We start from the raw sequence: 72,089 nt of genomic DNA, 5'->3' as shown, positions 1-72,089 counted from the left end.
GGCGAGACGTAACAAACGCATGGATAATGATCTCAGCGTCTTTAGTGGGCAGAATGGAGCGAATTTTAGCGATGTTACGGAGATGAAAGAAGGCCGTTTTAGTAACGCTTTTAATGTGTGCCTCAAAGGAGAGAGTTGGGTCGAAGATAATACCCAGATTCTTTACCGTGTCGCCTTGTTTAATTGTTTGGTTGTCAAATGTTAGAGTTGTATTATTAAATAGAGTTCGGTGTCTAGCAGGACCGATAATCAGCATTTCCGTTTTTTTGGCGTTGAGTTGCAAAAAGTTAGCGGACATCCATTGTTTAATTTCATTAAGACACGCCTCCAGCTGACTACAATCCGGCATGTTGGTCAGCTTTAGGGGCATGTAGAGTTGGGTGTCATCAGCATAACAGTGAAAGCTAATACCGTATTTGCGTATGATGTCACCTAGCGGCAGCATGTAGATGCTGAAGAGTGCAGGGCCAAGGACCGAACCCTGGGGAACTCCACACGTTACCTTAACGTAGTCCGAGGTCACATTGTTATGGGAGACACACTGCATCCTATCAGTAAGATAAGAGTTAAACCAAGACAGGGCTAAGTCTGACATACCAATTCGTGTTTTGATACGTTCTAATAAAATATTATGATCGACGGTATCGAAAGCATCGCTAAGATCGAGGAGCAGCAACATAGATGACGCATCAGAATCCATCGTTAGCAATAGATCATTAGTCATTTTTGCGAGGGCTGTCTCCGTGGAGTGATTTGCCTTGAAACCGGATTGAAAGGTTTCACATATATTGTTAGACGCTAAGTGTTCATTTAACTGCTCCGCAACAATTTTTTCAAGGATTTTTGAAATAAAGGGAAGGTGAGACACCGGTCGGTAATTTACCATGAGGTCAGGATCGAGGTTAGGTCTTTTAAGAAGAGGATGAATAACCGCTTTTTTGAATGGTAGGGGAACAGTGCCCGAGGAGAGTGATAAGTTTATAATATTTAGCACTGATGGACCTAATAATATAATTATAAAAGCTTTTTAAAAAATAATCTACTAGACTGGGGTAGATCCTGCTGAAATCCTATGTATTGAATGAATACAGAATCGTTTTGAATAGGAAAAATATCGTTTTTGAATCGAAAAATCACGTTGAATCGAAAAAATCGATATATTATCAAATTGCGCCCCCAAGAATCGATATTGAATCAAATCGTGGGACACCCAAAGATTCGCAGCCCTAATATGACACCCCTTTGTTACACAGTGCCCCTGGGTGGTGGTTTAAGGAAATAATTATAAACACATCCATTTTCTTTTGGCTGTCAATGTCACCTGATAAAGGTCGAAGTTCAGAGCAGCCATCTTGTTTTTCCATTTTGTGTGAGACAGTGACAATACAAACATTTCTCTCAGAAGCTTTGCATCATCGTTGTTGAGCCTAGAAGAAGCTTTGTTTTTTTAAGTGCATCCAAAATATACTTGTGCAAGTTCATTGATGGTGTATACTTCTTACAATATATAAGCTAATGCTAGAAGTTAACATACTATTCTATTCTGGATGCAACACAACTGCTAATTTTGCTATGTATGTTGATTTATTGTAAACATTGATCAAACATTTTGTACATATAAGAACATGTTTTTTGTAAGTCTTTCAGTTTCACAATATAAAGGTTCTTCTGGCGTTTAAACTTTGTGAGAAAAACCAACAGTAAAAAGTTTTCTAAATTACTTCAACGTCTACATCAGGGGTCTCAGACACGCGGACCGCGTTATTTTGTGGTCCCCACCTTAATATGAAAGTTTAATGTTCGTGCCCCTTGCAAGTTTTATATGAATGGCGCTTGACAGCGTTGTGTTATTTGGGTCCAAAATGGCTCTTTCAACGTTCTGGGTTGCCTACCCCTGCGTTCGTGGAAAAGTGGCAAATGAGTGAAACCGAAAAATACGTTGCCATGGAGACGAGGGTTTTCTTACGTGCCTGGCTACAGTCATACCGCGACACCTGTCCGTCAGTGATAACAGTCCCCGATAACCTGGACTAATTCAAACAGTTATTTGTTTTTTACTGTTTAATTCGCATTGCCTCACACGATGAACACTACATAACTTCGGGAGCTGTCACTGCGCTCTTTATCCCGGTACTCTTCCGGCTATTATCCGCCGACCGCCGTGTTGATGTAGGGAAGAAAAGTGGAACGACCTTCATTGCGGAAATAACATTATTCTCCGTGCATCGGCTGAATAGAAGTATATTCCACAACCCCAAACATGTCTTTTTCAAAGCCTGCCGTTAAGAGAAGGGTTAGTGATGTGCAAAGACAATTCCAGGAAAAGTGGGAAACGCAATATTTCTTTGAGCACAGGGGCACCCTGACGTGTCTTATTTGCACGGAGAAAGTTGCGGTGCACAAGGGATACGATTTTGAAAAGTCATTATATAACATACTTGCCAACCCTTCCAGATTTTCCGGGAGATTCCCGAAATTCAGCGCCTCTCCCGAAAACCTCCCGGGACAAGTTTTCTCCCGAAAATCTCCCCAAATTCAGGCGGAGCTGTAGGCCTCGCCCCTTCCAGCTCCATGAGGACCTGAGTGACGTGTCTGAGAGTGTGTCTGCCCAATGACGTTATGACTGTAGAATGATCGATGGCGAGTTCTTGGTTTCTCATGTGGGTTTATTGTTAGGCAGTTTCATTAGCGTCCTATCAGCGCAGTAACAACACACAACAACAGCAGTCATGTTTACGTCTACCACTCTACCGTAAGGCAGTTTGTCTGCTGTAAACAGGATGTGACACTCTTAGACAGGACAATACTGCCATCTACTGTACATGCACCTGCACAACACCTCCAGGCAACTTCAACCCCTTATCCTCCTACATTCACATCCCATCTCCCCGGATTGTAAATAACCTAATGTAAATAATCGAATGTATTTCTAATTTAAAAAATTGTTCTTATGCTATCTGAACACACTATGTTCTCTGCTCGCTGTACATATCCTACTAAGTCACACCTACACTGTTTCAATGTCCATTTCTCTGTTGATGCAATTGTTGATGACTGAAGTACTGATATCAACCAAAGCTCCTCATCCCAACTCCCGGGTTGTAAATAATTCAGTGTATATACTATGATGATTTACTTGTGTGATGACTGTGTTATGCTGATAGTATATATTTGTACCACGACTTAAACAAGTTGAAAAACTTATTGCGGGGTTACCATTTAGTGGTCAATTGTACAGAATATGTACTGCACTGTGCAATCTACAAATAAAAGTTTCAATCAATCAATCAATCAATCATGCCTATGTGACAATAACATCTACTTTAGAAAGTGCAGTGCACAACTGCACACACAACAGCTGTAAATAACCACGTCCCCCCGGCCCCCACCTCCCGAAATCGGAGGTCTCAACTTGGCAAGTATGTTATACAATTACACATGGAAAATTATTTTGAGGAAATCTTTTCTTGCGGCCCAGCCTCACCCAGACTCTGCATCCAGTGACCCCCGGGTGAAGTGAGTCTGAGACCTCTGGTCTACATCGTCATTCGCTTTAAGGCCAATGACCCGTGTTCAGCTATCTGTCACTTCATGCAGCCACGCACGCATGGGACAGAATAGTATGTGTTAACATTATTAACTTACAATGGCATTCTTTTTGTATTGTTTTAGTTTTGTAAACTCTCCAAAACGTCACCATGGAGTTATAGAGTCTGTTGAGCTGATTGGAGAGCTGGCTTCCGCAGCTAGTGGTTCCATAACGATGACTTCTGTTTTGTTTGATCAGCTGTTTTACTGCCGTGTGACGTATGAACTAGGGTTGTACGGTATACCAGTTTTAGTATAGTACCACAATACTAACGACTCGGTATTATATCGCCTCTAAAAGGTATCGGTCCCCCGCCCCAAGTCTTTGTCACATCTTGTCATTGTATTTGGGGACGGCGTGGTGAAGTTGGGCGAGTGGTCGTGCCAGCAATCTAAAGGTTACTGGTTCAATCCCCACCTTCTACCAACCTCGTCTCATCCATTGTGTCCTTGAGCAAGACACTTCACCCTTGCTCCTGATGGGGCCTGTTTAGCGCCTTGCATGGCAGCTCTTGCCATCAGTGTGTGAATGTGTGTGTGGACAGGTTAATGTGGAAATACTGTCAAAGCACTTTGGGCTCCTTAAAAAGGGAAGTGAAGTGAATTGTATTTATATAGCGCTTTTTCTCTAGTGACTCAAAGCGCTTTACATGGTGAAACCCAATATCTATTTTTTTTTTTTCTACATTTAAACCATTGTGGGTGGCACTGGGAGTCGGTGGGTAAAGTGTCTTGCCCAAGGACACAACGGCAGTGACTAGGATGGTGGAAGCGGGGATCGAACCTGCAACCCTCAAGTTGCTGGCACGGCCGCTCCACCAACCGAGCTATACCGCCCCAAAAGGGGTAGTAAAGCGCTTTACAAGTACAACCATTTACCATTTATTTTACCATTGCTGGTTTACGCGCATATGAGCATGTTCGGCAGCGCACAATCACGGAGTACTTACAACAAGACACAGTGTAGGGACAGAAAAGGGAGAACAGACGCATTTTGGCTTGAAAAAAAAGATAAAAGTCAAATTATAACACTGAAACGCCCACCGGAAAATGTGCTTTAAAACATGGCTAGCTAGCTAGCGGCTAAAGTTCAGCCGCAGTCGGCAGTGTTTTAGATACATCTAAATCGCTAATCCTCGCCTCCATGGTGACAAATAAAGTATGTTTCTTACAAATACACCGCAGGACGAGGAATAGCTAAACATGCTTCACTACACATCAAAGGTCACTGGCGTCAAAATGTAAACAAACGCCATCGGTGGATCTACACCTGACATCCACTGTAATGATATCAAGTACAGGAGCGTATTTAGTCTATATGACTATGATTATGTTGATCATATTTCGTTTTTTTTTTTTTTAATATTATGTTTATAAACTCAGGAAATATGTCCCTGGACACATGAGGACTTTGAATATGACCAATGTATGATCCTGTAACGACTTGGTATCGGATTGATACGCAAATTTCTGGTATCATCCAAAACTAAAGTATCAAACAACTGAAAAATAAGTGATTATTACATTTTAACAGAAGTGTAGTTAGAACATTTTAAGAGAGAAAGTAAGCAGATATTAACAGTATATGAACAAGGAGATTAATAATTAATGTTTTTACCACTTGTCTTTAATAATTTTGACAAAACAATAGAATGATAAATGACACAATATGTTACTGCATATGTCAGCAGCCTTTGTTTACTTACTTACTACTAAAAGACAAGTTGCCTCGTACGTTCACTATTTTATTTAAGGACCAACTTGCAACGAGAAACATATGTTTAATGTACCCTAAGATTTTTTGTTAAAACAAGTGAAGTGAAGTATATTTACATAGCGCTTTTCTCTACTGACTCAAAGCGCTTTACATTGTGAAACCCAATATCTAGGTTACATTTAAACCAGTGTGGGTGGCACTGGGAGCAGGTGGGTAAAGTGTCTTGCCCAAGGACACAACGGCAGTGACTAGGATGACTGAAGTGGGGCTCGAACCTGGAACTCTCAAGTTTCTGGCACGGCCGCTCTACCAACCGAGCTATATCGCCCCAAAATAAACCCAATGATGCCATTTTTTGTGGTCTTCTTTATTTAGAAAAGTATCAAATTACCGAAAAGTATTGAAATAATGTGGATAGCGGTACCAAAATATTGGTATCAGGACAACACACGTATGTAGATAAACATTTATAGTCCTGTGTGGCTAATGTATGTAAAAATATGTACAGTATTCCTTTTCGAATATGGTTGGTGCGTCTTAAAGGCCTACTGAAACCCACTACTACCCACCACACAGTCTGATAGTTTATATATCAATGATGAAATATTAACATTGCAACACATGCCAATACGGCCTTTTTAGTTTACTAAATTACAATTTTAAATTTCCCAGGAGTTTCTTGTTGAAAACGTCGTGTAATGATGACGTGTACGCAAGACGTCACGGGTTTTAAGGAAATATGAGCGCTGCACACACACACGCAGCTAAAAGTCGTCTGCTTTAACCGCATAATTACACAGTATTTTGGACATCTGTGTTGCTGAATCTTTTGCAATTTGTTCAATTAATATTGGAGAAGTAGAAAGATGGAGTTGGGAATCTTTAGCCTTTAGCCACAAACACGGTGATTCCTTGTTTAAAATTCCTGGAGGTGAAACTATACTATGGATCAGAGCGCGGTCAAGCGAACATGAATCACGACGGAATGTCAACCAGCAGTTTTCGATGATAAAATTGTGGTAAAAAGTCGGTTCTTACCGGAAAAGAGCTGAGCTTGTGTCGTCCATAAAGCTGTCGTCGACTCCCCTGAGACATTGGCGTCAACACACCCGTGGACACACACCTCCGACTATCAGGTACTATTTAACTCACTAAAACACTAGCAACACAATAGAAAGATAAGGGATTTCCCAGAATGATCCTAGTAAATGTCTCTAAAAACATCGGGATCCGTCCCAATGCAATCGCGTTTTTTTTTTTACTTTTTTTTTTTTAATCTTTTTTTTTTTTCTAGTCCGCTCAAATTAATGGGGAAATTGTCATTTTTTTGGTCCGAATAGCACTTTTTGTTGGCGGCTCCCATTAAAAACAATGTGAATATGTGAGTAACCCCCACACGTGTGACGTCATCATCTGCAAATTCTGGTAGAGCCAGGGCTTTTCTCTTAACACCGAAAGTTGCGAACTTTATCGTGGATGTTCTCTACTAAATCCTTTCAGCAAATATATGGCAATATCTCGAAATGATCAAGTATTACACATAGAATGGACCTGCTATCCCCGTTTAAATAAGAACATCTCATTTCAGTAGGCCTTTAGATACATGTGCCAGGGAGAATACTTTTCCCATATTTTTTTTCTTTTGTGTTCACGCTATGAAAAGACGGGTCCACAAATCCGACATGTTCGCACCCTATCCACCTTTTAAAATGGCATGTTTTTTTTTTTTTTATAGAGGTGGACTGAAAAGGCTATCATACACAACACGCTCCTAATACATCTCCAGTCAGCCTGCAAAGCACAACTGTCACGCTAAGCAGCAACCACAGCAGTGAAACATGTAGAGTAAATTTGTATTTGTATTGACAATAGTGTAATCCGCTGGGACAGTGTCACCCCTTGTGCAGGTCATCACTCTTAATGTTTATGTTATATATGTGTGTGTGTGTGTGTGTGTTAATGTGCATGTGTGTGTCGGAGTGTGTCTATGTAAATGTGTGTGCCTTCAGTTCTTCTCGGGAGAAAACAGGGAGGGGTTGTGAGTTGAAAATGATCCGGGGCCGATACATATGAAATAGGAGGGCTCATACATAAACATAGCACCGAGGCCCCGGGGCCAGGCAATCTATGAGGCAAATTGCTCACCAGTCAGCCATGGAGGCCGTACTGTTTACTATGCATGAGGTCCTGTGACATGCTTTAAAACCGCCCCTAAAACAGGATGACTGGGCTTGCGGTAGTGAGAAGTTGGCGTTTTCTATTGCTTCGGTACCATTTCCTATGACAAAATATGCAGTGGGGAGAGGGGGGATCAGCATATTATTCTATGGCGATGTTACGTGGTGCACAATGCAGTGCAAGTGCAATGTCCGTCCAAACAACATTTGCAATGTAGCGAGTTATTCTCAAAAATTGGATTGACTAGTAAACACTGATCATACGGGGATGTTAATGGTGACAATGAGAGAGGGTGGTCAGTCTCAGTTGAAATTAAATTAGTTTATTTCGGTCATATGAGCCAGTGTTTTTCAACTTTTTTTTGAGCCAAGGCTCGTTTTTTGCGTTGAGGCACACCACCAGCAGAAATCATTAAAAATCAAAACTCAGTAGACAGTAAAATGTCGTCTCAAAGTAGGTGTACTGTCACCACATGTCACATCAAGCCCTGACTTATTTGGAGTTTTTGTGTGTAGTGTTTTAATTCTTGTGCTCTTATTTTTGTGGCTGTTTCTCTTTTTTTGGTATTTTCCTGTAGCAGTTTCATGTCTTCCTATGAGCGATATTTCCCGCATCTACTTTGTTTTAGCAATCAATATTATTTTAGTTGTTTTTATCCATCTTTGTGGGGACATTGTTGATTGTCATGTCATTTTTGGATGTATTTTGTGGACACCGTCTTTGCTCCACAGTAAGTATTTGTTGTCGTCCAGCATTCTGTTTTTGTTTACTTTGCAGTCAGTTCAGTTTTAGTTTCGTTCGGCATAGCCTTCCTCAAGCTCCAATGCTTTTTCTAAGGGGCTCTTGTCGTGAGTCTTAGTCTGCGTTGTGTAGTTCTTTTTTTAATAAAAGACACTTCACCATGCCGTAGTTTCACTATTTATTGGTACCCTGTGTTGGAAACACAAAACACACACACACATGGCTCAGCTTGCTGGCGGACTGATTTCTGCTCTTTCCAACTCAAAAGTCTAAAGCAAGGGGAAGTAACAAACATTATTTAATATAAAAATAATAATAAATGTAATTACGTAAACAAAAACGTTTTATCTGCTTACGACATCTACAAAGCAATTAGCTACCGGCTGCCACCTACTGATATGGAAGAGTATTACACGGTTACTCTGCCGAGCTCTAGACAGAACCAAAACTTAACGACAACACATAATTTGCAGACTATTATTAGTGGTTTGCAATGCAGCGAGTTATTCTCAAAAATTGGATTGACTAGTAAACACTGATCATACGGGGATGTTAATGGTGGCAATGAGAGAGGGTGGTCAGTCTCAGTTGAAATGAAATTAGTTTATTTAGGTCATATAATCCAGTGTTTTTCAGCCTTTTTTGAGCAAGGCACATTTTTTGCGTTGAGGCACACCACCAGCAGAAATCATTAAAAAACAAAACTCAGTAGACAATAAAAAGTCGTTGTTGAATATGACTTTAAACCATAACCAAGCATGCATCTGTACAGCTCTTGTCTCAAAGTAGGTGTACTGTCACCACCTGTCGCATCACGCCGTGACTTATTTAGAGGTTTTGCTGTTTTCCTGTGTGTAGTGTTTTAGTTCTTGTCTTGCGCTCCTATTTTGGTAGCTTTTTTCTATTTTTGGAGTATTTTCCTTTAGCAGTTTCATGTCTTCCTTTGAGCGCTTTTTCCCGCATCTACTTTTTTTTAGCAATCAAGAATATTTCAGTTGTTTTTATCCTTCTTTGTGGGGACATTGTTGATTGTCAAGTCATGTTTGGATGTACTTTGTGGACGCCGTCTTTGCTCCACTGTAAGTCTTTGCTGTCGTCCATGACTCTGTTTTTGTTTAATTTGTAGCCAGTTCAGTTTTAGTTTTGTTCTGCTTAGGCTTCTCTAAGCTTCAATGCCTTTTCTTAGGGGCACTCACCTTTTGTTTATTTTTGGTTTCATTATTAGACACCTTTTTACCTTCACACTGCTTCCCGCTGCTTCCGACATCTACAAAGCAATTAGCTACCAGCTGCCACCTACTGATATGGAAGAGTATTACACGGTTACTCTGCCGAGCTCTAGACAGCACCAGCACTTAACATCCATCCATCCATTTTCTACCGCTTATTCCCTCTTGGGGTCGCGGGGGGCACTGGTGCCTATACAATAACACATCATTTGCAGACTATAATTACTGGTTTGCAATGCAGCGAGTTATTCTCAAAAATTGGATTGACTAGTAAACACTGATCATACAGGGATGTTAATGGTGGCAATGAGAGAGGGTGGTCAGTCTCAGTTGAAATTAAATTAGTTTATTTCGGTCATATGAGCCAGTGTTTTTCAACTTTTTTTTGAGCCAAGGCTCGTTTTTTGCGTTGAGGCACACCACCAGCAGAAATCATTAAAAAACAAAACTCAGTAGACAGTAAAATGTCGTCTCAAAGTAGGTGTACTGTCACCACATGTCACATCACGCCCTGACTTATTTGGAGTTTTTGTGTGTAGTGTTTTAATTCTTGTGCTCTTATTTTTGTGGCTGTTTCTCTTTTTTTGGTATTTTCCTGTAGCAGTTTCATGTCTTCCTATGAGCGATATTTGCCGCATCTACTTTGTTTTAGCAATCAATATTATTTTAGTTGTTTTTATCCATCTTTGTGGGGACATTGTTGATTGTCATGTCATTTTTGGATGTATTTTGTGGACACCGTCTTTGCTCCACAGTAAGTCTTTGCTGTCGTCCAGCATTCTGTTTTTGTTTACTTTGCAGTCAGTTCAGTTTTAGTTTCGTTCGGCATAGCCTTCCTCAAGCTCCAATGCTTTTTCTAAGGGGCTCTTGTCGTGAGTCTTAGTCTGCGTTGTGTAGTTCTTTTTTTAATAAAAGACACTTCACCATGCCGTAGTTTCACTATTTATTGGTACCCTGTGTTGGAAACACAAAACACACACACACATGGCTCAGCTTACTGGCGGACTGATTTCTGCTCTTTCCAACTCAAAAGTCTAAAGCAAGGGGAAGTAACAAACATTATTTAATATAAAAATAATAATAAATGTAATTACGCAAACAAAAACGTTTTATCAGCTTACGACATCTATAAAGCAATTAGCTACCGGCTGCCACCTACTGATATGAAAGAGTATTACACGGTTACTCTGCTGAGCTCTAGACAGAACCAAAACTTAACGACAACACATAATTTGCAGACTATAATTAGTGGTTTGCAATGCAGAGAGTTATTCTCAAAAATTGGATTGACTAGTAAACACTGATCATACGGGGATGTTAATGGTGGCAATGAGAGAGGGTGGTCAGTCTCAGTTGAAATGAAATTAGTTTATTTCGGTCATATGAGCCAGTGTTTTTCAACCTTTTTTTTAAGCAAAGGCACATTTTTGCGTTGAGGCACACCACCAGCAGAAATCATTAAAAAACAAAACTCAGTAGACAATAAAAAGTCGTTGTTGAATATGACTTTAAACCATAACCAAGCATGCATCTGTACAGCTCTTGTCTCAAAGTAGGTGTACTGTCACCACCTGTCATATCACGCCGTGACTTATTTAGAGGTTTTGCTGTTTTCCTGTGTGTAGTGTTTTAGTTCTTGTCTTGCGCTCCTATTTTGGTAGCTTTTTTCTATTTTTGGAGTATTTTCCTTTAGCAGTTTCATGTCTTCCTTTGAGCGCTTTTTCCCGCATCTACTTTTCTTTAGCAATCAAGAATATTTCAGTTGTTTTTATCCTTCTTTGTGGGGACATTGTTGATTGTCAAGTCATGTTTGGATGTACTTTGTGGACGCCGTCTTTGCTCCACTGTAAGTCTTTGCTGTCGTCCATGACTCTGTTTTTGTTTAATTTGTAGCCAGTTCAGTTTTAGTTTTGTTCTGCTTAGGCTTCTCTAAGCTTCAATGCCTTTTCTTAGGGGCATTCACCTTTTGTTTATTTTTGGTTTCATTATTAGACACCTTTTTACCTTCACACTGCTTCCCGCTGCTTCCGACATCTACAAAGCAATTAGCTACCAGCTGCCACCTACTGATATGGAAGAGTATTACACGGTTACTCTGCCGAGCTCTAGACAGCACCAGCACTTAACATCCATCCATCCATTTTCTACCGCTTATTCCCTCTTGGGGTTGCGGGGGGCGCTGGCGCCTATATAATAACACATCATTTGCAGACTATAATTACTGGTTTGCAATGCAGCGAGTTATTCTCAAAAATTGGATTGACTAATAAACACTGATCATACGGGGATGTTAATGGTGGCAATGAGAGAGGGTGGTCAGTCTCAGTTGAAATTAAATTAGTTTCTTTTGGTCATATGAGCCAGTGTTTTTCAACCTTTTTTTGAGCCAAGGCTCGTTTTTTGCATTGAGGCACACCACCAGGAGAAATTATTAAAAAACAAAACTCAGTTCACAATAAAAAGTTGTTCCCACAATTGTTGGATATGACTTTAAACCATAACCAAGCATGCATCAATATAGCTCTTGTCTCAAAGTAGGTGTACTGTCACCACCTGTCTCATCACGCTGTGACTTATTTGGAGTTTTTTGTGTGTACGGTTTCAATTCTTGTGCTCCTATTTTGGTGTCTGTTTCTCTTTTTTGGGTATTTTCCTGTAGCGATATTTCCCGCATCGACTTTGTTTTAGCAATCAAGATTATTTCAGTTGTTTTTATCCATCTTTGTGGGGACATTGTTGTTTGTCATGTCATGTTTGGATGTATTTTGTGGACGCCGTCTTTGCTCCACAGTAAGTCTTTGCTGTCGTCCAGCATTCTGTTTTTGTTTACTTTGCAGTCAGTTCAGTTTTAGTTTCGTTCTGCAGAGCCTTCCTCAAGCTCCAATGCCTTTTCTAAGGGGCTCTTGCCGTGAGTCTTACTCTGCGTTGTGTAGTTCTTTTTTTAATAAAAGACACTTCACCATGCCGTTGTTTCACTATTTGTTGGTAACCTGTGTTGGAAACACAAAACGCACAAACACGTCTCAGCTTGCTGGCGGACTGATTTCTGCTCTTTCCAACTCAAAAGTCTAAAAGCAAGAGGAAGTAAAAAACATTCATTAACATAAAAGTAATAATACATTTAATTACATAAACAAAAACTTTTTATCAGAAAAAGTAATAATGCACAAATGCACATACCTGTGTTGGAAACACAAAAAACACAGGTCTCAGATTTCTGGCGGACTGATTTCTGCTCTTGTGAGGTGTTAATACCATGCGGAAATGCGACCAGTCAAACAATTCACAAAGTTGACGCTCCACTTGTTACTGAACAAAATTGTGCAGAAAAATAACTTAAAAAAACACATCACTTGTACCCACAACTTTATCGTGTTAACTTTTAAAGTATTTAGGAACGTTTTACAACAGAAGGTGTAGAAACACAGAGCAGTGAAGAACTATTACCTTCCAACTCAAAAGTCCAAAGCAAGAGGAAGTAAACAACCGAAAAAAACAGCAAAGACACTTCGGGCACCTGACATCTGGTTCTTCAAAAATAAAATCGATACTTCAAAATAAAATACAACACCCTGTCTAGTTCATAATATGGCGTTCACAACATCACACTTTTACACACTCACCTTTTGTTTGTTTTTGGTTTAAAGCATTAGACACCTTTTTACCAGCACACTGCCTCCCGCTGCTTACGACATCTACAAAGCAATTAGCTACAGGCTGCCACCTACTGATATGGAAAAATATTACACGGTTACTATGCTGAGCTCTAGATAGCACAAAACTTAATGACAACACATAATTTGCAGACTATAATTAGTGGTTTGCAATGCAGCGAGTTATTCTCAAAAATTGGATTGACTAGTAAACACTGATCATACGGGGATGTTAATGGTGACAATGAGAGAGGGTGGTCAGTCTCAGTTGAAATGAAATTAGTTTATTTAGGTCATATAATCCAGTGTTTTTCAGCCTTTTTTGAGCAAGGCACATTTTTTGCGTTGAGGCACACCACCAGCAGAAATCATTAAAAAACAAAACTAAATTGACAGTAAAACGTCGTTGCAATTGTCATATATGACTTCAAGCCATAACCAAGAAAGCATCAGTATAGCTCTTGTCTCAAAGTAGGTGTACTGTCACCACTAAGGTTGGGTATCGAGTATCGAGTATCGATTGGAACCGGGACTAACTTTCCGTTCGTTCAAAAGTTTAAATTCCGATTCGTAGTTTCGATACCCAGTCTGCCGACCGGAAAAAAGTAATAAGTCCGCCGACCCGGAAGAAGAAGCCGCTGAACACAAACGAAGAAGCGCCCACCGCCGGAGGTGTTAGCATAGCCGAGCCTATATAGCCGAGCGAGTCAGTCAGGCATGGATAGCGAGCGTTGACAGTCGAAAGTGTGGCTTTATTTTACAAAAAAAATGAAATATCGGCGAAATGTAACACGTGCGACAGGACTGTTTCGTGCTTAGGGGGGTGCACGTCGAACATGATGAAGCACCTCCGAGTTCATGGAGTACAAATAAATGCGTGTCCCGTCTTCGACAGGAGACACTATCTGTCCAGAACGCTCACGCATCCTGCCTGAGACGGCGGATATGGTCATTTTCCGAAACAAGAACTGTCTCTGATTTTATACTGTACCTGCTGCTAATCTGGACTGGGTTTTGTAAGTTGTTTCTTATTGTTTATTTTCTTTTCTGAACCAGGTTAACCCATCAGTGGGAGCACGGTAACATGGTTAAGTACCTGCAGCATCATACACTTGTGTGTATAAATGTGTTTTCATGAGGTTTCCTGCAGCATCATACACTTGTGTGTGTAAATGTGTTTTCATGAGGTTTTCAAAAATAAAGCTCTCTTGATGAAAGTGTACCCCTGTGAAAATGTATTCATAATTTACAATATTTATATTCAAGTTCATAGATTTGATATTTATATTCTAGTTGAAAACAGCCCTGTGAGGAGTTTATAGTAAAGTTCATAAAAAGTTAATAGAATCAAAATTGATGGAGACTGTCAGACTATTTAATTCAGAAAGACTGTAAGTTAGCTAGCTCATTTAAAATATCCTAAACTTTTTTTTGACCCTGCCTTTTTTTTTTTTTTTTTTTTTTTTAAAGAAAGAATCGGAATCGTGAATCGTCAGGAATTGGAATCGAAACAAAGAATCAGAATCAGAATTGTTCGAATTCAACCCTAGTCACCACCTGTCACATCACGCCGTGACTTATTTTGAGTTGTTTTGCTGTTTTCCTGTGTTGTGTTTTAGTTCTTGTCTTGCGCTTTTATTTTGGTAGCTTTTTACATTTTTTTGGTATTTTCCTTTAGCGGTTTCATGTCTTCCTTTGAACGCGTTTTCCCGCATCTACTTTGTTTTTAGCAATCAATAATATTTCAGTTGTTTTTAATCCTTCTTTGTGGGGACATTGTTGATTGTCATGTCATGTTCTGATGTACTTTGTGGACGCCGTCTTCGCTCCACAGTAAGTCTTTACTGTCGTCCAGCATTCTGTTTTTGTTTACTTTGTAGCCAGTTCAGTTTTACTTTTGTTCTGCATAGCAGTTGGATCTATGACTTCCTGACGGATCGAAAACAGCACGTGCGGCTGGGGAAGATTGTTTCGGACAGTCGAACCACGAACACTGGTACTCCTCAGGGTGGTGTACTTTCCCCCTGGCTCTTCTTCCTGTATACAAACTGCTGCACCTACAGTCACCAGTTCGTAAAGCTGCTCATGTTTGCGGACGACACTACCCTCATCGTGCTCATCTCGGATGGCGACGAGTCTGCCTACAGGAGAGAGGTGGACCGACTGGCGTCCTGGTGCAGCCTCAACAACCTGGAGCTGAACGCCCATAAAACAGTGGAGATGATCATGGACTTCAGGAAAGTCACAGCCCTACCATCCCGCCTCACCCTGATTGACTCTCCCACCCCCGTCTTCATTGTGGACTCCTTCTGTTTTTTGGGCGCCATCATCACCCAAGACCTCAAGTGGGAGCCGACCATCAGCTCCCTCATCAAGAAGGCCCAGCAGAGGATGTACTTTTTGCGGCAGCTGAGGAAACTGAAATGCGTAAATGCGACTAGTCAAAGAATTCACACAGTCGACGCTCTACTTCTTATTGAACAAAATTGTGCAGAAAAATAACTTAAAACAACACATCTCTTGTACCCACAACATTATTGTGTTAACTTTTAAAGTATTTAGGAACGTTTAGGAAGAATATTTACAACAGAAGATGAAAAAACACGGAGCAGTGAAGGACTATTACTTTCCAACTCAAAAGTCCAAAGCTAAAGAGAAAGTAAACAACCGAAAAAACAGCAAAGACACTTCACGCACTGGACATCCAGTTCTTCAAAAATAAAAGCGACACTTCAAAATAAAATATAACACCCTTATAATATGGCATTCACAACATCACACTATTACAAACTCACCTTTTTGTTTATTTTCGGTTTAAGCATTAGACACCTTTTTACCTGCACACTGCCTCCCGCTGTTTCCGACATCTACAAAGCAATTAGCCACCTGCTTCCACCTATGAACCAGTATTACAAGGTTACACTGCCCAGCTCTAGACAGAACCGACCACTCAATAACAACACATCAGGGGTCACCAACGCGGTGACCCGCAGGCACCAGGTAGCCCGTAAGGACCAGATGTGTAGCCCGCTGGCCTGTTCTAAAAATAGCTCAAATAGCAGCACTTACCAGTGAGCTGCCTCTATTTTTAAAATGTTATTTATTTACTAGCAAGCTGGTCTCGCTTTGCTCGACATTTTTGATTCTAAGAGAGAAAAAACTCAAATAGAATTTGAAAATCCAAGAACATTTTTTAAAGACTTGGTCCTCACTTGTTTAAATAAATTGATTTATTTGTTCTACTTTGCTTCTTATAACTTTCAGAAAGACAATTTTAAAGAAAATATACAACTTTAAAAATGATTTTAGGATTTTTAAACACATATACTTTTTAACATTTTTAAATTCCTTCCTCTTCTTTCCTGACAATTTAAATCAATGTTCAAGTATTTATTTTTTTAATTGTAAATAATAATAAATACATTTGGATTTAATTCTTCACTTTAGCTGCTGTTTTTTCGACTAAGAATATTTGTGAAATATTTCTTCAAACTTATTATGATTAAAATTCCCAAAATATTATTCTGGCAAATCTCGAAAATCTGTAGAATCAAATTTAAATCTTATTTCAAAGTCTTTTGAATTTCTTTTAAAATTTTTGTTCTGGAAAATGTAGAAGAAATAATGATTTGTTTTTGTAAGAAATATAGCTTGGTCCAATGTGTTATATATTATAACAAAGTACAGATTGGATTTTAACCTATTTAAAACATGTCATCAAAATTCAATAATTAATGTTGATCAGGAAAAATTACTAATGATGTTCCATAAATTTGTTTTTGAATTTTTTTCAAAAAGATTCGAATTAGCAAGTTTTTCTTTTAATTTTTTTCGGTTGAATTTTGAATTTTAAAGTGTCGAAATTGAAGATAAACCCATTTTCTATCCATTTTCTACCGCTTATTCCCTTTTGGGGTCGCGGGGGGCGCTGGCGCCTATCTCAGCTACAATCGGGCGGAAGGCGGGGTACACCCTGGACAAGTCGCCACCTCATCAAACTATGTTTCAAAATCAAATTTTAGTTTTTTTCGTGTTTTCTCCTCTTTTAAACCGTTCAATTAAGTGTTTTTTTCATCATTTAGTCTCTACAAAAAAACTTTCCGTAAAAGGAAAGAAAATGTACAACGGAATGACAGACAGGAAACCCCTTTTTATATAATATATATATATATATATATATATATATATATATATATATATATATATATATATATATATATATATATATATATACACACATATATATATATATATATATATATATTTATATATATGTATATATATATATATATTTATTTATTTATTTATTAAAGGTAAATTGAGCAAATTGGCTATTTTTGGCCATTTATTTTAGTGTGTATCAAACTGGTAGCCCTTTGCAATAATCAGTACCCAAGACGTAGCTCTTGGTTTCAAAAAGGTTGGTGACCCCTGCAACACATCATTTGCAGACTATAATTATTGGTTTGCAAAAAATATTTTTAACCCAAATAGGTGAAATTGGACAATCTCCCACGGCACACCAGATTGTATCTCACGGCACACTGATGTGCCACCGCACAGTGTTTGAAAAACCCTGCTCTATAGGACCTAGAAGAAGTGAGAGGAGCAGCTTGCACAGACGTAGCCTCAATCCTACATTGCCCGAGACCTATGACATTAGCAGGTGTCTTGTCCTGAAAGCGGCATCAAATATAAATCATTTACTTTACAGTTATCGCTGTTTGTGGCGCTCTCTTTGTGCCGTTTTACACACTATGCAACCTTTTCTCCCCTCCCCTCCCTCGGCCCCTCCCACTCCCATTAAACCCGCCTCTCTATCGGCCTGTTTCCATGTGCTTTCCCCCGTCAGCGTACCCATGCAGGCTTGTCTGCACGGTCCGTTGTGTTGTTTAATATGCGAGGCCCATTCTAGCTTCTTTATTATCGTCCCGCTGGCGACGGAGGCCCTTTTCTTCGGCCAGACAATGGGCGGCGTCGTGACAGAGAGCACGGTGGTCATGTCCCATTTGCCACCCCGTGCTATCTCTCTATCCTGCCCCCCTTCCCTCCTCCTTACCCGCTGTCTGCTTTTCAATAGCACCCTAATACTGTTACAGGAGAGAAAGACCTGGGAGCCTTCAATATGCCCCAAGCCTCTGGGGCCACTGCTATATGCATACTATTAGCATAATTATAGCCTGGGAGTGGGAGAGCGGGAGAAAATGCAGATAGACAGAAAAACACAGACAGAGGGCCAGCAAAGGTGTTTGCAATGTGACTGTCGACCCTCCTTCCCGATCGTCAAATTCTCCAAATAGATACTGTGTTCAATTTGTTCTGACCTCGTCCTAAGTCGGGCTGAGGGACGTGTGGGTGGGCAAAACTTCTGATGGCACCGTGCTTGCCTGATTTAGAACTTGAACTTGGAGCCCGCAGAGGTTGGGTCACGCAGATTGGAATGGAATTGAGGAGGGCTCCCCCTGGAATTCCGAGCCGGTAAGTGCAAACCGGAGCAGCTGTGGCTTGTTTACGTGTGAGTACCACTTCCTGGTCAGTTAGGTTTGCTCATTTATCTTTGTTTACAGATGTTTTAATTGCATTTCGAAAAACCGAATATACCGTATTTCCTTTGATAGTCGTCGGGGCGCTAATTGATATAAAACGTCTTCTCACTCCTGCGCTTATTCAAGGCATTCGGTAAAAGTAAGCAAGCGCTAATAATTTTAAAACCTCTTGTCACCCCTGCGCTTACCAATGGTACGCAGTAAAAAAGTGAGTGTGATAAAAAAAAAAATAATAATAAAAAAATATTCTGAGGCCGCGGCCCCGTGGTTGGGGACCATGGTCTACAACATGTCATCGCGCTCACTTTTGCACCATGCTATCTGTGTGCTGGTAGGATGCATGCATTTCACTGCTTCTGATACGAGATTGCAATGCATACTTGGTCAACAGCCATACCGTGATTGTGATATAAACAACTTTAAAACTCTTACTAATATGCGCCAAACTCTGTGAACCCTAACCAAACAAGAATAACAAACACATTTCTGGAGAACATTGGCTCTGTAACACATTATAAATGCAACATAAGAATTACCCAGAATTCCAATGCATCCATGACTCTTGGCTATATTATACACTCGGCCCAAACCCCGCCCACCTCAACCGACGCACGGAGAGGTGGTGGTGGGGGGGTTGGTGCTAGCGGGTGTATAATATAGCCGAGGATGTCGTTGTGGCTTCCGCAGCCCTTTGAGACCCTTGTGTTTTAAGGCTATATGAATAAACATTGATTGATTGACATTGACACTGATTAAGCAGATTTATAATGATAAAGTATACGTACGGATTAATGTGTTAATTTTGACACTCATAGAAATTATTCCGGAGTCGAACTGCCACCATTGTGCAATTTTTGATAACTGTAGCGATGATGATTTGAATAATATTCATATTGTTATGGTGTTAAACAAGAGTACATGTTGAAACAAGTGCATATATTGTATTTTCCAGACTATAAGGCACACTTAAAATCCTTTTTTTTTCCCCCTCAAAACTCGACAGTGCGCCTAATGTAAGGAATACATTTGGTTGAGCTTACTCACCTCGAAGCTATTTTATTTGGTAATGGTGTAATGATAGTCTGTCTTAGAGCAAGGACCAAAGTCTGTGAGACAATCATCCGGGACACGCTCTTTGCTGATGATGCCGCCGTCATTTTGCACATTGAACAAGAACTCCAGTGACTTATGGACAGATTCTCCCAGGTCTACAAAGACTTTGGGCTTACCATCACCCTGAACAAGACCAATGTACTGAGTAAGGAAGTGGACACTCCACCAGCCATCACAATCGATAAGCACCAACTCGAAATCGTACACCAATTCACTTACCTAGGATCCACCATCAGTGACAATCTGTCCCTCGATGGTGAGATCAACAAACGTATCGGCAAAGCTTCCACAACCCTAGGGCGCCTCACAACCCGTGTCTGGGAGAAACGGAAGCTGACAACTCCTACCAAGATGGTAGAGTACAACGCCTGTATTGTCAGCACTCTTCTCTATGGCAGCGAAACATGGACAACATACTGCAAACAGGAGCGTAAACTGAACACCTTCCACATGCGCTGCCTTCGCCGCATCCTCGGCATTCATTGGAGTAACAAAGTGAGGAATGCCCAAGTCCTCCGACGCGCTGGTCTTCCTACCATGTTCACGCTGCTCAGACAACGCAGGCTGGGTTGGCTCGGCCACGTGTGCCGTATGGAGGATGGACGTATCCCAAAGGACATCCTGTATGGCGAACTTGCCTCTGGCAAGAGATCTGTTGAAACTGCGCTTCAAAGATGTCTGCAAGCAGGACATGAAAGCCCTGGACATAAACACTGAACATTGGGAAGATGTAGCGGCTGATGGCGCAGTGTCCTTCACAAACAGCTGAAGACTGGTGAGGAAAAGATCCATGCCACACCTAATGAAAAAAGAACCAAGCGGAAGACAAGCACTTGCAGTTGTGCCTTCCAGCTATATATACACCAAATGCTGCCGTGTTTGCCTCTCCCACATCAGACTCATCAGCCACAGCAGGCGTTGTCGCTGAGTTTAAACTTGACCTCTGGACTGGCGCAGTATCCATAGTCGTTACGACTGACGGAGGCCTAAGGAGGTGTAATGATAAGTTGGACTAGTAAATGGCAGTCAAACATAGGAGACACGTGTAGACAGCACTATGATTGCAATATGTCTGATTGCAAAATGTCCTATATTTTACATGCTCCATTGAAAATATAGGACATTACATACATCGCTCAAAAATATATCAACAACATGTTTTAGTACGACTTTGGTAAGCTATGAAACCTCACTGCTTGAAGGATTGTTGGCGCATTAAACATACAAGTATTATTATGGCGTGTGAGGTAAAGAAAAAAGGTAAGTCATATTATCTGGCGTTTTGTTTCGAAATATTATGCAAAATAAACTTTTCTCACCTTCTGGTACCTGCTGATCTGCATTTGGGATCTGCATAAATCCTGAAAAATTGCGCGTTGCTGCCTTTGTAGTTCGTGGAGACGTCGTAGTCAATAAGCATTTTCTTTTTCTCTATCTTTTTGTCATGGGACATTCATCTTCCACTGTTGCCATTTCTAATATAAAGTTGTGTAAAGTTCTTACTTATATCTGTAAGTAAATTCGCCATGAAAGCGCTAAAACATACCAGAGTAGTGAGTTTACATTATTCACCCAAGGAACTTTAGTTGTTAGAGCGTTCCGGTCGGACAGTTTTTCACGGGACACATTTCCTGTGTTGTTATTTCTGGATGAGGAGATGCTGCTCCGTTATTGATTGAAGTAAAGTCTCAATGTCATTAAAACAGTTAGCTCCATCTTTTGACAGTTCTTCCACTCCCGTCCTTGCACGCTACACCGCTACAACAAAGATGACGGGGAGAAGACGCTGTCGAAGGTGAGCCACGTAAATAAGACCGTCCACAAAACGGCGCATCCGGAAGCGGCTGTCAGAAAACGTCTTGAAAATGATCTCTAAAACATCATCTCTGCAACGTTTTGACCAAAGAACTACCTTTACGTGTTATGTAGACCACAAGGAACTGTTTTACAATTAGAAACAAGTTATAAAAATGTGACTCCTTTAATGTGCCTAATATATAAAAAAAAGATGAAAAATAGACCATGCATCGGCAGTGCGCCTTATAATCTGGTGCGCCCTATGGTACTACTTCCAGCATTTGGCGATCACCATTGGAGGCTGCCTGTCAATTGGAGGCTTGTGCTGATGTAATGAATAATTGTCAATATTTATCTGACAACATTACAAAAATACAAAACAAATAAAGAAATACAACATACTCACCAGAGATGCCATCAATTCCCAGCGTTATATTGTAGTTGTCCATGCATGTGACCTCTCCTTACAATATCTTGCTTTTCTAGGGTTAAAAACATATTTTTTCAAGAATGTCCGAAAGACAAAGTAAATTCCTCCTCTTCTATCAGAATGTTTTCAACAATTTTGTGTTAACCAGTCAGAGCCCAGACATGCATGCAGGTCCTGAGAAGCAAATCTGATATATGATTGGTTATAGAAACAGCACCATTTGCCAATATAATGCTGTTGCTATACAGCATGTTTTGAGGGCCCTGGGCAGATTACATTGATATGGCAACACATAGGAGTTGAAATCCATACATCCATCCATTTTCAACTACCGTATTTTCCGCGCTATAAGCCGCACCTTCAATGAATGACATATTTAAAAACTTTGTAAACCTATAAGCCGCACCGGTTCATAAGCCGCGCCCACGCTGCGCTAAAGGGAATGTCAAAAAAACAGTCAGACAAGTCAGTCAAACTTTAATAATACAAACCAGTGTGCGAATGTGCAATCACAACAATAGTAACACTCAAAATATTGCAGAGCAATAGCAACATCAATAACTCAACTTTGCTCGAACGTTAATGTCACAGCACACAAAATAAACATTTAAAGCTCACCTTCAGAAGTTATTCCTCATCCATAAATCCCTCGAATTTTTCTTCTTCGGTGTCTGAATTAAAAAATTGGGCGAATACGGCATCCAAAATGGCGGGCTCCGTCTCGTCGAAGTCATCAGAGTCAGTGTCGCTGTTGTTGTCCGGCAGTTCCATGAATCCTGCCTTCCTGGCCGGACCTTTTTTCAGCTATCTTGTTTTTACAATATGCGTGGAAAGTAGCCAGCTTTTCTTGAAAGTCTTTTGGCAGTTGCTGTGACATAGTAGTCCGTGTGCGGATGGAGAGATTGCGTCTTTTCATGAACCGGAAACACCAAGAAGCACCACCTTTAAAATCATCCAAGTGAAGTTCGCTTGCTGGCGCTGTTGCCTTCATTGGAATAGTGATGGTAAATAAATAAATGATAAATGGGTTGTACTTGTATAGCGCTTTTCTACGTTCAAAGTACTCAAAGCGCTTTGACACTACTTCCACATTTACCCATTCACACACACATTCACACACTGATGGAGGGAGCTGCCGTGCAAGGCGCTAACCAGCACCCATCAGGAGCAAGGGTGAAGTGTCTTGCTCAGGACACAACAGACGTGACGAAGTTGGTACTAGGTGGGAATTGAACCAGGGACCCTCGGGTTGCGCACGGCCACTCTTTCACTGCGCCACGCCGTAGTGTGTGTGTGACTATTGTTGAGACTTTGACTTTAACTTCAATAGAGCCATTCTTATTACTTCATTGATTATTATCTGGAGTCGTGATTGTATATCTTGTTGTAGCGGTCGTTGATTTTCACGAGAGGGGCCCAGAAACGGACTGCACGGCATCGTCGTGTAAGTACGCCCTTAAGATTTGCATCAGTAAAGCACATCTTGACAAAGTCTCACACATGAACATGCTTTTGCAAACATCTTGTTAGCTTTCTAGGGAGCTACTGGGCTTCGTGCCGTCACAGTCCTGCACGGTGTCAGATGTGGACTTAGAGTCACCGGGTGTTTCTTCCGAGCGCTGCTCTCCATCCGGGACCTTGTCGTCTTCTTGCGGGTAGAGCTCCGGGTAGCGCTGCATGCACTCCTGCATGGCCGTGAACTGATCCAGGCACTCGGAGCCTTTCACCTCTTCTTTACTGTAGTGGAAACACGAGAAGGCCTCCTTAAAGTCGATCCCACAGGGACCACTGGCCATCCCGCCCAGGCAAGGGCAGTTCCAGTTAATGTCGCCACTGGGAAGAATCAAACCTCGCTCCTCATAAGGATCGTTGGGGTCTTCGTACTGACACTTCTGCTTGCTGCTCTCTGCTCAACTACCCACTGTTCCAGTTTGTCCTCCAACTGTTGCCATCTTGCTTTGTTCCCTCAAACTCTGTGTTGTCTTCTTTACTTGGTGCAGGTCATCTTGTTGCTTCCTCCACCTAAGCACCATTGATTCATTTATGTTCAATTCTCTCGCTGCTGCTCTATTTCCGTGTTCTTCTGCGTGACTTATTTCCTTGAGTTTGAATTCTGCGTTGTACGCGTGTCTTTTAGTAGGAGCCATTTTGTGGTCGTCTTTACAGAAACACACAAATGAAATGAATCGGATTAGCCGCGCGCTTCTTCTTCTACGGGGGCGGGTGCTTACCTTGGCGGTTGCGTACCGTAGAAGAAGAAGCGCTTCCTCTTTCCAGGTGGGCGGGCGCATACCTTGGCGGTTGCGTACCGTAGAAGAAGAAGCCCTTCCTCTTCTACGGGGAAAAAAGATGGCGGCTGTTTACCGTAGTTGCGAAACCTAAACTCTATGAAAATAAGTATTTATATTAATACAAATATAAGGCGCACCGGGTTATAAGCCGCACTGTCATCTTTTGAGAACATTTTTGGTTTTTAGGTGCGGCTTTTAGCACGGAAAATACGGTAATTGGATAAAAAACACATTTAGCATACACATACGTTGTACTGAAAGCAGCGCAGCAAAAGATACACACTAAGAATCGAATACAAGGGACTGTTGGAAATAAGGAATACAATTCCGTGGAACAAATAGGATATAACCCCAAAGGGAATAAGCGGTAGAAAATGGATGGATGGATGGATTGGAAGGTTTGAAATGCAGGCCAGTGTTTCTGATAACACTAAGGACCTGCAGAGAAGGCCTTGCTGGCCCTGGCAGACCATCACTGCTACTCAACAATACATTTGATGAAATGCAACTAATAACACATTGAAGAGGATGCAAGATACCTTACATACTTAATTGTATTCCTTTTTTATGTATTATTTTTTAAATTGAATTTGTAATGAACAGAACAGAAAAAAGCATTTGCATGCTCACTAAACTGGGGTCTAAAGACAAATGTCTTGTTATATATTTGACGTTTTGCCCGACGTCATGAACAATAACAGTATGTTTTCGTCTATCTTTTTCATAGTGTAGTTTACAAAGAATCTGCAAAGCATTACTATTGTTTGAGCTATAATCCATAACACTAACATCATATGTGCATAGACCATACTTGCCAACATTGAATTTGGGAGAGAGTGTGTGTGTGTGTGTGTGTGTGTGTGTGTGTGTGTGTGTGTGTGTGTGTGTGTGTGTGTGTATATATATACATATCTCCATTCATCCTTTTCCTACCGCTTATTCCCTTTGGGGTCGTGGGTGGCGCTGGTGCCTATACCTCAGCTACAATCGGGCGGAGGGCGGGGTACACCCTGGACAAGTCGCCACCTCATCGCAGGGCGATATATTAGGGCTGTGAATCTTTGGGTGTCCCACGATTCGATTCAATATCGATTCTTGGGGTCACGATTCGATAATTTATCGATTTTTTTTTTTTATTCGATTCTCGATTCAAAAACGATATTTTTCCGATTCAAAACGATTCTGTATTCATTCAATACATAGTATTTCAGGGGGATCTAACCCAGTCTGCTGACATGCAAGCAGAGTAGTAGATTTTTTTTTTAAAAAAAACCTTTTATAATTGTAAAGGACAATGTTTTATCAACTGATTGCAATAATGTACATTTGTTTTAACTATTAAACGAACCAAAAATATGACTTATTTTATCTTTGTGAAAACATTGGACAGTGTGTTGTCAAGCTTATGAGATGCGATGCAAGTGTAAGCCACTGTGACACTTTGGTCCTTTTTTTTTAATTTTTATAAATGTCTAATGATAATGTCAATGAGGGATTTTTAATCACTGCTATGCTGAAATTATAATTATTATTGATACTGTTGTTGATAATATTCATTTTTGTTTCACTACTTTTGGTTTGTTCTGTGTCGTGTTTATGTCTCCTCTCAATTGCTCTGTTTATTGCAGTTCTGAGTGTTGCTGGGTCAGGTTTGGTTTTGGAATTGGATTGCATTGTTATGGTATTGCAGTGTAGTGGTTTGTTGGATTGACAAAAAAAATAAAAATAGAATTTTTTAAAAATGAGAATCGATTCTGAATCGCACAACATAAACGATTCGATACATATATGAATCAATTTTTTCCCACACCCCTAATATATATATATATATATATATATATATATATATATATATATATATATATATATATATATATATATATATATATATATATATATATATATATATATATATATATATATATATATATATATAGACGTACTTGAATTACATTGTTCATCAAGGGACGGCGTGGCGCAGTGGGAGAGTGGCCGTGCGCAACCCGAGGGGCCCTGGTTCAAATCCCACCTAGTACCAGCCTCGTCACGTCCGTTGTGTCCTGAGCAAGACACTTCACCCTTGCTCCTGATGGGTGCTGGTTGGCGCCTTGCATGGCAGCTCCCTCCATCAGTGTGTGAATGTGTGTGTGAATGGGTAAATGTGGAAGTAGTGTCAAAGCGCTTTGAGTACCTTGAAGGTAGAAAAGCGCTATACAAGTACAACCCATTTATTTATTTTTATTTATTATTTATCTACACATATACACACAGAACAATCCTCTCTACTCGTTGTATTTAAAAATGCAATGCTTTGAAGGAGCATAAGTATGGGCAGCATCTGGGATTAGGAAAGGAGTGAGTTTAGGGTTGAATTGTCCATCCCCGTTCTATTCTCTGTCACTATCTTTTTTTGGACATTACTACATGCCGTTGTTTTAAAGCAATGCATGATGGGAATCCGGATGTTGTGTGCCAGTGTATTAGCGTGCTGGCTGGAATAAACACACACTGAGAAATAGTTCCGTGCCTGCCTTTTTTATGGGTGTTAGATAAACCTATGTATCACAGAAACATATAATAGTCTTCTTCTTGTTGTGTGCGCAGTTGCGCACTGAGCTCCAAAAGCCGTAGATGTTATAATGTGACTGGGGCGGCTCGCTGTTTCTATGGAAGGAAAGTGGACGTGACGACAGTCGGTCCTCACTCAGGTCCGGCTGGAAATCAGGAGAAATCCGGGAGGATGGTTGTCCCAGGGGATTTTTGGGAGAGGCACTGAATTTCGGGAGTCCCTGGGTCAATCCGGGAGGCTTGGCAAGTACGGCATAGACGATGCTTAAAATGAAACAAAACCACTGTATATTTTGATTGAAATCAGGTCATACTGTATTTAGAGGATGAATTAACCCAGAATAATACACAAATAGATTAGGATATCATAAAGGTTTTAGTAATCAGATCTTTAACACAAATGCATTTCTTTTTTGGTATTTCAGATCTGGTATTTATCTTTGTCAAGAGCTACTGCAAAATAATTTACTTCTAACATATACAACACCATCATAATAGCATGTTTTAACCCTGGACACAAATATGTGAGCATATATTGACCTACATTGGAATATGTTAGCCTCTTTATTGCACAAAATTGATTGAAAAAAAAATGCCCCTGAATCTTTACATTTTTCAATGAGTGGCCGTCGGTGGAAAAAGTATGGACACCAGCTGTTTACTTTGATTGTATTTGGTCAGCTGACACACAGTAACTGAACTTACACGCACTGTTTTTTTTTACTAATGTACTGACCAAACAATTAATGATGTTATAAACAAATGTTACACTGTTTTATTCACTATTCCGAATGCAGCAAATGTTCTTCTTGTTTACATCGTACACACTGACCGATGATAAGAAAGAGCGATGTCAAATTGTGGTTTGGACATATATATAAAAATATCCTGATGATTGAGGGAACCCCTCATGAAACAGTTCTGTAGAGATGAAGTAGTCTTGTGATTTTTCCCACACCTACATATTGCACTCTACCACGGTATCGAGCACTATTCTCTGGATAATCCAATCAAGACATATATATAACTATATATATATATATATATATATATATATATATATATATATATATTTTTTTTTTTTTTTTTTTTACCAGTACATTCACTAATTTGAGAAAATAAAATCAGGCTTATAGGATGTGGCATACTTGACCCAGTTTTCCCTGTTTGACGTAAATGTCTCCGATTTATAATTAATAAAATAAATTATCTTCTCCATTGTATAAATGTCCATTGTGATTTCCATCCATTCCCTCAAAGTTGGGCTCTCCTGGGATATCCATTTTCTAGTAATGGTCTTTTTACAAGCCACTAGTAGGATATTCATTAAGTGTTTATCTTTTTCCCAGCCAATCCCGAGGTACATGTCCGAAGTACATGTACATGTCTTTCAAGGGGTATTTCACGTTTGAAAATATCCTGTAGAACTCGGTGTATCTCTTTCCAATAGTCCTAGAAAACACGGTGGTGGTTTGCGTTTAGGTTCCCACAACTTCTCCAACACACAGGGGAGTTATTATTGTGAGACTTCTGAGAAGGTGTCACAAACAATCTGATCAAACTTTTCTAGCCAAGCTCCCTCCACTTGGGTGAGCTGGTACAAGTCCATTGATATTTCCATATTATTGTCCATTCTTCTTCAAAAATAGTTATCAGTCGATCAATCAATGTTTACTTATATAGCCCTAAATCAGGAGTGTCTCAAAGGGCTGCACAAGCCACAACGACATCCTCGGCTCAGACTCCACATCAAGGCAAGAAAAAAACTCAACCCAATGGGATACAATGAGAAACCTTGGGCGACCGGTTCAATTGACGTTGAGTGGATCTAGAATAATATGGTGAGAGTCCGGTCCATAATATCCATCCATCTTCCTCCGCTTATCCGAGGTCTGGTCGCTGGGGGAGCAGCTTAAGCAGGGAAGCCCAGACTTTACTCTCCCCAGCCACTTCGTCCATCTCTTCCCGGGGGATCCCTTGGTGTTCCCAGGCCAGCCGGGATACATAGTCTTCCCAACGTGTCCTGGGTCTTCCCCGTGGCATCCTACCGGTTGGACGTGCCCTAAACACGTGCCCAGTCCATAGTAGATCTAACATAATAACATGAGAGTCCAGTCCATAGTGGATCTAACATAATAGTGTGAGAGTCCAGTTCATTGTGGCTCTGACATATTGTGAGGGTCCAGTCCATAGTGGATCTAACATAATAATGTGAGAGTCCAGTCCACAGTGGATTTAACATAATAATGTGAGAGTCCAGTCCACAGTGGATTTAACATAATAATGTGAGAGTCCAGTCCACAGTGGATTTAACATAATAATGTGAGAGTCCAGTCCATAGTGGATTTAACATAATTACGTGAGAGTCCAGTCCATAGTGGATCTAACATAACAGCGTGAGAGTCCAGTCCAAAGTGGATCTAACATAATAGTGTGAGAGTCCAGTCCATAGTGGATCTAACATAATATTGTGAGAGTACAGTCCATAGTGGATCTAACATAATAGCGTGAGAGTCGAGTCCATAGTGGACGCATCATAGTATTGTGAGAGTCCACTCCATAGTGGATCTAGCACAATATTGTGAGAGTCCAGTCCATAGTGGATCTAACATAATATTGTGAGAGTCCAGTCCATAGTGGATCTAACATAATCATGTGAGAGTCTAGTCCATAGTGGATCTAACATAATAGCATGAGAGTCCAATCAATAGTGGACACATCATAGTATTGTGAGAGTCAACTCCATAGTGGATCTAGCACAATATTGTGAGAGTCCAGTTCCTAGTGGATCTAGCATAATTTTGTGAGAGTCCAGTCCATAGCGGATCTAACATAATAATGTAAGAGTACAGTCCATAGTGGATCTAACATAATAACGTGAGAGTCCAGTCCATAGTGGATCTGACATAATAGTGTGAGAGTCCAGTCCATGGTGGATCTAACACAAAATTGTGGGAGTCCAGTCCGTAGTGTATCTAACATAATAATGTATGAATCCAGTCCATAGTGGATCTAACATAATATTGTAAGAGTCCAGTCCATAGTGGATCTAACATAATAATATGAAATTCCAGTCTATAGTGGATCTAACATAACAATGTGAGAGTCCAGTCCATAGTGGATCTAACATAATAACATGAGAGTTCAGTCCACAGTGGATCTAACATAATATTGTGAGAGTTCAGTCCATTGTGGACACATCATAGTATTGTGAGAGTCCACTACATAGTGGATCTAGCATAATATTGTGAGAGTCCAGTCCATAGTGGATCCAACATAATAATGTGAGAGTCCAGTCCATAGTGGATCCAGCATAATATTGTGAGAGTCCAGTCCATAGTGGATATAACATAATAGCATGAGAGTCCAGTCCATAGTGGACGCATCATCGTATTGTGAGAGTCCACTCCATAGTGGATCTAGCATAATATTGTGAGAGTCCAGTCCATAGCGGATCTTGCATAATATTGTGAGAGTCCAGTCCATTGTGGATCTAACATAGTAATGTAGAGTCCAGTCCATAGGAGATCATCTTGAGTGTAGACAGGTCCCCAACTGATGCACAGATGAGTGGTCCATCCTGGGTCCAGACATTGGACAGCTAGTGCATCATCTGTGGTCACCGAATCTGTGTCCCCCCTCTCCTCGAAGGAGAAGGGGGGCAAAGCAGAAAAGAGACGGCAGATCAACTGGTTGAATAGGTGGGTCTATTTAAAGGCTAGCGTATGCAAATTAGTTTTAAGATGGGACTTAAATGCTTCTACTGAGGTAGTCATATCACTTCACCTTGTAAATCAAATGTCTGGTATAAACAAAACTTTGCATCTGATTCTAATTCGTTTGAGATTCACCTGTATTTTCGAGGGCCCCTGTCAGATATTTCGATCAAGCAAGTGAGTCCCCTTTCTACTTCCCCCCGACATCTTGCCTAAGCGGCGCTACCAGTCCCCCGCCCATTCCCATTACCACCTTTGCCCTCCTCTGTCTTTGCCTGAGTACGCTGAGACGTGTCAACAGGAGAGGCGTGGGTGTGGGAGGCTCTCGCACGGTTCACGGCTATCGCATGTGGCCCCCGGCAGCTATGCAGCGTGGCAACCATCTGTCCGCATGTCACACGGTGCCTGGAGCTCTCACTTTCTCTCTCTCTCTCGCTCTCTCGCCATTTTCCTCTTTGCCCTCTTTAATTATTGCATGTCTTCTGCAAACATGGCTATCGCTGTGCTGGGAGGGTATGGCATCCCGTTGAACGAGGAGCCGGTTCACTTAAAAAGACCACACTGGAGGGACAGCAGCTTGATAATGCAGCGTTCATAGAAAGTGTGTTTTGGACACACCTGAGCTGTGTGAGCTTGACCTGCACATTCCAGGCTCTGACATAATGTTTGTCTTTACAAAGATGACAAGCAGCATGTATTATAGGGATTGTAGTCTGAAAGCCAGGGAAGAGACGGGGGCGGCAGCACCCTTCACACACCAGTGAGTGGCAGTGTGCGACTGACACAGTGCAGGTAGACCACCTTCAAGCACCCGTGTGTGTAAGGATGCAGACTTTTTTTGTGTGTGTGTCTGCACAATCAAAAGTGATCATCAATGCATGCATGTGTGTTTATAGTATGATTAGAATATACATGCTTTTTGTGGCCTTAAGCAAACATTTTGCTTGTGGGTGTAATTCGGTCTTTAATATCATAGGGCTGACCGCAGCCTGGTGAGTGTTGTACAAACCCCGTTTCCATATGAGTTGCGAAATTGTGTTAAATGTAAATATAAATGGAATACAATGATTTGCTAATCATTTTCAACCCATATTCAGTTGAATATGCTACAAAGACAACATATTTGATATTCAAACTGATAAACATTTTTTTTTTTGCAAATAATCATTAACTTTAGATTTTGATGCCAGCAACGCGTGACAAAGAAGTTGGGAAAGGCGGCAATAAATACTGATAAAGTTGAGAAATGCTCATAAAACATTTATTTGGAACATCCCACAGGTGTGCAGGCTTATTAGGAACAGGTGGGTGCCATGATTGGGTATAAAAGCAGCTTCCATGAAATGCTAAGTGATTCACAAACAAGGATGGGGCGAGGGTCACCAATTTGTAAGCAAATTGTCGAACGGTTTTAGAACAACATTTCTCAACGAGCTATTGCAAGGAATTTAGGGTTTTTACCATCTACGGTCCGTAAAATCATGAAAAAGTTCAGAGAATCTGGAGAAATCCCTGCACGTAAGCGATGATATTACGAACCTTTGATCCATCAGGTGGTACTGAGCCAAAAAACAACATCAGTGTGTAAAGGATATCACCACATGGGCTCAGGAACACATTATAAAACCACTGTTAGTAACAAAAGTTGGTTGCTACATCTTTAAGTGCAAGTTAAAACTCTACTATTCAGAGCAAAACCCATTTATCAACAACACCAAGGAACGTCGCTGGCTTCGCTGGGCCCGAACTCATCTAAGATGGACTGAGGCAAAGTGGAAAAGTGTTCTGTCGTCTGACGAGTCCACATTTCAAATTATATTTGGAAACTGTGGACGTGGTCTCCTCCGGAACAAAGAGGAAAATAACCATCCGGATTGTTATAGGCACAAAGTTCAAAAGCCAGCATCTGTGATGGTATGGGGGTGTATTAGTGCCCAAGGCATGGGTAACTAACACATATGTGAAGGCACCATCAATGCTGAAAGGTACATACAGGTTTTGGAGCAACATATGTTGCCATACAAGCAATGTTATAAGGACACCCCTGCTTATTTCTGCAAGACCATGCCAAGCAACGTGATACAACAGCGTAGCTTCGTAGTAAAAGAGTGTGGGTACTTTCCTGGACCTGCCTGTATTCCAGACCTTTCTCCCATTAAAAATGTGTGGCGCATTATGAAGCCTAAAATACCACAACGGGGACCCGGATTTTGAACAACTTAAGCTGTACATCAAGCAAGAATGAGAAATAATTTCACCTGAAAAGATTCGAAAACTGGTCTCCTCAGTTCAAAAACGTTAACTGAGTGTTGTTAAAAGGAAAGGCCATGTAACACAGTGGTAAAAATGCCCCTGTGCCAACTTTTTTTGCAATGTCGCTGCCATTAAACAAAGTTAATGTTTATTTGCAAAAAAAAAAAATGTTTCTCAGTTCGAACATTATTCAATTGAATATAAGTTGAAAAGGATTTGCAAATCATTGTAATTTGTTTTTATTTACGAATTACACACAATGCCAACTTCACTGGTTTTGGGTTTTGTTGTTTCAGCCAATATACTATATACTGACTGAGTTTCCTGATAATTCTCTGGGTTTTGTGTTCGTTCCTTTCCTGCGCTCTTATTTTGGTGGCACTTCCTGCTCTGTTGGGGTTTTTTTGTAACCGCTTTACGCCTGCCTTTGAGCACGTTTCCCCTCACCTGTTTTCTGTTTGTGATTAGCACTAATTAAGACGAGCTTGCGACACCATGGGTTTGTCGGGAAATTATTCTTTGTTCACGGCGTGGCGCAGTCGGGAGAGTGGCAGTGCCAGCAACCTGAGGGTGCCTGGTTCAATCCCCACCTTCTACCATCCTAGTCACGTCCGTTGTGTCCTTGAGCAAGTCACTTCACCCTTTCTCCTGATGAGTCGTGGTTAGTGCCTTGCATGGCAGCTCCCGCCATCAGTGTGTGAATGTGTGTGTGAATGTGTGTGTGAATGGGTGAATGTGGAAATAGTGTCAAAGCTCTTTGAGTTCCTTAAAAAGGTACAAAAGCTCTATACAAGTACAACCCATTTACCGTTCACGGGTGACAATCGACTATCCAAGCTTTGGTACGCACTACTTTGTGGACGCCATCTGCACCACCTACGTAGTAAGTGTTGCTGTTTTCCAGCATTTTCCTTTTGTTGTTTTTTCTGTTTTAATTAATACCTTTTTGTTACTGCACGCTGCTTCCTCCTTCGTCTCCAGCCGCAAAATTCACTACAAACTCCGGCATCTTCCACAACGCTTGACAATATCAAAACTTCAAATTGAATATAGCTCCGTAAGAAATAAAATGTATTGTTACCATGAGGCAATTCAGTCCATCGAAGTAGAACAAGCAAACGAGCATGACGACCAAGTCTACGGAAGTAACGGCTTGTCGTAATCATGAGAACGAGGAGTGTGAGCAGAGCCAAAGCACAGGAGATGTACACGACTGGAAGGATGAATCACCAGGAAGTCTTTTGTCGCCGAGTGATTGGACTGGAGAGCCTAAAGAGTATTGAAGAGATGAGCATCAGGTGTGCGCGCGGGTGGCTACGCCCTGCGACCAGGAAACCAGGCACTGCAACTAAAAGAAGATAGATGGCAGTGAAGCTGCCAGATCATGACAATAATACTGTAACATCTCTTTCTCTTTCTGGTTCATCAGGTCGGTAGTTCATTCTTCACACATTCTTTACTTACTCACTTGCTCATAATCATAATCAGTAGTTGTGGCCCTCAAACAACCACATATGGTGTTAATGCCATGGGGCCAGCACTGAGCATGTATGACTGTGTTAGTATGAACCCAGCGCTTGGACCTGGGCAAGCCGCTTGAAAGAAAGTGGGAGAAAACCACAATATTTTCCTGAAGGATTCCAGTGGATTAATGGTCCTACCATACCTGGAAATGTCCAAAGATCTAGGGTCTTTAGCTTATAATTTCCTCTCTGGGTCCTCAGCACTGAACCTGGTGTGTTGTTTTTGGCGGTCCGCAGAAGGACCAGATCATCTCATGGACACTGATACTTTCCTCTGGGATCCATTCTCCTCTCCATTTGATGGAAGCCAAAAGGGGCCTTGTGTCTCCACAACAAAGTTTTTGAGTGGAAAAAAAAAAAAACTTCCCTCAGTTCAACCGTTTGGTTCCGACATGGGACGACATAAACCCTGATCAGCAAAGAAAGGGTTTTATGTTGTGTGAATTAAAGTGACATGTTCTTACTCTTATACTGTATTTTCAAAGTCACAAATCATCCCCTTGTTTGTCCCGGTCACTGATCTTTCTGTGTACTATACTAGAATCCCAAAGTCCAGAGCCTCATTGTCACATTCCCACCTTATGACCTAACGGCTGCATGTATGCATTAAACAGATGTGGCTGCCTATGAAAGGCCTGAAACAGGATAGGGCAGTCCATAGCCTTTAGGCTGGTCTTCTCTGGCCCTGGAGCTGGGGGCCGGGGGCCTCCGGGTCCAGAGGGCAGAATAAACAGGATAAATCTAAAAGCGTGTGCGTGAAAGGGAGACAGACAGAGTGAGAGAAACACCCCTTTGCCATGTGCAACCTATAATATTCAGGCAGGCTTCCATGTCAGCATGAGTACAGTGTGTCCATTTTATGCTGAGCACAGACAAAAAAAAAAAAAATCCACAATCTGGACACCTTTTCCAATGTTTAACAAGAGATTTCCCCAAACTTGTTCCAATGTTTTTGACTATTTTCGTTCAAAGACGTTTACCATTTATCAAACTAACTTGCATGATCTAGTTTAGGTCACATCAAAGAACTGTTCTTTACTATCCGTACTTTACGATGTCAGTGTGACTACTGTCCGTAAATGGTTTGGGAGTGTCATTGAATCCTTTTACACTGGTAACACCTCGGTTTTGAGTAGTATATTTGCCAAAAAGTGTTTGTTCAATATACCATCACCTACTCAGTGGCCTAGTGGTTACAGTGTTCGCATTGAGATCTGTAGGTCGTGAGTTCAAACCCGGCCGAGTAATACCAAAGACTATAAAAGATGGGACCCATTATCTCCCTGCTTGGCACTCGGCATCAAGGGTTGGAATTGGGGGTTAAATCACCAAAAATGATTCCCGGGCGCGGCACCGCTGCTGCTCACTGCTCCCCTCACCTCCAGGGGGTGGACCAGGGGATGGGTCAAATGCAGAGGACAAACTTCACCACACCTCGTGTGTGTGTGACAATCATTGGTACTTTAATTTTAACTTTAACCATCTTGTTTACCCAACAGCTAAACAAACACACAACAGACTGTTGCGATCCGTGACTCGGATCTTCACATGTTTATTTTTCCATCTTTGTTTCCTTCTCTTTCTGACCCACTTACTTCCTGTTTAGTCCGTTACCATGGTTACACATTGATTTCACCTGCTCATTGTTTTCTACACACACCTGGTTCTACTTGATTACTCCCTATATAAGCCTTCCTCTTTTCCTTGTTCAATCTGGGTCCATAATGTGCTCTCATGCAACAGGTGACGACTGCTACTTCTCTATGCTTATATTCACGCTAGATTCTTACGCTAAGCCACTTGTTTATTCCAGTTTACGTACTGATGATTTGTTTTATCTTTTTGTGCCTACGTGCCATTTTATTTGTCTATTTGTGCTTCCTAGTTTTCATACTAGCGTTTTTGGTTTGCCTTTTTATTAGCTCCAGTATTTCTGTTCAGAGCTTTTAAGATCCTACCTTTGTTGTGTTCATGTCAACGCATCCTCGAGGGAATCGAACCCGGCAACTCAATGCCCACCAGTCATTACACAGACTAGTCGAGCCTATCAGGCTATGTCTACACTAAACCGGATAACCCCTTAAACAAATAAATATTTAACCTAAGCCTCGTGTCAGCCACACTAAACCATCGCTTAAGAATCTCCTCGTTGGATATTTTTTTTACACGAGTAAGTGCGGCGTGTATTTCTTCAATCTCCGGCTCTTAGTTTTGTATGGACTCATTGATCGTTTACAAACTGAGTTCGAAGAGGAAGTGACGCCAGAAAGACCGCGCCACAGCCAGCTTTATAACAACCGGAGTAACCACTGGAAATATGAAGGCGAGTCATCCACACATGCCCGTGTTTCTCCTTCTTCTACATGTACAGACGCTTGTGGAAATCACACATGAATACTTTGAGAAGAAAACGTGCGATTGCAGCTATTTGGGATACAACACATCTCAAGAGACAAGAGAACTTTCGAATGTCCAGGTCAGCTGTGATCCTACTTACCGAAAAACTTCAAAGGGGAACATTATCACCAGACCTATGTAAGCGTCAATATATACCTTGATCTTGCAGAAAAAAAGACCATATGTTTTTTTAACCGATTTCCGAACTCTAAAAGGGTGAATTTGGCGATTTAAACACCTTTCAATTGATAGCCTGTCGAGAGATGACTTTTCACCCGTGACGTCACAACATGAAGCAATCCGCCATTTTCTCAATCTTATTACACGCACCAAGTCAAATCAGCTCTGTTATTTTCCGTTTTTTTCGACTGTTTTCCCGTACCTTGGAGACATGATGCCTCGTGGATATTCTGCGACACTCAAAGCAGATGCATTTTCAACAATAAAGTCAACGAAATCTGCAATATTGAAAAATAGACCACCACCGAATCTGCCCGAGTGCGAGCTATTCAGGGACGACGGCAGTCTCTTCCCGCAGACGAGCAAGGTAAACCCCCTGGATATGATTTATGACACTTATTTTTCTGTCTCATTTTGTCCACCAAACTTATAAGGTTGTGCATGAATGCACAAAGGTGAGTTTTGTTGATGTTATTGACTTATGTGGAGTGTGCTAATCAGACATATTTGGTCACGGCATGAATGCAAGTTAATCAATGCTAACATGCTATTTAGGCTAGCTGTATGTACATATTGCATCATTATGCCTCATTTGTAGCTATATTTGCATACAGCCTTTCCCTCCACCCACATTTAATGCCAAACAAACACATACCAATTGTTAGTTAGAAGGCGATCGCCAAATTCGTCCTCGCTTCCTCCCGTGCCGCTGTCTGTCGTGATATGGCTCAATAGCTTCAGTTCCTTCCTCAATTTTGTTTTCACTACCTGCCTCCATACTCCAACCATCCGTTTCCATACATGCGTAATCTGTTGAATCGCTTACGGCGCTGAAATCCGAGTCTGAATTCGAGCTAATATCGCTATACCTTTCTGTGCTATCCGCCATGTTTTTTTTCTGTGTGGTCACGCAGTGACGCCACAGGATAATGGACGGGTGGATATAACGACGGTTAAAATCAGGCACTTCGAAGCCGTTTTTCGGGATATTGCGTGATGGGTAAAATTTTTAGAAAAACTTTGAAAAATAAAATAAGCCACTGGGAACTGATTTTTAATGGTTTTAACCCTTCAGAAATTGTGATAATGTTCCCCTTTGACCATTTGTCAAAGGAGAGACAACGAGAATGCGGTCTCTCCTGGATTTGATAAAAAAAAAAAAGGTTGCGTGTGCTTTGTATTACCTGGCTGACGAGGGAAGACTACGGAAATAAGCATTCGGATTGGCAACGCAGACTCTATCAGTTATTGTCTGCCATGTATGTCGTGGACTCAGTGTCTAGGTCCAGAGTATATAAAGTCACCAAAAATGAATGGACAATGAAAGTGAGGGCAAAAGAGTGAGGAGTGTCCTGACCAGATATCTAGATCCCTAGTTTGATTGATGTAAAATGTTCTTTATCGCATTGTTTGCGTGTCTAATAACGTTTGATTAATTCATGATGTCTCAGGTGTGATTCACTACAATAGGGCCCCGCAGCACACTGGATTCCAGTTCATTGAAATACCAAAACACTGGATATTGTTCAGATAAGTTACATTTAATTTAAGAACTTACACACAAAGCGAATGGAATGGGGTAGAGGATCTTAAACGACCATTGTGTGTGTGTGTGTGTGTGTGTGTGTGTGTGTGTGTGTGTGTGTGTGTGTGTGTGTGTGGTCAAGGATAAGGTTAGGTGGGATTTACCCTAGATTACCTTAGTGGAGAAGGCGCCTTGGTCTGTGGAATCGAGTGCCCAGGCAAAGAATGTCAGTCTTGCCGTGATATTAATACACTGCATGTGTTCAACTATGAGAATTAAAGGTTATTTTATTCTTAAAGGGGAACATTATCACAATTTCAGAAGGGTTAAAACCAATAAAAATCAGTTCCCAGTGGCTTATTTTATTTTTTTATTTTTTTTTATTTATTTTACCCATCATGGAATATCCCGAAAAAAGGCTTTAAAGTGCCTGATTTTCGCTATCTTTAAATCCATCGTCCATTTTCCTGTGACGTCATTTAGTGATGCCAACATGGTGGATAGCACATCAAGATATAGCGACATTAGCCCGGATTCAGACTCGGATTTTAGCGACTTAAGCGATTCAACAGATTACACATGTATTGAAACGGATGGTTGGAGTATGGAGGCAGATAGCGAAAACGAAATTGAAGAAGAAACTGAAGCTATTGAGCGAATAGCTATTGACGCTTTTCGGCGATCACCTTCTAACCAACGATTGAGTGTCACAGAATGTCCATACATCTCTGTGCCATGTCTGCCTTAGCATCGCCGGTAAAATGTGCAGACAAAACGATCGGGACTTTCACATCTTGTGACACTGGAGCAACTTAAATCCGTCAATAGGTAAGTGTTTGTTTGGCATTAAATGTGGGTGGAGAGAAAGGCTGGATGCAAATATAGCTACAAATGTACATACAGTTAGCCTAAATAGCATGTTAGCAACGATTAGCTGGCCGTCATGCCGTGACCAAATATGTCTGATTAGCACATAGGTCAATAACATCAACAAAACTCACCTTTGTGATTTAGTTGACTTTATGGTTGGAAATGCATCTGCAGGATATCCATACATCTCTGTGCCATGTCTGCCTTAGCATCGCCGGTAAAATGCGCAGACCAAACAATCGGGACTTTCGCATCTTGTGACACTGGAGCAACTTAAATCAGTCGATTGGAAAGTGTTTGTTTGGCATTAAATGTGGGTGGAGATAAAAGCTGGATGCAAATATAGCTACAAATGTACATACAGCTAGCCTAAATAGCATCGATTTGCATGCCGTGCTAATCGAAGCACACTCCACGTAAGTCAACTTGAATCCGTCCCTGATCGTGTTGTTACACCCTCCGACAACACACCGGCGAGGCATGATGTCTCCAAGGTACAGACAAAAGTCGAAAAAAGGGAAAATAACCAAGCTCGATGTTTGTAATGTGTTTGAGAAAGTCAGTTCGGGAATCGGTTAAAAAAATATATGGTCTTTTTTCTGCAACATCAAGGTATATATTGACGCTTACATAAGTCTGGTGATAATGTTCCCCTTTAGCCCTTTATTAGTTTCATAGCAATTGCTGCCACATTTGTTTTTTCAATTCATGTGCTCATTCTGTAACGCAAAGAAATAGATAAATAATAATACATAAATAAATATTAAAGATAGATAAATACAATATTAAATCAAAGCTCTCATGAATGAATTAAGTTGTGATCACATAATTGATTAATGATATTCATTTGTTTGGATTTAAAATAAAATATATCAAGAGTCTTCTTTCTTGACGGATATAATTAAAATTTTAAGCACTACCAGTGTGACAATTTGTCACTTCACTTCTGGTGGTGGTTCCTTGTTTGGTGTTTCTTTCCTGTCGGTGCTCTTTTTTTTTGTTCCCCATCCTGAGTGTCTCCCTGAGCATACGTTTCCCTCACCTGTCCCTGGCAGCCAGGCGCACCTGGTTGCAGTTGCCAATCAGGCGGCTATTTATGCCTGCCTCGCCTTTTCCTCACTGCTCGAGGATTGACTGTTGTATATTTAAAGGCTCTTACCTGCACGTCGTTGTCCTGGTTCCTGCATCTTGGAGTCATAACTACCGCAGCCATGCGAGTGCCTGACAACTCGTACCAAATTGGTACTTTAAAAACAGCGCTAGTGCCTGAGCCAGCACTTAAAATTTTGAAAAGATGCACATTTAAAAAAAACAAACAACAAAGCTTTTTTATTTTTATTGAGTTTGTGACATTCAAGTTGAACAAACTACTTTAAGGACGTGAATTTTTTCGCAACTTACTGCGAGGATTGTTTTCCCGAGAAGCAATCAGACTTGACGGTAAGAACATATTTAATTTTTTACTCAAAAAGGGTACAAACAAAAGGCGCTCACAATGGAGGCCCAAAACTTAATGCAGGGAACAATACTAACACTAAGGCAGAACTATGAACGTGAAACAAAAACTCTTACGGTGAAGAGAACTATGATATGGGCCGAACAAAAACAAGAGATCCAACATGGGCAGAGCAAGAAATTAATACTGTAAGTTTAGTAATGTCGCCAGGCCGACTATCTGGCAACTACAGGCTTAAATAGTTCTATCATGATTGACAACAGGTGCGTGTGTCTGGACACCTGCAGCAGGTGAAACTCATGCCACCATGGCAACCAAAACAAACAAGAGTGCACAGAAACAGGAACAAATGGAGTCTTAAACAAACAGAACATAGATAAACAAAACATGATCACAGAACATGACAACTAGTTATTTAGATACTTCAATTATATAAATGGTAAGTATTACAATCAACATTAAAAAACACTGCATGATGTACAACAAATGGAGCGTGCAAAAAACAACTTACTTTTGGAATAATCAAATGCTCGCTATAACCGTCATTGGTGCATAATAAAGAAGTGTATTTATGTTATTGTAGCTAATGGCTGAGATCGCTCTGCGTCTCTAATGGTGTTCTAAGGGCGACTGTTGGTGTTAAGGTTGGCAAAAAAAATTACAAAGAGCGTCAGACTCTGTGTGCTTTTTGTCGGGACAATACGTTACTTACAATAAGGTTACTTGGACAAAAATATCAACGTTAAGAACTTGTTGGGGGTGGATGGGTTTGCGTTTCTTTTAGCACTGAAACGGATTACCAATGGCTTCTTGTTGAGAGATGGAATCAAAATTTGGTGCCCATCCATAATTTGTGAGTTATAGCATTTTGATAAAGAAGTTGAGAAACATTGCTGAATAAAATATATAAATCACAGCAAAATAGGACGGTGGAATCATGTTTTAACTTGCACTTACAGATGTAGCTACCAACCTTTAGTTACTTGCAGTGGTTTTCTGAAGTGCTTCTGAGCCCATGTGGTGATATCCTTTACACACTGCTGTCACTTTTTGATGCAGTACCGCCTGAGGGATCGAAATGCTGTAATAACAATGCTTACCTGCAGTGATTTTTCCAGATTCTCTGAACCTTTTGATGATACTACGGACCATAGATGGTGAAATCCCTAAATTCCTTGCAATAGCTCGTTGACAAATGTTGTTCATTTAAACTGTTGGACAATTTGCTTACGCATTTGTTCACAAAGTGGTGAATACATTTGTGAATAAAATAAATAAATTACAGCAAAATACGCCGGTGGAATCATGTTTTAACTTGCACTTACAGATGTAGCTACCAACCTTTAGTTACTTGCAGTGGTTTTCTGAAGTGCTTCTGAGCCCATGTGGTGATATCCTTTACACACTGCTGTCACTTTTTGATGCAGTACCGCCTGAGGGATCGAAATGCTGTAATAACATTGCTAACCTGCAGTGATTTCTCCAGATTCTCTGAACATTTTGATAATACTACGGACCATAGATGGTGAAATCCCTAAATTCCTTGCAATAGCTCGTTGACAAATGTTGTTCTTGTAAACTGTTGGACAATTTGCTTACGCATTTGTTCACAAAGTGGTGACCCTCGCCCCGTCCTTGTTTGTGAATGACTGAGCATTTTTTGGAAGCTGCTCTTATATCCAATTATGGCACCCACCTGTTCCCAATTAGGCTGTTCACCTGTGGGATGTTCCAACTAAGGGTTTAATGAGCACTTCTCAACTTTCTCAGTCTATTTTGCCACTTGTGCCAGCTTTTTTGAAACATGTTGCAGGTATCAAATTCCAAATCAGCTAGGATTTGCAAAAAGTAAAGTGTTCCAGTTCGAACGTTAAGTATTCTTCTTTGCAGTCCATTCAATTGAATAAAGGTTGAAACACATTTGCAAATCATTGTATTCTGTTTTTATTTACTAATTACACAACGTGCCAACTTCACTAGTTTTGGGTTTTGTAGTGTAAACACTACCAAATGTAATAATCCATCCATCCATATTCTACTGCTTGTCCCTCTTGGGGAATCGGGGGGTGCTGGAGCCTATCCCAGCTGCATTCAGACAGAAGGCAAAGTACACCCTGGACAAGTCGCCACCCCATCACAGGGCCAACACAGACAACATTCACACACCAGGGCCAAATTTACTGGTACATTTATTTGGAGTCAAACCTAAAATTAAGCCACAGGTTTCAATCAAACAGCTGATGGGAAAAAAATATTATTTAAAGTCCAAACACTTTGTAGGACTTGACAAAAAGGCAAGAAGAGCACATTCAACTTAACGGCAAAGACTACTTCCTGGCAAAGGTGACACACTGTATTCTATAAAATACTGCCATCTAATGTCTTGAAATTTCAACTGGATGTAAATGTCTACTATATCATACAGTATAATACAATATTTGCAAATGAGAAACAGAAATGTAAGAACATTAAAAAAATATGTTTGTACGGTATTTTATACCACGATACTGATGAATCATGTTCGATACTATACCGCCTCTAAAAAGTATCGGTCAACTACTGTGATTATGTTGATATTTTTTGACATCACATTATCTTAAATTTTTTTTTATTTAAAATAATTTTCATAAACTCAGGAAATACGTCCCTGGACACATGAGGAGTTTGAATATGACCAATGTTTGACCCTGTAATGACTTGGTATCGGAGTGATACCCAATTTTGTGGTATCACCCAAAACTAATGTAAACTATCGAAACAACAGAAGAATAAGTGATTATTACATTTTAACAGAAGTGTAGATAGAACATGTTAAAAGAGAAAGTAAGCAAATATTAACAATATATGAACAAGTAGATTACAAATTCATTTTCTATCGCTTGTCCTTAATAGTTTTGACAAAATATCCATCCAGCCATCCATTTTCTACCGCTTATTCCCTTTTGGGGTAATAGAATGGAATAATTATACAATATGTTACTGCATTTGTCAGCAGACTAAATTAGGAGCCTTAGTTTGCTAAAAGACGGATTGTCTTGTATGTTCTATTTTATTGAAGGACAAATGTGCAATAAAAAACGTATGTTTAATGTACTGTAATATTTTTTGTTCAAATAAAGCTAATAATGCAATATTTTGTGGTCCCCTTTACTTAGATTAGTATCAAAGTATGGACATAATTGTGGTACCGGTACTAAAATATTGGTATCGGGACACCACTAAATGAACAGCACGACACAGTGATAAATGTTAAGTTTTAAAAATTTTGATTTTATTTTTAAAAAGAGTGGATCGTGAGATCGACAGGCATATTGGTACGGCGTCTTCAGTAATGCGGACGTTGTACCGATCCGTTGTGGTGAAGAAGGAGCTGAGCCGGAAGGCAAAGCTCTCAATTTACCGGTCGATCTACGTTCCCATCTTCACCTATGGTCATGATCTCTGGGTCATGACCGAAAGGATAAGATCACGGGTACAAGCGGCCGAAATGAGTTTCCTCCGCCGGGTGGCGGGGCTCTCCCTTAGAGATAGGGTGAGAAGCTCTGCCATCCGGGAGGAGCTCAAAGTAAAACCGCTGCTCCTTCACATCGAGAGGAGCCAGATGAGGTGGTTCGGGCATCTGGTCAGGATGCCACCCGAAAGCCTCCCTAGGGAGGTGTTTAGGGCACGTCCAACCGGTAGGAGGCCACGGGGAAGACCCAGGACAGGTTGGGAAGACTATGTCTCCCGGCTGGCCTGGGAACGCCTCGGGATCCCTCGGGAAGAGCTAGACGAAGTGACTGGGGGAGAGGGAAGTCTGGGTTTCCCTGCTTAGGCTGCTGCCCCCGCGACCCGACCTCGGATAAGCGGAAGAAGATGGATGGATGGATGGATGGACATTTAACATTTATTCACACATATGAACAGACACACACCAAAAACTGGTATTGTTGAGTACCAGTATCGATTTCACATATTTTTCGGGAATTTGGAATTGGTACCGTATTGATTGAAATATGAAAGGTACCCATCACTAATTACAATACTTGAGGGCCAAATGTTTTGATGACACACTTACGTTGTTTAAAAAAGGAAGTAATTTTCACCATGGAGGGTGCGACATACATTGATGAATAAATAAACTTAATGAAAGCATTAAAACATTCACCACGGTTGATGTATAGTACCTTTGTTGTTCGCATGTTGCAGCCAGACACAGCACACGACTGCAGTACCGCTACGTCGGACCGAGCCACCATTAGCGAGACTGACAACCACCAAGCCGCAACACTCTAACTAGCCCACAGCCTCAGACCCATCTATTCTCAATATGCCATATTCTTATTCATTTTTCCCCCCAAAACCTGACACTGCAATCTGATGATGAACCAGGCCCATTATTTTTGTGCACCAGCAGGAAGAGACTAAGCCCCGAACGTCGAGCCTTCCAACAACCAACATTATCCCTCTATGTCAGAGGTTGGTAATATCCGAGCAGTCTGGGAGTCCAGAGGTGCATACGGAATGATGTCATTAATCCTCCAAGGCAATCTCTCCCTCTGCCTTTCTCGCTATCTTTTTTTTACAAGGAGATGCACCAAAAGCAGAGCACACATTTGCATGCGGCATACGGTACACGGTGGCTATGTGGGCTTCAGGTGCAGATTTGATTTCTTTAGATTTCCCCCATTCTTGGTTTTAGATGAGGTCTCAATGGATGGATGGGTGAACAAGATGTCCGAGACCAGGGGTTGTCTCTAATGAGCTGTTTTTGTGTGTATATATAGGCATGAGACCCTGTGAATTACTCATATTTCTGACAGGACGGACCCACGCATGTTACACCTCCAGTAAATAGTGACCTATTGATCAGACGGCGAGCAAGTGCAGCTATTTTATTTGAAATGAATGTTTGTTTGTAGCACTCTCTAAACGCACAACAGAAAGGGGAGCCCAATTGTTTTGTTGGATGTAGATTAGATTTGATTTAGATGTATTGGTCCCCATATGGGGAATTCATTTTCACTGCCGTATTTTTAAACAATAGATATTACACATCACGAAGAAAAATAACAAAAATACATCATACATGACCAACATATTCACAGGCTTGTCAGACTGCGGTTTAGGGCAGCTATAGCTGCAGGGATAAGGCTTTTCCTTCGGAATTTGATGGTTCTGTACCTGCTATTCACTTGAAATTGTGTATGACTGGTCCTCAAATTCATCCTGCAGGGCAGACAGTTCGTTATACAAATCACAAGAGTGCCCACAGTTCTGCTCGCTTTCTGCAATCATTCGTGGCTGCTTTGGGGTACTTTGATCTGATTCCTGGGGTGACGATTCGATTCAGAAATGATTATTGATTCATACTCGCAATGTATTTTTTGGTATAATGATTGTTAGAATGTTAGAAGTTACAAAAGCTCCTCGTGGTTGCATGGATTTTAAAATGTTTTTCAGAATAAAAATGGAAAAAAAAAACATTCCTAAAATTATGCTAGATAGATAGATAGATAGATAGATGGATGGATAGGTCTTTATTGTCATTGCACAAGTAAAATGAAACATTGTTTTCAGCACAAAACCATTCAAGATTAGACAAACAAACAGTGTTCAGGGTTACAGAACAGAAATGCTGACGAGTCGCCACAAGGCGCCCCGTAAAAGATGGGGAAAAAGGTAAAATGCCCTGGATAGGATAGGATAGGATAAGTCTTTATTGTCATTGCACAAGTACAACAAAACTTTTTCAGCACAAACCCGTTCAAGATTAGACAGACAAACACAGTGTACAGGGTTACAGAACAAGAACGCTGATGGGTCGCCATAGCCAAGCACATAAACATATTACAACGTACATCTTGAGATATCTAGCAACAGAGAGGAGGGAGTGCGGGGATCATGGTGGCAGGTCGCAGCCCTCAGGCGCTGCCCATCCTTCCATCACCTCTATGGGATTTGCGTCGAGGGCATTGGATTTGGGGGTGGGGTATATGTGTGTGGTGTATATTTTTGTGGATGAATGTGTGTGTGTAAGCCTGTTCCGCGGCCTTGATGTTGTGCAGCTGATAAGTCCAAATCAACAACAACACGTGTGTGTCCATGAGAGACAAGAAGGGAGTTTGTTGTGTCTTCGCCGCACGGGAGAGTCTCGAAGCCAGGGAAACAATCCAAGTTAGAATGTTTTGTATACGAGTGAAAATAAAATTTGCTATTCACTTGAAATTGTCTATGACTGGTCCTCAAGTTCATCCTGCAGGGCAGACAGTCCGTTTTACAAATCACAAGAGTGCCCACAGTTCTGCTCGCATTCGGCAATCATTTGTGGCTGCTTCGGGGTACTTTGAAGACTTCCAGGAACTTCCAATTTGTCGACAAATCAGTGTAAGGCCTACTCCAATCACCAGATGTCCTGTTGTCATAATTCCGAATAGGTAGATATCTTCTTGTACTTGACTGAAAAAGGTCACCAGGCACGCCGCACTCCTTCTTCTCCGAAGAGTCTGTCGCGTGTCCAGCAACAACCGCTCCGTCACGACAAGCAGTTTCCCCCAAACCCGAGATCTTGTCAGTTTTGTTGAGGCCAGTTAAATAGTTCCAATGCTTAGATTTGGAAAGCAGTTAAAAAAGAGGCAACAAAAAAGTTAAGACAAGACAAAGAAGCATGCAGGAGAGATAAGGGAGAGGAAAAGGCAACGTCCGCCCTAGATGATTGCCGGTGAGAAAAATTGTGTAGTAATGATGGTAGTGGGATGATGTATTGGTGTAGTGGGTGAGTGATATCCAGGACTATTGTGTTTGCCAGTTAAATGATGGACCTGTGGTTTAGATCTGAAATGTTGGGTGTAGGTACGCCGATAATTTTAGCTGCTATGTTTGTAATGCTTGTGAGTTTTGTCCGGTTGGTTACGGAAAGCATGGTGAAAAAACATGTGGGACAGTGCAGAAGGATGGGTTAAACAATTCTTTGGTAAAGTAATAACAGGAAGTGAGGTGCAACGTATAGTCCTTTAAGTTTACGGATGACTGACAGTCATTTGTTTACAATATGTCTGTATTAGAGGTGCAACAATACATCTGTACTGACGAGTCCAATACAGCGGTATCGGTTTGGTGCCACTGTGATTGGAACAATATGTATATTTGTATATGTATTTCATCAACTTCTGGTGACCTCATGGGCTGGATTATCAAACACATTAATCGGACCAAGCTACAGAGACGGAACCTAAATGTGAAATTACTGTATTTTCCGGCCTATTGAGCGCACCGGTATTGAAGCAGCACCCACCAAATTAAATTGTTTTTACATATGTTAGCCGCGCCGACACCATAGTCCTTAAGCTTCTTCTTTTTCTCTATCTTCTTGTTATGTGACATTCAGCCTCCGCTGTTGCCATTTCTAATATAAAGTAGTGTAAAGTTCATACTTACATCTGTCAGTGAACTTCCCATGAAAGCGATAAAACATCCCGGTGTAGTAAGTTAACATTAATCACTCAAAGATCTTTAGATTAAAGTTTTTCATGGGACACATTTTCTGTGTTGTTGTTTTTCGGATGATGAGATGCTGCCTCCGTTATTGATTGAAGTAAAGTCTGAATGTCATTAAAAGAGTTATTTCCATCTTTTATTCCACTCCCGTCCTTGCACGCTACACCACTATTAGAAACATGACGTAGAAAAGATGCTGTCAAAGGTGAGCCATGTAAATAAGACCGCCCACAAAACGGCGTATTCTGAAGCGACTGTCAGAAAGCAAGTTGAAGATGATCTGTAAAACATAATCCATGCAACATTTTTTTTTATCAAATAACCACCATTACATGTCATGTAGACCACAAGGAAGTGTTTAGCATTTAAAAAAAAATATAATAATATGACCCCTTTATTGCGACCTATAATCCGGTGCGCTAATATATGAAAAACAAGATCCAAAATAGACCATTCATCAGCAGTGCGCTTTTTAATGTGGTGCGCCCTATGGTCAGGAAAATATGGTGCCCTAATTGTTTCCAAACAGAGCCTGACCCACGGCAGTAAAACAGCTGATCAAACAAAACAGAAGTCATCGTCATGGACCCACGAGCAGTGGAAGCCAGCTCTCCAATCGACTAAACAGAGTCAATACCTCCACAGTGACATTTTAGTGAATTTACGAAACTGAAGCAATACAAAAAGAATACCATTGTAAGCTGACAATGCTATAGACGCTAGCTTTATTGCATTACGAACACACTCCTAAAGACATCACATGTTTGACGGTTTAGTCAGTATCAATTGTTTTTGTTGTACTGTAAAACTTACACACGTTTCATTAGAGTGATGAATTAAGAATCCTGTAGATGAAAAATAGATAAAAACAGCATATACTTCCAGTTCAAAGCACAAAACAGGAAATACATTTTCGACCTGGGGTAAGCGAACTCATTCAGAAGACGGCGCCATAGCTCAAACAATAACACAACTTTTCAGTGTCTCTGTTGGTGCTTCGAAACTATTTGTTAAATACACAACATTATAGACGTTAAGTCAAGAAAACCTCTAAAATTGGTTGCATCCTTTTTATAAGCCCCATGCCTAAGGTGGGATATGCACGGCCCACCACTGGTTTATAGATAATACTAGCAACAAGGTTTCTCAATGTTATCCCATTGGGTTGAGTTTTTTTCTGTCGCTGATGTGGGATCTGAGCCGAGGATGTCGTTGTGGCTTGTGCAGCCCTTTAAAACACTTGTGATTTAGGGCTTTATAATTTAACATTGATTGATTGATTGAACATTGGTGGTGAATGTGGTGATACGTGCCGCTGCTTTCTATGCCCCACCTTTGAGCATGGGTAAATAAGTAAGGGGCATCATGTTCAAAAACTAAGTTTTCAATGGAAGTTTTCAATGGAGGTTTCGCAGACGGACCACTCTCTATTCTCCCCCGAGCCCTAAGAAGTAACATTGTTTGTGCCATTTAAACTGGCACTAAAACTGTCTCTTTAACCACATTGTTTAGCCGAATACCCGACAAGAAAGGATGTCTGGGATTACGTTTGCATCGCTCACGTTCTTCATAGTGGTGAGACCAAAGCCTTGATCTTAGAGAAGACAATGGAATGCTTTCTGGGTGCACATTGTGTTTGTTTGTCTGTGCATTCATGCGAGTGTGCTTGGTCGTATGTTGTCCACAGGGCTCAACAAGCACAGTCTGAATATATTGTCACCCCCTGCCTCGTTTAGCCAAAATTCACCATTCCACCGCCATCGATCCGTCGCTTCAATTAACACTAAGGTTTGTCGCGAATCAATTGCTATCCCACCCCGAGTCCTCTGGTTCTCCAGCTATCTACCTCTGCCTTCCTTCATTTTTCACATTATCCCCTTGTGTCCCTTGATGCCCCCAACCCCCCCCTCGCCATGCTCCTACCTCGCACCCTAAGGTCTTGGGGGTCAGTGCCTCCAAGGTGATTCATAAACAGTCGCTTGTGAAAAAGAATCAATACTTTATCAACAAGCCACAAGAGGCTTTTGCACTTACCCTGTATGATCTTTGTGGTAAAGGCCTGCGAGCATCCATCTCCCCTCTCTCGTCCACTCTCTGAGCTCTTTTGCCAAGATAATCAGAGGGAAAGAAGGCTGGGGAAGGGGGGATAAAGACAGAAGGGGCAGGCAAAGGCAAGAAGAGAGGCAAAGTAGAAGGGATTGTGCAGGGTCTAGAGGCTCGCTGTTAGAGGAGGGATTTGCTGCTCCGTTGCTTTTAGCTTGATCTGCATCTGATTAAGGAGAGAGGGCAGAGTGTTGTCCTTCACCCCCGTGCTCCCCAGTCCCACCATTATGTACCCTGGCACTGAGATCCATCATCCACCTACCACAGGCCTGCCTGCCATAGCTTGGGGACTGATTACACCACCACTATTCAACACAACCCCACTCTGCATACCATGGAGTCTAATATGTTGCATGCTTTGTAAATGCTAGGGGTGTGAATCTTTGGGTACCTAACCAATCGATTGGATTACTGGGGTGAATATTTGATTCAGAAATTATTCTTGATTCATACTCGCAATGTATTATTTGGTATAATGATTGTTAGAATGTTAGAAGTTTACAAAAGCTCCTCATGGTTGCATGGAGTTGGCCTACACATTTTAAAATGTTTTTCTGAATAAAAATGGAAAAAAACATTTCTAAAATTATGCGAGCTAGATAGATAGATAGATAGATTGATAGATGGATGGATAGGTCTTTATTGTCATTGCACATGTACAACAAAACTTTGTTTTCAGCACAAACCCGTTCAAGATTAGACAAACGAACAGTGTACAAGGTTACAGAACAGGAACGCTGATGGGTTGCTAAAAGACGCCCCGAAAGAGATTGGGAAAAAGTTAAAATGCGGGGGAAGGATGAATAAAAAAATACAATGCGGACTGGGCTCCTAAGGGGGCCCAGTCTGGAGTGGGAAAAAAAACCCTCCATAGCAAAGCACATATACATCTTAAAACATACATCTCAAGATATCTAGCAACAGAGGGAAGGGAGTGCAGGGTCATGGTAGTAGGCCGCAGCTCTTACGTGCTGACCATCCTTTCATCACCCCTATGGGATATGCGTCGAGGGCGTTAGGTTTTTTTTTTTTGCTGTATCTTGTGCAGTCGCTAGTCCAAAGTCAACAACAACAGGTGTGTGTCCATCTATGTAAAAATATCCTGGCCCCACTATAGACTTGACTCTCACACTATTAACTAGATCCACTCGACATCCATTGCACCGGTCGCCCAGGTGGGAGGGTCCCCACAACTGTGGTCCCCTCCAAGGTTTCTCATTGTATTCCATTGTTTTGAGTATTTTTTCTTGCCCTGATGTGGGATCTGAGACGAGGATGTCGTTGTGCCTTGTGTAGCCCTTCTGTATAAATAAACGTTGATTGATTGATTGAATATCATCTTTATATATATATATATATATATATATATATATATATATATATTTTAAAATTATGAATCAACTTAGTATCGGATTGGATAATAATTGCCATTTGGATGTGAATCGAGGTTTTTTTTAGTACCCCTAATATATGTCATTCTTTTCAATGACCAATTGAAAGTAAACATGGGTCCTGTATTGAAAATACAAGACCCATGGGGTCTTCTAAAGATCCCAGAAACTTGTTGGTGCCATTCCAGGCTATAGCTCCCAGACTGTGGAACAAATTGCACCAGTCCCTCCGTGATCTTGGCTGTGTTGAAACTTTTAAGAATCATTTGAAAACTTCTCTTTTTAGTAAAGCTTTTAGTTAATGCACCTTTTAACTATCATTTTTAATCCACTCTGTATGCTTTTTATGATGTTGCACCAGTTGTTTTAATTGAATTGTTGTTTTACTTCACCTATGTTTTGTACAGCGCTTTGTGGTTTTATCTGTGAAAAGCGCTTTATAAATGAAATGTCATTACTTACTAATACTTCAATTTCAGTAGTCGATTCCTGTGAATTCCCATTATTTTTAATATGTATTCCAAAAACGGAACCAGTGTGCTTTTAAACATAGACTTAGAAAATTTTGAACGATCCACAAGGGAAATTGTTCCACACAGTAGCTCAGTTACAAAGGATGGAAAGGAAAAGATTGGAAAGGATCGTGCACACAAGGGCACAAAAATAGGGAGAAATCGAAAGGTATAAAGTTGACCAAAAATTTACCATAGTAGCAATATAAAATATATGTAATAGTTACATATTATGTAAACAGTATATAATATTTACTGATATATTATATTATTATATCATATTATACTTATATAATATATACAATATATAACAAATTCCAATTACCATGTACAATATTACAGTATATGTAACAGCTGTAGCATGAAATAGAGTAGATGCAGAAGAAAATATACATTATAAATAAAGAGAGGTACCTAACATAGAAGGTGTCAGGTAATAGACATATATCATCTATTGCTGTATGCCGACTGATTATACAGCTGAATTCACTATTTAACCTCACTATTTTAACAAAAAGGTGTTTCAAACTGTCAGGTATTTAAGATCACTGTGCATTGCAGTGGCAGCAGCACCTGCAAAGAGGTAACTTTACTTTTAGGAAAAAAGAGCAGCACTAGCCTCTGAACCTCTCAGTATATCAAAACAAACAATAGTGTACTTATAAATATGTCCATGAATAACAAAAATAGTCAAATATTTTACATTCTAAAAAGAAAACAACAATGGCCTGGGACCTTCAAGTATACTGTATATGAAACAAGCAGTATTGTCCTTAACTGCAATGAGAAGTAATTGTTTAATGTATATATATATATTTTTTTTTAATGCAGGTATATGTGTATATATACTGATATACTGTATATATAAATATACACACACACACACATATATATATATATATATATATATATATATATATATATACATATATGAATGTGTATATATTTATATACATACACATATACATATATACTCATATACATATGTATAAACATGTACATATATACATAAATGTATACAAACATTTATACATATACAAACAAATACATTAACAACACATATGTATATAAACATGTACATATATATATAAATATATATATATATATATATATATATATATATATACATATCCATACCGTATATACACAATCATACTTATATAAACATATACATACTGTATATACACATATATATCTAAACATATACATATATACATATAACCACATTTATATAAATATGTACATATATATATATATATATATATATATATATACATATAAAAACATGTACATATATACCCATATATATACCGTATATACACATACATATATATACATGTTTACATATATAAGCATATATATATATATATATATATATATATATATATATATATATATATATATAAACATGTACATATATACACATACTATCTACAAATGCATGTGGCTTACTGCCTGCTTGGACTTGTTGTTTGCCAGCCAGTGTATTCAGAAGAGTACCTAAAGGTTTCATTTTTAAACATTCAAATCATTTTTGGCTCTCTTCCGAGAAACATCTTTTCAAAGAGTCTAATCAAGGAAGGCTCTTTGGCCTCTGAGATGTTTTTACCTCTTGTCCAGTCCGCTTTCATGCAACACGCCGAGATGTGAGTGAAAGCGGAGGAGGCCGACACGTGCAAACATCAATCGTAAAGTTCCAGCCTCAGTATCGGCATGACCTTGGTTTGGAATGACATCTATTTGCTGGCTGGCTGCACACATCTCTTTGCAAATTGTATGGGCCAGGCTAATTTGTTTTTATGCACGTTTAGTCAAGAATGTGATGCCACCTTAGCTTTTGGGAGTGCTGCCAGTGCGGCGCGAGGTTTCTGAGTGACAGACAGAAAGAGGGTGATTGAGGATGATAGTTCCACACGGAACTTTGATGTATGAAAAGAAAGAACCACTGAACTAGGATGGGCACATGGACGGATAAAAGTCCTTGTGGGACCACCTAAAGCTGAATATCAGCGTTGCTGCACTGAAATAAGCAATGAGCCTTCCAACTCAAATCCTTGGACAATGACGTATTATAGAAGGATAGCAGCCTGCACCCTAATGCATCTTAAACATTAATTTAAAGAGGACCTATGGGGAATTGGGTTATTTTCCGACCTATAAATGTTGTTACAATGTTGGATACTCCTGTTAAACAATGCCAAAGCATCAAATAATAAGGTTCATGCATTTCGGCGTGTGCTTGCTCACAGTTTTGGATGCCTCTGTTAGCTGGGTTTTTGCAATAAGGCTACATCGGTAGAAGCATTTATTTAAACAGGTGTGTCCAAACGTTTTCCAGCGAGGGCCACATGCAGAACAAACAAAGGATGCACTTGAATAAATACAATGTGGGTCATCTAATATATGCTCATTCATCCAAACAAAACATCCACTATTTTGCGTTGTGATATATGTAAAGCAAATTAGTGTAATATCTAATCCAACCCCCTTGAGATATTTTATGTATTCTTTTTATATTATTATTATCCACTCCTAATATTATTATGTTCATAACTAAAACCTTTTTGAGGGATTGAGCAAACTAGAAAACGTATCAAATAGTACAAACGTTTGTACAATAAATGTTTACAAATGTTCATCATGACAGGATGCACGGAAATACTCAAAAGATTAGATCCAGTAAGACATTCAGGTCATTGGCCATTTTGGTATTCTGGTCCCACTTTTGATGGCACAGTTTCATTTATTTGTGTGTAACTGTGACGATCCCTCACATTACTTCGTCTTGTTATTTTTGTTGTTTTTAAGAGCAGGCTTAAGACACACCTTTTTAAATTTGGCTTATATCTGATATTAATGATTTTATTGAAGTCATTTGTATTTTACTTTTTATCCTATTAGTTATGAAAGATTGTATTTAATTATTATTTATTTACTGTGTGTGTGTGCATACATATATATATATGTATATATATATACACATATATATACACATATATATATGTATACGTATATATGTATATATATATATATATATATATATACATACATATATATGTATATATATATATATATATATGCACATATATATATATATATATATATATATATATATATATATATATATACATACATATATATGTATATATATATATATATATATGCACATATATATATATATATATATATATATATACAGTCGTGCTCATAAGTCATACCCTGGGAGAATTTAAGATATCTTGGACATTCTTTCGAGAATATGAATGATAAGCCATCACTCCAAATTACTTTGTTCCTGAAGTTTTGATTCTTGTCTCTGTGCTGTTTGGCCTAATGTAAGCGGGACACACTTCGTGACATTTGCGCAGAAATGGCTTTCTTCTGGCGACTCGACCATGCAGCCCATTTTATTTCAAGTGCCTCCTTATTGTGCCTCTAGAAACAGCCACACTACAATTTTTCAGAGAGTCTTGTATTTTTTCTTAAGTTATTTCTGGATTATTCTTTGCATCTCGAACAATTTTCCTGGCAGTTGTGGCTGAAATATTTTCTGGTCTACCTGAATCCCTCATTTTGCACTTCTTAATCAGCATTTCAACACTGCTCATTGGCATTCTCAATTCATTGGATACCTTTTTATACCCCTTTCCTGTTTTGTGCAGTTCAATTACCTTATATCGCAGATCCTTTGACAATTATTTTGCCATCCCCATGACTCAGAGTCCAGAATCATCTGTGCAGGACTGGATGAAAGATGCAATGGTTTTTAGGAGGCCCAGAAACTCACTGACCTTTTATACACACACATTAATTACCAACAAACAGGTCACAGGTGAGGATTGGAACATTGATTAGCCATTCATACCTGTTTGTGTCAACTTTTGTGCATGTTATCAGATCAAAGTCCCTGGGGTATGTAAACTTTTGATTAGGGTCATTTGGGTACTTTCTTTTGTCATTTTGATCTAAAAAGAGTAAACACAGTTGTTTGCCCATAAATAACTACACACTACTATTAAGCATGAGTGGAAGAAAGGTTTTTGTGTTATCTTTAATATTCTCTGACGAATGGCCAAGAAATCATAAATTCTTCCAAGGTATATACATTTATGAGCATATATATATATATATATATATATATATATATATATATATATATATATATATATATATATATATTAGTCTTTATATGTCTTACTTGTTTTTGATTCTTTATCTCCAAACATGGTTCTTAGTATTTTTCAAGTTGTATTATTTTTAGTTTCCAACGTTCCTCAGGTGAGCCATCTGCCTCAGGGGTTGTCGGCCGTGCTCGTGGGGGCGCTTTAGTGTCAGCGTCCGGGTGGCCATTGTCTGATGACCTCCTGGTGCAGATGGCTCCTGTGATAGTGTTTACTCACATTTCCCCTCTGTACTCAGACATGTAATCATTGGTCCATATAGTTGCATATGTGTGCATGTTGTTTGTGTTTGGTATCTGTATCCTTGCGTACATTTTGTGATAATGGGGGATATGGGTCATCGGGGTATTGTTTTTTTAACTTTGTAAAGCACTTTGCAATGCATTTATTTTATGTATGAACATGAGTGATCCAACCCGGGTTCCGACTTTGAACAGCTAGCACAACATCTATGGTACCTAATAACCTCTCCACGCAGGAGAAGGGGGAACAGCAGAAAAGAGACGGCAGATCAACTGGTCTAAAACAGTGTTTTTCAACCACTGTGCCGCGTCACACTAATGTACCGTGAGATATTGTTTAGTGTGCAGTGGGAGTTTGTCATTTTAATGAATGAATGAATGAATGGTTTATTTTGAGCCATGCAACAAAACAAAAGAATGACATAAAATACAAAATAAATGTTATATTATATTTACAGCTACATTGAAAACATTACATGTGACTAATCTTTTGTAGATGTCAAGATTGGCTCAAAAGGGAGTGGGAAGAAGTAAATTTATTAGGTCCCACCCCTATACATTTACAATATATAATACAATAATATATGTAATATAAGGGCTTCACGGTGGCAGAGGGGTTAGTGCGTCTGCCTCACAATACGAAGGTCCTGCAGTCCTGGGTTCAAATCCAGGCTCGGGATCTTTCTGTGGAGTTTGCATGTTCTCCCCGTGAATGCGTGGGTTCCCTCCGGGTACTCCGGCTTCCTCCCACTTCCAAAGACATGCACCTGGGGATAGGTTGATTGGCAACACTAAATTGGCCCTAGTGTGTGAATGTGAGTGTGAATGTTGTCTGTCTATCTGTGTTGGCCCTGCGATGAGATGGCGACTTGTCCAGGGTGTACGCCGCCTTCCGCCTGATTGTAGCTGAGATAGGCGCCAGCGCCCCCCGCGACCCCAAAAGGGAATAAGCGGTAGAAATGGATGGATGGATGGATATGTAATATAATTCAATTCAGTGGTTCCTGCATAGATGCTATTGATTATCTATATATAATACATTTAAATTCACACACACTTACATATATACATATGCACACACATGTATATAAACATGTCCACACATATATATAAAAATTATACATATATATATATATATATATATATATATATATATATATATATATATATATATATATATATATATATATATATATATACATATATATATATATATATATATATACACACACACACACATAATCACATACATACACATACATACACACATGTATATATAATATACACTTTTGTCTATACATTATTAACAGTTTTTGGTGCCTATGGGAACAAGCTTTAATTTTGACTGTGATATTAGTGGTTAATAGTGGATCTATGGCTGTGGAGCTACTGCCCCTGAGCAAAAGGACCTGAGGACCACTCTTGCTATGTGTCCTATGCTGTGCATTAAAAGAGACGAGGGGAGCCCCCTGCCAGAGGAATTATCTACGAGCAAAAAAAATCACTTAATTGGGTTAAAAATATTATTTTGCAAACCAGTAATTATAATCCCCAAATGTGCCGATGTTGAGTATCTGTGCTGCCTAGAGCTCGGCAGAGTAACCATGTAATACTCTTCCGTATCAGTAGGTGGCATCAGGTAGCTAATTGCTTTGTAGATGTCGGGAACGACGACGATGGTTTGCAGGTAAAAAGGTATCTAATGCTTAAACCACAAATAAACAAAAGGCGATTGCTGCTAAAAAAGGCATTGAGGCTTAGGCATGGCTATGCAAAACTAAAACTGAACTGGCTGCAAAGTAAACAAAAACAGAATGCTGGACGACAGCAAAGACTTACAGCGTGTGGAGCAAATGGCGTCCACAAAGTAAATCCGTACATGACATAAATGATAAATAAAATAAATGATAAATGGGTTGTACTTGTATAGCGCTTTTCTACCTTCAAGGTACTCAAAGCGCTTTGACACTACTTCCACATTTACCCATTCACACACACATTCACACACTGATGGAGGGAGCTGCCATGCAAGGCGCCAACCAGCACCCATCAGGAGCAAGGGTGAAGTGTCTTGCTCAGGACACAACGGACGTGACGAGGTTGGTACTAGGTGGGGATTGAACCAAGGACGCTCGGGTTGCGCACGGCCACTCTCCCCACTGCGCCACGCCGTCCCGTGACAATCAACAACAAAATAGAAGCGCAAGATTAGAACTAAAACACACAAGAAAACACCAAAAAATTAAAATAAGTCATGGCGTGATGTGACAGGTGGTGACAGTACACCTACTTTGAGACAAGAGCTACAGCGGTGCATGCTCAGTTATGGTTTGAATTCACATCAAACAATGCGAGAACGACTTTTTATTGTCGATATCGGCCGCTGAGTTTAATTTTTTTATGTTCTCTGCTGGTGAAGTACCTCGGAATTTTTTCAAAGAAAAAAAAAATGTGCCTCGGCTCAGAAAAGGGTGGAAAGCACTGGTCTAAAACGGGGGTCTATTTAAAGGCTAGCGTACACAAATGTGTCTACCGAGTTAACATCTCGAACGGTTGCCTCAAAGGGCATTCCACACTTTAAACATCTGATACTTCAACCACAGGGAAAAACGATTGCAACGCCTTTGCTCGGTGAAAAGTAAACATCAGGCATGAGTTGTGAATAAGCAAAAAAAGGACAACGGTGATGATGCAACATTCTCATTAATCACAGATACTTTCCCCCTTCTCAGCCAAACTCAAATCTGCTGACCAGAACTTGTGCACTTCACCTTCCTCACAAGACACCATCTTCATGTTACGTGGCAGAAATAGCCCCCCAACCCCACCCCCGACCCCGCACATGTACATTCAGCAGGGTGCAAGTTCATCCATCCAACCATATATCTTCAATAACCCCCCATATGTGTTCTTTTTCACATGCTCTGCACATACTCAACACACCGGACAACGCAGAATGTTGAGGTGAAAAGGTTCTGGCACAGATACGGACCCCTGTTACCTCTCTCTCATACACACACACACACTTGAGTATACACACTGCGCTGAGACCAGCACGAACGTGCAACACACACCGCTGTACAGTACCCTGAGGATGGTGTCGGCAAAGGTTACATTCCTTGGACATAGTTCACATATGTCTTCATGATATATATGAGGGAGGTGTGTTCACCACTCAACATACTTCAGACTGCAGTCGCAGAGCAGATAGAAGAAAATGAGCCCAGGGCAAAGAGTTGCATTTATCACTGTTTACCAGGGTTTAATGTCCTTTATTTGTCTCCTACTTTCTTGCATCTGGTCATATTGTTTGTTTGATGAACTGAAAAAGGTTGTCCTTTTTTTTTTTTTCAAGGGAAATGCCTATCGTTCACTATCATTATGAAAGATATGAAGACTGATGGATTTTTTTTTTAATGCATACTAGGGTTGTATCGTATTAGTATAGTATTAGTATAGTACCGCGATACTGATGAATCCTATTCGGTACTATACCACCTCTAAAAAGTACCGGTCACCCACCCCATCACTGCCCTGTTGTCATCACGTCATGACATCGCTGTTTTTGCAGTGCACAATCACGGAGTACTAACAACATGGAAATGTCAGGCTTGGACTTGGTCTTGGGTTGTTTTCCCGAGGTGCGAAGCGAACGGAGCGGAAACGGCGTGAAGGTAGGTACATATTTAATTTATTTACTCATAAACTAAAAACAGGAACAAACAAAAAGCGCTCACAATGGAGGTACAAAACTTGGGCTATGAAACAAAAGACTAGCACAAAGGCTATAAACTATAAACATGAAACAAAACACTTGTGCTATGGCATGAATGACAAAAACTTACGTGGACAATATGAACAGCATAGCAAGGCATGAAGCAGATAATCGAGGTCGTGAAGGAGGTGATGTTGCCAGACTGATTACCTGGTAACTGTGGCTTAAATAATGAACATGATAAGTGAAAACAGGTGTGAGACAAGACAGGTGAACTGATTGGTTGTCATGGTAACAAAACAAGGAGTGAAAAAAAAAAAAGGAAATTAGAGTCCAAAGGTCAAAAGCACCCATCCAAGTACTAACCAGGCCAGACACTGCTTAGCTTTGAGAACAGATGAGATTGGGGATGCTCAGGGTGGTATGGCCATACAAAACTCATGATCAGACATGACAGATGAAAACTAAATCATTTGGCATGGTAACAAGACAAACAAGGAAATACAAAACAGAACTAAATGTCCAAAAAACCAAACATAGCATGACCAAAACAAAACATGAACCATAGGCATGACAAGCAAAAAGTCAGTGTTCAAAAACTGAAAAAAAACCCAACAAAAATTAGGGGTATTTTATTTGACAGGCGGATCGGTGCGGGGTCTTCAGTAATGCGGATGTTGTACCGATCCGTTTTGGTGAAGAAGGAGCTGAGCCGGAAGGCAAAGCTCTCAATTTACCGGTCGATCTACGTTCCCATTCTCACATATGGTCATGAGCTTTGGGTCATGACCGAAAGGATATGATCACGGGTACAATAGGCCGAAATGAGTTTCCTCCGCCGTGTGGCGGGGCTCTCCCTTAGAGATAGGGTGAGAAGCTCTGCCATCTGGGAGGAACTCAAAGTAAAACCGCTGCTCCTCCACATCCAGAGGAGCCAGATGAGGTGGTTCGGGCATCTGGTCAGGATGCCACCCAAACGCCTCCCTAGGGAGGTGTTTAGGGCCCGTCCGACCGGTAGGAGGCCACGAGGAAGACCCAGGACACGTTGGGAAGACTATGTCTCCCGGCTGGCCTGGGAACACCTCGGGATCCCTTGGGAAGAGCTAGACGAAGTGACTGGGGGAGAGGGAAGTCTGGGCTTCCCTGCTTAGGCTGCTGCCCCCGCGACCCGACCTCGGATAAGCGGAAGACAATGGATGGATGGATTTTATTTGAACTAAGCAAAATTGTCTGCCAATAGAACAAGAAAATATGGTTTGTCAAGACTTTTCAAAACAAGTAAAATCAGCTCACCTCAATGAACCCAAAAATTCCTTAAAATAAGTATATTCTCACTAACAACAAGTGCACTTTTCTCCGTAAAATAAAAATAAATAAATAAAAATATATATATATTTTTTTATACTAAAAACTAGTTTATTTTTCTTAATGGAAAGGCAACAAGGCAACCGCAGCTCAGGCAAATCATATTGTCTAAAAATGCATTATCCCATCGATAACATGACATCATCGTGCCGAGTAAATGCTCTTTCAGTCAATTAGTGCAAAAAATTAGTCCCAAACTGTTTTGATTTTAATTTTGAAGAATTCATCTGAATGTGCATGAACTATTTCTGTTCAAAATAGTTTGAAATGTCACATGTGAAATATTAACTGTCAGTTTACTGTACTGAGCCAACTGTACTACTATATGAGTACCTATTTTATCTTGTTTCTTTGAAAATAAAACCGCAAAGTCCATTTGGCTGTCATACGTTTTAATTATCAATCAATCAATCAATGTTTACTTATATAGCCCTAAATCACTAGTGTCTCAAAGGGCTGCAATTATGAGACACAATTGTGTCAAACTCCCATGCACCCTCAAGAACCCTGCCGAGAGTATAGAGCTGGTCCACAGTTCCACGACCAGGATGAAAACCACACTGTTCCTCCTGAATCCGAGGTTACAGTATCCTGCGTAGTCTCCTCTCCAATACACCCTGAATAAACCTTACCAGGAAGGCTGAGGAGTGTGATCCCACGATAGTTGGAACACACCCTACGGTTCCCCTTCTTAAAGAGAGGAACCACCACCCCGGTCTGCCAATCCAGAGTTACCGCCCCCGATGTCCACGCGATGCTGCAGAGTCTTGTCAACCAAGACAGCCCCACAGCATCCAGAGCCTTAAGGAACTCGGGGCGGATCTCATCCACCCCCGGGGCCTTGCTTTTTAACTACCTCAGCAACTTCAACCCCAGAAATAGGAGATGGATAGATGGATAGATAGATAGATAGATAGATAGATAGATAGATAGATAGATAGATAGATAGATAGTACTTTATTGATTCCTTCAGGAGAGTTCCTCAGGAAAATTTCAATATTCCTCAGGCACTGCTTCCTCATAGGAAGACGTGTTGGTGGGATTTAGGAGGTCTTTCGTTGACGGCAAAACTTCCGGTTTGCCGTCAACGAGGAACCTCACCGTGCTGTCTTTGTTTTTTGGTAAATAGTATATTTTCTATTACTTTTCACTTTTAGTGGAAGTAATGAAGCAATTCAAATGTGTCCCAGTGTATTGAAGTCAAAATTGTCCATACACAATTGAATATTGGAGCGACGGGACATGTGAGCTCTTCGATCCAGACGAGCGGCTGCTGGAAGTCAAGATGGATTTCAAGCTGGGCAACGTGATCGGCTGCATGTAGGAAGTACAAGTGAGACGAAGAGTGACTTGTTTACCTACTGTGAGTAAAAAAGCCGGCGATATTCAAGAAAATGACTGCAAAACACAAGAAACTTGAGGAAGACTTGGAGGAGATTAGAAAATCTATCAACTCCCTGTCGGAAGATGTAAGGACAGTGGCCAAGCAGCAAGACACACTAATGGAGTTGTTGACCGAGATCAAAATGCTAAAAAACATCATCAAGGAGAAAGACAAGAAAATTGTCGACCTAGAAGCAAGAATTGACGAACTTGAACAATACACCAGAATGGACGATTTGATTATAAGCGGACTGGAAACCAAACATCGCACGTATGCAAGAGTGGCCGGGACTCGCAGAAGGGACGCTGACAAGGACGCCGAAGCCCCGGCAGACGAACTTGAGACACTTGAACGGCAAGTAATTAACTTTTTTACAAGTAAGAACATATCTCTTCAAAGTGGCAGCATTTCGGCATGCCATACTATACCCAGGAAGGACAGCAGAACCAACCCAGCCATAGTGATCCGGTTTGCGAATCGAAAATATAAAACGGAGTTACTACGTCAGGGAAGGAAGCTGAAAGGAACTGGGGTTTACATCAATGAACATCTTACAAAGAAGAACGCCGACATTGCAAGACAAGCACGCATCCTCAGAAAAGAAAACAAGATACAAGCAACATGGACACGAAACTGTAAAATCATGATTCGGCTAAATGGACCATATGAAGAAGCCAAAGTTGTCACGATTCGAGAGCTTCGTGACTTGGATCAATATAGATGAGACCTGCTAGGCGTATGACTGACATGGCTCATCCTTGGCTGGAGATGGGGAAGGCTTCGCGACGAGAAGGTGAGACAACTGAGAATCAAGCGTCTTCAAGAGCTGAATACATGGACTATAAATTACATGACTTTGAATATGATGCTGACCCAGATAACCATCTGTTCAACTCAATCAATGCTACTTGTGACTACTACACCGAGGAACAATTTAATGACAATGTTAGCTTAGATGATACATTTTCTTTAATACATTTCAACTGCATAAGCTTATATGCAAATTTCTCAAAGATTGACGAATACTTGAAGACTTTAAACAGCAAAATCAAAATAATAGCACTTTCTGAAACATGGATCGATAAAGACAGATGTATTGACTTCTCCATTGACGGGTATAAGTTGTATCACTGTAGTAGAAAAAACAAGAAGGGAGGAGGTGTGGCCCTGTTTGTTGACTGCGACTTGAAATGTAAACCTGTCGAATGTATGACAACGGTAATCAATGATTTATTTGAATGTGTAACTGTGGAGGTAGACATAGAAAAGAAGAGACATTTTATTGTTACGTGTTTATATAGGACACCTGGGTCTAAGGTAGAAGCATTTCATGATAGTCTGGAAGAATTACTGTGTAAGGTAAAGGAAAAGAAAACATTCGTCATGTGTGGCGACTATAACATAGACCTGCTAAGCTCACCCAGAAATAAATCAGCAAGAGACTTCTTGGATGTGGTATATAGTAGAGGGCTTTATCCATTGATCACCAAACCCAGTAGAATATCGACAAATTGTGCAACATTAATTGATCACATCTTTATAAATGACATAGAAAATAATATAAAAAGTGGATTAATAATTAATGATACAAGTGACCACTTACCTGTGTTTCTTACTTATGACTGTCAAATGTATAGAAAGAGGGAGGAGAAAACCCATAGGTATACAAGGAAAAGGACTGAAGAGGCAATAAATAAATTTAGGAAGGACTTATTTGAAGCAGACTGGAATGAGGTGTATGTGGGAGAGGCAAATGCTGCATATGAGGCTTTTCTTAATATTTATTTATCATTGTATGAAATACATTGTCCGAATGTATGGAAACAAAGAGACAGCTACAATATAAAGCCTTGGATTATTAAGGGACTACAGAATGCTTGTAAAAAGAAAAACAAACTTTATAGAGACTTTATAAAAATAAGAACAAATGATGCTGAAACGAAATATATGGTTTACAAAAACAAATTGATAACAATAATGAGACAAGCTAAAAAAGACTATTACAATAACTTACTAGAAAACAACAAAAACAATATTAAAGGAACCTGGAATATTCTGAACAAGGTAATAGGTAAAACATCGGGGCCTACAAACCCACCAAGCTATTTTATAAATGAGGATAATAAGATGATAACAAATATGAAAGAAGTAGCAAATGGATTCAATTCTTTTTTTGTGAATGTTGGACCCAAATTGGCAGAGAGTATTGAAGAACATAAAGATATACAGAGTGGATGGAGAGGGGGAAGCAAAGTGCTACAGTCCATGCTTTTAGGAGATGTTAGTGAAAATGAAATTCTATCGGTTGTAACAAAACTGAAAAATAAGGCATCAACAGACAGTGATGGTATTGACATGATAATTGTAAAAAAGACTATTGACTGTATCATCAAACCTCTATGTTATGTTTTTAATCTCTCTTTTCAAACAGGGACTTTTCCAAATAGAATGAAGGTAGCAAAAGTAATTCCACTCTATAAAACGGGAGATAAACATATATTTACTAATTACAGACCAGTGTCACTGCTGTCACAATTTTCTAAAATAATTGAAAAAATATTTGTAGAAAAATTAGACAGTTTTATTGAGAAGAACATGCTGTTGAGTGAGAGCCAGTATGGATTCCGAACTAATAGATCCACTGCTTCAGCTGTAATGAATATAATGGAGGATATAGCAACAGAAACTGATAATAGGAAATACACTATCGGTGTGTTTATCGATCTTAAAAAAGCATTTGACACTATAGATCATTCTATATTATTGTCCAAGTTGCATTCACTTGGTGTGAGAGGAGTAGTTTTAGAATGGCTAAGAAGTTATTTAGATAATAGACAAGAGTTTGTGGATCTTTTGGGTAATACATCTGAACAAATGAGGATTGGATGTGGGATTCCAAAAGGTTCGGTTTTGGGACCTAAATTGTTTATTTTGTATATTAACGATATATGTGAGGTATCAAAGTCATTGAAATTTGTTTTATTTGCGGATACACCAACTTTTATAGTCCGGGACATGACTTAAAAGCGTTATCGATACTTATTGAACAGGAAATGATTAAAATTAAGAGATGGTTTGATGTCAACAAATTATCATTAAATGTAAAAAAAACAAAGTTTATGATTTTTGGTAAGAGGAAAAGAGAGGACACCATCAAACTGTCGATAGATGGAATTGATATTGAAAGGGTTTCTGACCCAGGATGGACCGCTCGCCTGTATCGGTTGGGGACATCTCTACGCTGCTGATCCGCTTGAGATGGTTTCCTGTGGACGGGACTCTCGCTGCTGTCTTGGATCCGCTTGAACTGAACTCTCGCGGCTGTGTTGGAGCCACTATGGATTGAACTTTCACAGTATCATGTTAGACCCGCTCGACATTCATTGCTTTCGGTCCCCTAGAGGGGGGCGGTTGCCCACATCTGAGGTCCTCTCCAAGGTTTCTCATAGTCAGCATTGTCACTGGCGTCCCACTGGATGTGAATTCTCCCTGCCCACTGGTTGTGAGTTTTCCTTGCCCTTTTGTGGGTTCTTCCGAGGATGTTGTAGTCGTAATGATTTGTGCAGTCCTTTGAGACATTTGTGATTTGGGGCTATAAAAATAAACATTGATTGATTGAACTTAGATTTTTAGGAGTGATACTGGATGATGGTCTGACATGGAAATCTCATATTGCACATGTACGAAAAAAGATGTCTAAGAGTATTTTTATATTAAACAAGGTAAAATATATGTTAGATTATAGGGCAATGCGCATATTGTATTGTGCACTTATATTGCCATATATCAGCTACTGTGTGGAAGTGTGGGGGAACACTTATAAGAGTAACATAAAGGCATTGTATCAATTACAGAAAAGAGCTATAAGGATTATTCATAAAGTAGATTACTTAGAACACACTAACATTTTATTTATTAACTCTGGACTATTGAAACTACAGGAGCTAGTAAAGCTACAGACATTGTGTGTCATGTTTAAGGCTAGAAGTAAAACATTACCAGCAAATTTACAAAAAATGTTTGTCATCACTTCTGAGAATACAGAGCATAGAAGAAAAGGTCATTTCAAACAACAATATTCAAGGACAACTTTAAAACAAATGTGTACATCAGTGGTGGGGGTAAAATTGTGGAATTCTCTTTACAACGAGATAAAAAACTATAAAAATATATTCCAATTGAAAAAAAATATATAAAGATAGAACGATAAGATCATATGGACAGCCATAAGTGTTTACATTTGGTTTTTTATTTATTATTTTACTTATTTTTTGTCTGGTTTTGTATTTGCTCTGTATCATTCCGTGAGGTGTATATTATATTATTACTATTATTTTCTTGGTTTGGTTTATACTTTATGAAGTTTTGCACTTGTTGTGTTTTTCTTGTGTTTTTTTGTTTTTGATTGTTTCATTACATTTGGATATATGTCCATCCATCCATTTTTTCTACCACTTATTCCCTTTCGGGGTCGCGGGGGGCGCTGGCGCCTATATCAGCTACAATCGGGCGGAAGGCGGGGTACACCCTGGACAAGTCGCCACCTCATCCCAGGGCCAACACAAATAGACAGACAACATTCACACTCACAGTCACACACTAGGGCCAATTTAGTGTTGCCAATCAACCTATCCCCAGGTGCATGTCTTTAGAAGTGGGAGGAAGCCGGAGTACCCGGAGGGAACCCACGCATTCACGGGGAGAACATGCAAACTCCACACAGAAAGATCCCGAGCCTGGATTTGAACCCAGGACTGCAGGTGCTTCGTATTGTGAGGCAGACGCACTAACCCCTCTGCCACCGTGAAGCCTGGATATATGTGTCGGCTTAAATGATATTCATGAAGTAAGATAATGTATTATGTCAAAGGGGGCAGGAAATTATAAGATTTTCTTCATCCTGCTCCTTCTCAGGAATTGTGTGAATTTAAATTGTATAATTGTGATATAATTATTTATCGTTCTAAATGCACATCAATGAATGAGATAAATAAAAATGAAAAATGAAAAAATGAAAAATCCCTCCACCCATCCACAACATCTGCAGTCTAGGTCAGCAGAACACCATCCTCGCCATACACTGTGTTGACTATGCACTGCTTCCCCTTCCTGAGGCGGCGGATGGTGGTCAAGAATCGCTTCGAAGCCGTCCGGAAGTCCTTTTCCATGGCCTCCCCGAACTCCTTCCATGTCCTTTTTTTGTTTACTTAATAATAAAAGACAAGTTGACTTGTATGCTCACTATTTTATTTAAGGACAAACTTGCAATAAGAAACATGTTAAATATGTCCTAAGACAGTGGTTCTCAACCTTTTTTCAGTGATGTACCCCCTGTGAACATTTTTTTAATTCAAGTACCCCCTAATCAGAGCAGAGCATTTTTGGTTGAAAAAAAGAAATAAAGAAGTAAAATACAGCACTATGTCATCAGTTTCTGATTTATTAAATTGTATAACAGTGCAAAATATTGCTCATTTGTAGTGGTTTTTAACTATTTGGAAAAAAAGATATAAAAATAACTAAAAACTCGTTGAAAAATAAACAAGTGATTCAATTGTAAATAAAAATTTCTACACATAGAAGTAATCATCAACTTAAAGTGCCCTCTTAGGGGATTGTAATAGAGATCCATCTGGATTCTTGAACTTAATTCCAAACATTTCTTCACAAAAATAGAAATCTTTAACATCAATATTTATGGAACATGTCCACAAAAAAATCTAGCTGTCAACATTGCAACATTGTTGCATTTCTTTTCACAGTTTATGAACTTACATTCATATTTTGTCAAAGTATTATTCAATAAATATATTCATAAAGGATTTTTGAATTGTTGCTATTTTTAGAATATTTAAAAAAAATCTCACGTACCCTTTGGCATACCTTCAAGTACCCCCAGGGGTACTTGTACCCCCATTTGAGAACCACTGGTCTACAGTGACCACAGAAGTACGTCCATCAGTCCTTGACGTCACAAATGGTCCACTGTTTCCCTGTAAATCCGAATGCTCAAAATAATCGATTAGAATAACTAGTGTAAACTTGAAAAGTTGTTAAAAGTTGGACTAACTTAAAAATCTTGTGTTTAAGTAACATTTTCCTTCTATTTAAGTTTATTAAACTTGTTATTTTTTAATTAACATTAACTTGATTGCAGATTATGTAACTGCTACTTAAAATAGTTAACTCAAAGTTACTTAAAACTCAGTGGCCTAAACATAATTTTGTCTTATTTTGAAAGAACAAATCAAAAAATGAATCAATTGCATTATAGAATTGTATTGTTATACTCTCTTTGTGTATGTATACCGGTAAAATGAATTCTAAAATAAACTGGGAGCCAGTGAAGAGATGCTACAATGGGGGGTAATGTGGTCACGTTTTTCTGTGCCAGTTAAAAGGTGAGCATGAATTGATTAACGTGGACCCCGACTTAAACAAGTTGAAAAACTTATTCGGTGTTACCATTTAGTGGTCAATTGTACGGAATATGTACTGTACTGTGCAATCTACTAATAAAAGTATCAATCAATCAATCAATCAAAGCAGCAGCATTTTGGACTCCATCTGCAATTTCCTTGTCTCTGTCTGTCCACAGCGGATTACTAGGTGTAAAATAACCACTTCATCTTTGTGGTTATTGTACCGGTGAGTTCTCTGTGGCTTTCTATGTCTCGTATGGTTCCGGTGCCACTTCCTGTTTTCGCAACTTGTGATTGGATACTCACTTGGGACTCCCAAGTGAGTATCCAATCACAGCGTAAGGCCAGCTAAAGTTAAAGTTAAAGTACCAATGGTTATCACACACACTAGGTGTGGTGAAATGTGTCCTCTGCATTTGACCCATCCCCTTGATCACCCCCTGGGAAGTGAGGGGAGCAGTGGGCAGCAGCGGCGCTGCGCCCGGGAATCATTTATGGTGACTTAACCCCCAATTCCAACCCTTGATGCTGAGTGCCAAGCAGGGAGGCAATGGGTCCCATTATTTTTATAGTGTTTGGTATGACTCGGCCGGGGTTTGAACTCACAACCTACCGATCTCAGGGCGGACACTTTAATCACTAGGCCACTGAGTAGGTGGCCTTACTGACAACAACTCGTGATCTGATTGGCTATCGCAATTGTCTATCAATTGTTTGTGTCCGTTCACTTAGAGTGCAAAGATGCCTGGATTGTTAATTCTGAAGGCCCCGGCAGATTTTGTCTTTGGCAGTCACTCGAAGAGAGTATGACGATCCTCCTGGTAGGGGGGGGGAGTGGGGGTATCCCTTTATGGAGGATACCTGTGCGTGACTTTGCTTTACGTGGGGAGACTGGTGCACAGACAGTCACCATGCGTTTTTTGGGAAATCCGGGTCAGGGTCCAGTGGTATGGAGACTGGGGACCATTTTCTGCTGCAGCCTTCTCCCGCCATCTCAGCCGTTGTGACGCTCCATAGGGTTAGCAATCATCTTCCGACTGTTCCACCCTTGAGGTCTTAAGTTGTTATTTCCCCATAACTGGGCCCACATGAATGTGGGGGTGCCTTCTACCGCCATCGCAGCCGTTGCGGTAGTTCTTACATCTGCTGTCTTCCGCCTGCTCCGCCGTTGAGTTGTTCACCGTATCCCTGGCTAGGGGGCAGTCAGGTACTAGGCCTTTGCCAAGGGCCACCTGGGGTAACAGTAGTGAAAGGGGTGAACCTCCTAGTGCCCCAAAATCCCATAGAGGAGCCACCACTGCCGGATTCACTTTAACGTTATGCCCAGGACTTACCAAATTTGATTTGGTACGACATGGCAACATAAGGTAGCTGAATTCTGATTGGATACAAAGTCTAACCTAAAAACAACAGTATTGGAAGGAACATGAAGAGAATATGACTAATTTTAGATATTTAGGGAAAGTAAATTAAAAATTACTTTTTTCTTTGATTATGATAATGATTTCTGGTTATGTTGGGCCAGCAGAGACGACCCACCACTGCTAATGTTTAATAATTCCACAGAGAAATGTTCCAACAGAGTTTCCAACTCGGATCTCTTAATTTGATGCAAACGTGTTAACCACCAGCTGCACAATTTGGAAAACATTCATACACACTCACGTGTCTAATGATGATGCATACAGTGTATTTGTAGCAGTTCTTCAACACTCTTTTAAAGTATAACGCCAGTCTCGTCATGAGACTTTATTTGAATACAATCAAAATGGGACTTTTGACCAGCCCTGTTATGCGTCCTCAAAAAGCCTGCAGAAAATACATTAGGGCGATGTAAATGTAGCCACTGTTATCCCATAAACTTTGACACAGAGTGCGCAGCGTTCATGCATTATTTAAGGGTTCAAACAAAGGTAAGGCGTCTATGGGGGATGATATTTATTTGTCGGACAACAGCACGTGTGACAACAGAACTGTATTGCGTTGTTTTTTTCATCAACGCCCAAACACACAAACACAAGAGAAGATGTAGTTTAGTACAGTTTCAACGACCCAATGTTTATTGGTTAGTTGATTGATGACATCGGACATTTACAGACTTGAATCATTTCCGGTACTCTCGCCTTTGTAAAACAGATTTGAAAAAATCAATCAATCAATGTTTATTTATATAGCCCTAAATCGCAAGTGTCTCAAAGGGCTGCACAAGCCACAACGACATCCGCGATACAGAGCCCACATAAGGGTAAGGAAAAACTCACCCCAGTGGGACGTCGATGTGAATGACTATGAGAAACCTTGGAGAGGACCTATGAAGCTGCCGTCGACTTCGCTGAGACATTGGCGTCAAGACACCCGTGGACAAACCCCTCCCACTATCAGGTAATATTAAACTCACTAAAACACTACCAACACAATAGAAAGATAAGGGATTTCCCAGAATTATCCTAGTAAATGTGTCTAAACACATCTGAATCTGTCCCAATGCAATCAAGTTTTTTTTTTTTTTAACATATGTGGGCAACCC

At 40.2% G+C, this 72,089-nt stretch overlaps 1 protein-coding gene across 1 annotated transcript; it reads right to left on the bottom strand.

Annotated features, from left to right (window-relative positions):
* Positions 1 to 23,311: 23,311 nt before the first annotated feature.
* On the bottom strand, positions 23,312 to 30,950 carry LOC133539251 (mitochondrial intermembrane space import and assembly protein 40-like). Its single transcript, XM_061881423.1, has 2 exons — positions 30,818 to 30,950; positions 23,312 to 23,868 (listed from the first exon to the last, which is right to left on the bottom strand). Exons 1-2 carry the CDS (start codon positions 30,948 to 30,950, stop codon positions 23,519 to 23,521), a joined length of 483 nt encoding a protein of 160 aa, XP_061737407.1. The 3' UTR covers positions 23,312 to 23,518.
* Between the last annotated feature and the right edge of the window lie 41,139 nt (positions 30,951 to 72,089).

Source organism: Nerophis ophidion, linkage group LG20 (genome assembly GCF_033978795.1).
Source record: "Nerophis ophidion isolate RoL-2023_Sa linkage group LG20, RoL_Noph_v1.0, whole genome shotgun sequence".
NCBI classification, from domain to species: Eukaryota; Metazoa; Chordata; class Actinopteri; order Syngnathiformes; family Syngnathidae; genus Nerophis; species Nerophis ophidion.
This window is presented reverse-complemented; position numbering and strand designations above follow the sequence as displayed.

Bases quoted from the DNA above. Each gene is read 5' to 3' on its own strand.
- LOC133539251 (XM_061881423.1), bottom strand. From the start codon at position 30,950: ATGGTTGCCACGCTGCATAGCTGCCGGGGGCCACATGCGATAGCCGTG. The intron at 23,869-30,817 runs GTAATGGGAATG...GTCAGTACGAAG, and splicing joins GACAGAGGAGGGCAAAGGTG to ACCCCAACGATCCTTATGAG.